This window comes from Sphaeramia orbicularis, chromosome 6, assembly GCF_902148855.1.
Source record: "Sphaeramia orbicularis chromosome 6, fSphaOr1.1, whole genome shotgun sequence".
NCBI lineage: Eukaryota > Metazoa > Chordata > Actinopteri > Kurtiformes > Apogonidae > Sphaeramia > Sphaeramia orbicularis.
This window is the reverse complement of record NC_043962.1, coordinates 30077257-30142992: the sequence shown is the minus strand read 5'-3', so window position 1 is coordinate 30142992 and position 65736 is coordinate 30077257. Positions and strand designations below refer to the sequence as shown.

Here is a 65736-nt window from a genome sequence, read left to right as displayed (position 1 = left end):
CTGATAGCTTCATCATCTTCTACCAATACATTCACTATACCTGCTCTACACATGGCACTGTTGCTCATAAAGTTGGAATCATTTTGTTTTCAGACATATTCCTTTTTTTTTTATTCCTATTTCTGCACATCAGTAATCACCTTTGACCAGGTGCAATTATTACAAACAGAGTATCAGTTACACTTTATTCATCAGGAATAAATAATGTTGTCACAATCACAGGGAAACAGAAAGGGGGAGAAAATTGATGAAGACTCTAAGGCAGGGGTCAGCAACCCTGGTCCTAGAGAGCCACTATCCTGCATGTTTTAGATGTTGCCCTCTTCCAGCACACCTGACGGTGGTTATCAGGCTTCTGCAGAGCTTGATGATAGGCTGATCATTTGAATCAGGTGTGTTGGAAGAGGGACACATCTAAAACATGCAGGATAGTGTCTCTCTAGGACCAGGGTTGCTGACCCCTGGTCTAAGGGCTCAGGACTGACAGGAGTCCTGGAAAATAATGGGTCATTACAAACAAAAATAATTAACCTATCATCATAAAATAATATGTGCTTCACACCGCACAAATAAACATATTTGTTCTTTGCATTTTTTTTTTTTTTTTGCAAAACACACTGAAATCTAGTCAACTTCTGACTAGAGATGTCCGATAATATTGGCCCACCAATATTATCGGCCCGATATTGGCATAAAAATGTAATATCGGTGAATATCGTTATCAGGTTTTTTGCCTATCATTAAAACCGATAAAATAATGCCTCGATTTCGCTGGCATTTACTGACACATAAATGAAGCATTGTTTGTAGCTGAGAGAAATGTGCAGTTATCAAAATTGTACAGTAGAGCTGCCACACTGTAATAGACTCATGGAGGGAAGGAGAGAAAATAAATAAAAATGGCATTTTTTCCACTACTTAAGTTGAAGTATGTATTCTTTGCACAGACAGTGTTTATATTTTGAAAGCCTTATTGCATTTGAGAATGCATCCAGTGGGGCATCACAATAAAATTAGGCATGATGTGTTAATTCCATGACAGGAGATATGTGATGTTACCTAAAATTAGTTTAATATCCCACATATATCGGCAGCGGTATCGGTAGATATCGGAATCAGAAATTATTATTATTTTTTTTTTTTTTTTTTTTTTTTTTTTTTTCATGGGCTCAGCTGGCTGACAGGCAGCTGCCTGTATCGATAAGGCAGCAGCCGACACCAACTGTACTCCCAGTCATCATTGCCCATTTTTCTGACACCTTTGCTTGTGTATCCTCTTTTATTTGGACATTTTACCAGGGAGTATTTCACACTACTTTTTTTTTTTTTTCTACTTGTCTTGTCCAGCGTCCTAACAGCAGAATGGTAGTCTGGTTCCTCCCAGTGCTGAACAAATTTGCTTTGCCAAGGGTAACTTCATAAAGTATATGAAGCGCCCTTTTCTGATTCCAGTAATGCGTGGAATCAGAAATTAAGCGTTGGACAATATCGGCATATCGGTTTTTGGCAAAAAAGCCAATATCAGACATCCCTACTTCTGACCCCTCCTCATTTCATGATACAGTTTGGTCCAGGTGTCTGTACTCCTAGTTGATGCTAATAAATATACTTTCATCCAAAATGTAAAACTATATATTTTTTGTTTTTGTATATCAAAAGAAAAAAATCTAATACTGTTATCTTATTTGTTATATAAATGTAAAAGACATGTTCACCTTTCTCATCAATCTTATACAAAAACATAAAGTCTATTGTAAGCAGAATATTGATCCATGCCTGCACAGTGTTATATTTTTAGGGTTTACAGCATTGAAGTGGTGGAGACCAAAGTGATATTTTTTCATGATGGAGTCCCAGATCCCTGGTGGGATTCCTGCACAATAATTTCAGAGGCAAAAATATTTTATTCCATGGAAAAACATGTTTTCGTTAATAAGGAGATTGTTTTTATGTTTGCCATCATTTAAACAGAGCTTAATTCTTTATTAAATACACAGTAGTCACACATGTGCAGGCAATAAGTAAGTCTGGAGTCTTAACCTTCAAGTCTCAACATTTTAGTGAGAAAAGCCTTTTACCCATCAGCTGAAGCTGTGGCTTAAAAACAGCCAATGATTTTAACAATTAATATAGCTATACCCGCTTCCAAATCCCATGAACCTGTTGCATTTATGTATGTATGTATGTATGTATGTATGTATGTATGTATGTATTTATTTATTTATTTATATACCCTAATAATATAATATAATTACTAATGTTTTCACTTGGGATATTTTCTAAGCATAAGTCTTGAGTCTTAACCTAAAAGTTTTTGTGGTGAAAATCGAGTCCCTGCTGAGAGCCAAGCAAGTCACAAGTAAAGTCACATAAACCCATTTACAGTTGTGTACACCAACAGCAGCTTTCTAATCCCCAAGGTAAACACACATTTTCTTAGATGTACAGTAATATATAGACAACAGAAAATGTAGAGTTCTTTACCACAATCTTTGATCAAATTAACAAAGAAACCAATTTTTAAGGTAGCTAATCACTAATACTATTACTCATGATATTTGCTTTCTTTTCCAGATTTTCTTTTTTTTGTTGTTCAAATTGGGCCAGTGGCAACAAATGACTATTATCCCTGCTGGCTAACACAGACTCTTTCACAGGTTCTTTTGAATCTCTTGGTGAATGAGCACTGTATGTGTAAATAAAACAATAATAAAGAAAGCAACAAGCTATGGACCTTCTTCATGGAGATGGGCAAATAAAGAGGATCTTTACCAAACCAACCAGTGTCCTTCACTGAAATAAATTATTTTACAAAAAAAACAAAACCATGACCATGACATGGGCTATGATTTGACAGCGCACAACAGCCTACATCTATCTATCTATCTATCTATCTATCTATCTATCTATCTATCTATCTATCTATCTATCTATCTATCTATCTATCTATCTATCTATCTATCTATCTATCTATCTATCTATCTATCTATCTATCTATCTATCTATCTATCAAAACCCTTACTATTCTGTCAGAAAATGCAACACTTCTCTCAAACAAAATTGTGCAAAATTGTTGCAATTACAAATGTTTTTGTATTTTATCAAGCTGAACTTTGCCTCACTGATTTTTTTTGTGTAGTATTAATGCAATGAGCTGATGAAGTTATTTTGAGTGGGGCGCAGTATGCAAGTCAGTTTTCAGATGCACTATAACCTCATATCACCACTAGGACAGGGGTCAGCAACCCTGGTCCTAGAGAGCCACTATCCTGCATGTTTTAGATGTAGCCCTCTTCCACCACACCTGATTCAAATGATCTGCCTATCCTCAAGCTCTGCAGAAGCCTGATAACCACCATCAGGTGTGCTGGAAGAGGGAAACATCTAAAACATGCAGGATAGTGGCTCTCTAGGACCAGGGTTGCTGACCCCTGCACTAGGATATGCCAAAGCACATGCACCACTATTTCAAAATAGTAGTTTAAATTAAAGTAGGAGTTTGCCTATCGGACAAATGACAATGTTGTTCCTGTCCCTACCAGGATTTGAAGCCCTGGTGTCCTGCATTTAAGTCAGTAATGTTACCTACCAAGCTATCTGCTGATGTATGTATAGTAGACATACATCATTTTGTGTTTGTCGTTTCATAGCTCACAAACGTGTGGGCACCCCTGGCTTAGACAATCTTGTGACATCAGATTTCTGTAAGGGGGTCTACTGCACATGTGCCATTTATAACCAGAGTCCATGGTAAAGGGAAAGACCTCAAGCACAGATAGGAAATACACCACTTGACTGCTCACTAAATGACTGAAAACATTTTTAACCCTTTCATGCATGAATTATGAGAATCTTAGTCAATATTTTTTCTTGAGTGTTTTTATTCCTCTTTAGGCATGAAAAAAACAATGCAATTGAACATTTTTTATGAATCTATTTTTTGTGGAGTTACAAAAATGTCCACTCAGCTGTATACCATGCGTTTAATTTTTGTAGCAGAGAAACATGTATTTAAAAGTCATCATCCGAAAGTGATATACTGTGTGAAAACTATGAAATAAAAACATTTTTAATCTCACTAATCTGACATTTTCACACATTTTATCATACTCTAATACTAGTTATCACTAATTTCATGAAGATAATATCCTCCTGAGACCCAGGAAATTGACAGTTTTAGCTTTTTTACATTAAAAATTGTCTTAATTGGAATCTGCATAATGCAAGTTTTTTCAGATACATTTTAAAAATTATTTTTATTTATTTATTGATTTTTTTAATGGAATGTCCTTTGCAATGGACAGCATTTAAGTTAAACTGTCAAACATTTGTCCCTTATAGAGGACAAAATGTATTGCTGGGTCTCAGGGGGATATGCAAAAAAACAAACAAACAAAAAAAACCTTTTTGTTTCAGAAAACTGTTAATTACAGTTTAATAACAATTAGCAATTGATTTACTCTAAAACATGTTACTGCAGATCAGATTTATCAAGAGGTGCAAAGTTACAGTAATTGTATGAATTGCAGTGTTTGGGATGATGCATAAGAGTCCACTATGTTGGCTGATATGGAACTAAAACAACGAAACCAATGAATATACAAGAGAAGAGCTGTAGAATAGCTGTCCACTGTTATGACCACTATGCATGAAAGGGTTAAACTACACTTGAGTGCAAATTATACACGGTACTCACAGGCTGTATCATGGATTATTTAAATATTCATGTTTTTGTAAAATTATTCAATGCAGTTCTTATTGTCTGAGACAGGTGGGGTGGCGTCCTAGCGCCCTCTATTGACGAACTGCTACTGCTCCAATGCAAAAACAAAACAAAAACAACAAAAAGAATTAGACCCATGAATATCTAAACATTTGCAGCTATTCTAATTTCTGGGAGATGTGTTGGATTTTCTGATCTACCTCCGTCACCATAAAATAAGTGCTTTTTTCCTGCCATTCCCCAGGGTACCAGCTGGCCGCAGTCCACACTCATTGTCCAGTGAACTGGTCTTGCAAGTTATCAGTGGGCTGGTGTCACCAGAGCCCCGCATCGATCTTGCAGCGCACCTGCTGCACAGACACTGCGTCTTCGGAGGCAGTCCTGCGTGCCTCTTCCCACTTCCACACAAAGTCCTCGGGCACAGCCATGAGGTTCTTCAACGCGTCTCTGATCTTTCTGTGCCTTGTCGGATGTGTTGGCAGTAAATCTTCGTCGTCTTGTCCGAGTGGACAGTTTATGCTGAAAAACCAGTGCGTCCTCTGCCATCCCACCTGCTATGAGTGCGGCGGACATGAGCTGTTTGAATGCACTACCTGTGGAGTTGGTGAGTAACATTTCCTCACACGCACCTCCACTAAAACACATAAACCCTAGAATCAGCTTCAAATATGATGTGGAACAGTGGGGGGATAAATGAATATTCACAAGCCAAATGACAGTAAAAAATGTGCGTTGTAATGTATAAATATCCACAGGTGTTTCCTCATAGTTTTATATGAGATGTGCAAATATCTAAATGTGGTCGATGCCATTCTGAAAATAGACGCAGGAGAAGGTGACAGATTAAACCTAAGGAATCATTTATCCAGTAGAAGAGTAGAGAGATGATTTTAAAGCAGAGCTATTTAATGGTTCCCTGACAAAGTTGTTTAAAGGTTCATGAATCACAGGAGGAGCATTCAGCTCAGGTTTACAGTTTATCCAAGTTTTAAAACTCAAAAATTGCCTTTGACTTGTTTTTTATTTTCTAGAAACACCCTTGAAATTAGTAAGAAGTGACTGTGTGATCATTTTTCTCCTGGGTTTTCACAGCGTAATCTGATCATCTCAGAATGGGGCCTTTGTTAATCAGAGGGAAAGGAGAAAATATCCCCTTAGGCTACAGGTATTACTGTTGCAGTTCACTGGGCTTAACCTGCAAAACCTGCAATAGTCCTTCTCTCAAACACACCCTTCTCAGACAATGTTCATTCTTCTTCCTGGTCCTAGGATGGTATTGCAACAGCCACTGACTGCATTTTAGTATACATGTCAGTAGATGTTTGTTTTGGAAATTGTGGTTTACAGTAGTCTGCATTTGATCCCAGTATGTGTTTGTGTGCGTCACACTGTGAAAAGAGTTCAGACAGTGAATGCTTGTGTTTTCATATAGGATCCACATCTCTGAGGCTGAGTCTCTAGGAGGTGGAAGGGTTAGAAAGGCAGCATCAGCCCATGGCCCCTCTCCTAACTGTCTAACACATCTTCGGTGCAGCACTGAGCAGATGAGACAATGCTGTAACTCAGCTGCTTCCAGAGATGCCTCAGGTGTCAGAGCTAGGCTAGTGGCAGGTGGTATAGTATTAATCATCAGGGCCAACAGAAGACTCTGTCTCTGCCCACCACTCTGATCTCTCATCTGCCTCTGATTGCCCTTGTTTACATTAGCCAGTGCATCATTAGTCAGGAAGTGATCTCACACTGTGATCTGTTATTTGCAGGCCTACACTGAATATGACTTGATGATGACTGTAGCCATCAGTTCACATTGTTGTCTATCTTTGGCATCTAATTTCTTTTGTGATTTTGTAAGTAACATAATGTGTGGAGCAGAAATATGGACAATCTGTGAAATGAAAGGTCGAATACAAGACTTTGAGATGTGGACATACAGAAAAATCTACGGTATGTTTTGTCTGTTTTTGAAGTTTTGTCTCATGGGAGGTAGTTTATTTTTATTTTTTCAGCAGTTCCAAGAAGAAAATGGTCATTTGTAGTTGATTTAATCCATTTTCTTAATAGAATTTACAGGACAGTTAATGTATTGCGATGTACAGGGTGGGGAAGCAAAATTTACAATGAGCATTTAGTTGTTTTTTCTCAGCAGGCACTACGTCAATTGTTTTGAAACCAAACATATATTGATGTCATAATCATACCTAACACTATTATCCATACCTTTTCAGAAACTTTTGCCCATATGAGTAATCAGGAAAGCAAACGTCAAAGAGTGTGTGATTTGCTGAATGCACTCGTCACACCAAAGGAGATTTCAAAAACAGTTGGAGTGTCCATAAAGACTGTTTATAATGTAAAGAAGAGAATGACTATGAGCAAAACTATTATGAGAAAGTCTGGAAGTGGAGGAAGCAACAAAAAACGTACCAAAGCTTTTATTAAAGCTCTCAAATCCAAAATCCTAAAGGATCCAACCAAATCCATGAGAAAAATGGCAATTGAACTTGAGGTAGACAACAAGACTGTTAGAAATGCAGTAAAATATGATTTGAAGTTAAAATCTTACACAAGAACACCAAAACACTTGTTGACAACAGCAACAAATCCAACTTCAGCAATTTTTGGGAATCATGTTTATGGCCCGCCTTCTAGCCAGATCTAAACCCTCTGGATTATGCTATTTGGGGCGTTTTAGAACATGCTACCATAGAACATCACACAGCAATGTCGACTTTCTTAAAGATACTATTAAAGAAGAATGGGAGAAGTTGTCACCCGAATATTGAGGAACACTTGCGCAAGTTTCAGGAAGCGTGTGAAGGCAGTTATTGAGAAAGAAGGAGGACACATAGAATAAAAACATTTTCTATTATGTAAATTTTCTTGTGGCAAATAAATTCTCATGACTTTCAATAAACTAAGTGGTCATACACTGTCTTTCAATCCCTGCCTCAAAATATTGTAATTTTGCTTCCCCACCCTGTACACTGTTACCATGATATAGAATTCTATACTATAATATAACATTTTGTTTATATCGCCCACCTCCTACCTCTGTTTATTATCAGAAGTTCACTGATTTACACTGTCAGAGGAGTTTTTTTTTTTTTTTTTTTTTTTTTTTTGCAGGAGTTCCATATGGCTAATGGCATCTCCATGAAAAAATGTAGTAAGCTTTGCATTAACAAGTCCTCTGTGCCCTCATCTTCCTCTTCCTCCTCCTCAGATGAAGATGGACAGGAACGCTTCCTCCATCAAGGTCGCTGTCGGACACACTGCCCCCGGGGACTCTATCCTGACAGGGGTCACTATGCCTGCCTGCCTTGCATAGCCAATTGTGAACTCTGCACAGATGGCAACATATGTGCCAAATGTCGGGAAAACTACAAACTCCATAATGGCGTCTGCCAAATTGCATCCTGTGACACAGGTACTGTAAATGCATGAAAAAGTAAATGTAAAGCAGAGTTTTCCACTTGCAGTCTTTAGGTATTTTTCATTGTTGCTCAGGAAAAGCTTGAAAAGACTAAAAATCAACAACATGAACAGTGCTGTAGCTGAAGCTATGATGCAACATAAAAGTATACACACTTTTGCATGGTCTAGACTCAGTGTTTTTTTTTTTTTTTTTTTTATAGATAACATAAGTCAAACAACAAATGAGACTCCCAAGTGCTGCAGATATAAAGAGCATGTCTTTAGTTTGCATTTGGATGGATTGCACATACATCCATTAGCACGCCAAATCTGCCGCTGAAAATAAACTCAGCTCAAAACTACAATCCTCAGCAGTTTTAGTAAAATTGCTTTGCCCCTTTAAAATGAATGTATATTTGTGACCTAGATATTCATGGCCTCAATAGGATCTGTGGGAATGGTGTTGGGAGTAATAGAAAAGCTCACCACAAATAATTAACTTATTATTGGTTTTGGTCTTTCTACAGAGTTTGTTCACAACAGTTTAGATAATGTGAAACTTTTCCAGCTGGATTATTTGAGAGACCCATTTAAAGTCGGATCTTTTTGTTCCAGGGGAGGTGCGGGACCCTGACACAGGAGAGTGCCTTGAATGTGCGATGGGTTGCAAAACATGTTCCGCAGGTAAGTCCCACATGCTTCCTTTACCAGGTAGACAACAGCATACTGTTCTCTCTACAATGCAGGGATGGTCACGTATATCAACACTGTGGGATAATAGCGCTAATAGCAGCATCATATAAATTTTGCCTTTTACTAATAATTCACCTTGTCTCATTTGCACACAGAAGACCCAGCGATCTGTAACAGCTGCGATAAAGGTTACTTTCTGTGAGTTTATTCCTGTTTTATTACTAATTTTTAACTCCTTTAGAATAATTTGTGTTCTCACAATACTTAGTTTAGATACTAAACATTTAATGTAACTTCATTGTCCATAAATGGGCTGATATTTTCATACATTTCTTTCAGTTGTTTTATCATCATCAGTCATACTGAGTAAGATTAACCTTGAATTGACTTTGCATTTGTGTTGTTTGCTAAATTTGGAATAAAGTAAATCGACTGTGTAGGTTACACTGACTTGCAGATTTTGCTGTATTCCACAAGAAGCCACATTTTTGTTTACACCAGCTTATCAGTTGGACCCAGTGTGTAATGCAGGTTACAGAGCTTGAACAGACCTCCAATTGTGTACTTCTTCCCCAAGTTTAGGCCTCTTGATATTGTGTGAGTCAGGTTACCTTCCATTCTGAGTCATACAGTGTTACTTGAGCCTTGATTGACCAAAGAAGAGTGGTTTGCTTCCAGAGTTACTTAGCAAGTAGTGTTTTTATGGTATGTGGAAGACGGAGAGGAGGATTGAGAAGGAGAACAAGCATAAATGGAGGTGTGATTATGTACTGTAAGGTGTACCATCTTGACTTCACTGACTGTACATGCAAATCACTGCACAGAGACATCCTCTGTGCAGTGATTTGAGGAAAAGCTGCTGCTTCATTGGACTCTCTTCCTTTTATTCCTGTAACATAGAATAAATGAATCTTTTCTTATGCGTCAGCTTTTGTTGCCTTTATGTTACCAGTAATAGCTGTATAGATTTTAACCATCAGTTCATCTCAACGATTTCTGTGGCTGCAGGAGTTATTGCATCTGTGAGACAAACACCAATAAAAGAAAACCTTTGGAGCATGGTGCCATTTTGATCTGCAGCATGAGCCTCACTGGGATTTAGCACTTTTTGAGCTTTTTGTTTTAGTGGTGTTAAAATGTTAAAGTCAGACAGCTTTGGCCTAGATGTGCAGCTCTAGCACCCAGGCTCACATAAAGTACTACATATTGAAATGAGTTATAGCATGATGGATGTGTGGTATTTGTTGACATTTGTCCTCCCCTCTAAGGAACTAAGTCCAGCTAAATCAAGAAAATACTGTGATTTGTTAACAGTATTGTAAAAATCATGCTTTCTTCAGCACATTTTTACAATTTACAATTTTGACTCAATAGAAAAAAACATTTTTTTGAAAGTCTCTTTGGAAATACTGATGTATTCTCCTGGCATGTGGCATGGATAGTCTAATATTTGCACATCCCACAGATTCTTAAGTAGTTGACTGTTTCCAGGCCAGAGACAGGCCCTGGTCAGTACCAGCTGCTATTGTGAACGAGTTGATGGATGCAGTGTGGCGCCTCCAGCTGTTCCTCCTCAAACAGCTATCACATCTTAGCACCAAATCCACGGCAACGCAGTATGAAGTGCTGTTCAGGTCATCCTCAGGTCGTAGCAAAAGAGGCAACCAAAGATGTTGGGGTGTAGAAGTTGTAGGCTCGGTTTTTTTGTTTGTTGCTTTAGTTGACTGGATTTGATGTGGTTTTATATCTATTTTTTTTGCCTTGACTCTACTTAGAGTGATTAGTCTGTAAAGTAAGATTGATTCTTACTTTAATGTTTTATGTGTGACTCTGCTACTCAATATCTCAGCTGCTTTAGGCTAGATTTATTTAGGACAGCCATTTCATGTTTAATAGCTCAGTCGAGCCCCGCAGGACTGACAGGACAGGTTAATGACAGAAATCTCCCCATGCCTCTAGGCTACAAATAAAACACCAATTAACTTTTTGCCATAAGAAGGAAATAGAAGCATGATAAGGTTGAAGAAAAGCAGCCTTTTTGTTACTGTTTGCCACCCTTCCTGATACTTGATTGAGTACATGTTTTCGTTCAGGAGAGAGTATTCAAGTCAACAATGCAGCTGCAGGTGTGCTGTGGACTGACAAAGTGCATGCTGGGATTGCTTCTTGCATGTGGTGTGTTTTGTCCTCTCTCTGGTTTCAGTTAATCTAACCATGTGGGCAGAGCTGCCTGCAGGAGCATCATTTTTCTTCTGCAGAAAAGCTTTGAAAGTGCCATTATATCGTACAATTCTTTCAGGTCTTTGAAATTGCACTAGCTTTGTTCTGCATGTTTGCTTTGCAAAGAAGAGCCGCTGCTCATTCAGTACCTGTGACAGCATGGTACAGTCAACCTTTTGTTGACTAATTTCACACACAAACTGAGATTTTTTTATTAATTTTTTTTAATCACTTCAGACAGAAAAAATATTTGCTGTAAGTAAGAAATGCAGCCTAAGAATCCACTTTTCATTTTATACAACTAGTTTATATTGTTAGAAAATATGTTTAAAGAAATTAGTCCAGGTGGAAATTATGTTCAGCTGCACAAAAAACACAACCTTTTTACATTTTGGAGCCATCACAAAGGTATTGTGGCATTTTTTTTTTTTTTTTTGTCATTATTTTCTGTGTTTTGTATTGGGTCTCATGAACCATACTAATGCAGAAATAAACATTTGCAATTGCAACAATTTTCTGGGAGAATAGTAAGGGTAATGATGTTTGTTGTCATGACTATAGATAGATAGATAGATAGATAGATAGATAGATAGATAGATAGATAGATAGATAGATAGATAGATAGATAGATAGATAGATAGATAGATAGATAGATAGATAGATAGATAGATAGATAGATAGTCATGGTTTTTATAAAATAATTTACTACAATTGGGACACTGGTTGGTTTGGTAAAGATCCTCTTTATTTGCCCATCTCCATGGCGATGCACTGTCTATTGCTTTCTTTTTTATTTATTTCTTTATTTTTGTTTTATTTATACATTCAGTGCTCATTAACCAATCCTAAGAACCTATAAAGGAGTCAGTGTTAGCCAGCAGGGATAATATTCATCTGCTGCCCTTGACCTGATGTTAAAAAACGATAAAGAAAATCTGGAAAAGAAAGTAAATATCATGAATTATAGTATCAGTAATGATCCGTTTGGTTTTTAGATAAATAGTATAGTATAAAAGGGGAATTGATGACATTGTGACCATCAAACATAAAGGTAGACATCACCTTCTCTGTGTTACTATGTTTGGTTCAGGAAAAATGATACAAAATACAGAATTTAGTTATGGCAGAAGGAATTGACTTCCATCATACATCAACAACTCCATTTCTGAAAATACTCAGTACCCAGAACTGTACAAGTGCACTACATTTCATGCTATGACAACATCTCACCTCAAATTTGGAACGTGTAACCTGGGCTATATCTTGAATCAGTCTTTCCTTTTACAGTTTCAGACACCAGTGTCGCAGTCACTGTCCCCAAGGCAACTATGAGGACCTGGGCAGGAGTGTGTGTCTGTCCTGTCCAACACCATGCACAGACTGCAGGAGTAGCACACGCTGCCTGGCCTGTCAGCCCGGATACTTCCTCTATGGTACCTGAAGCAAAAATATTGTTTTTTTTAACAGGATTCAAGGTACCCATACATTATGAACTGTTCTTGTTGAGTCTTATGGTCAGTGTACTCACTTAAATCACTGTATGTATACTCTGACGGTCATTTGGATTGCAAATCATGTCAGTGTCAGGAAATTGGAAACATATGCAAATGCATATGCAAACAAGGAATTAGGATTGTGTTGTATTCTCAGTGGGCAACAAAAAAACAGCTTTGAGATGTTAAATAAATATTATAGCTGTAAAAAATGAAAAGAAAGATAGATAGTACACTGCTGCTCTATCTAAACCATTTTCTAATGCACAGGATAATGTGATTATACAAAGAGCCAAACAGGAGCCATCACTGATTGATTGGTTTTCTTCTTGGAAGTTCCAGTTTAAGGATATTTAGTTTATTTTTTAACACTTGGATATTTGGGAGGAACAGAAAAGAAGAATTGGAATACATTTACACTAAACGAAAAGATGTGCAGCCCTTTTTTTTCCATGTTTCAGGGATGTTCTCTAGAGTTTATTTATGCTTTAGTAATAGATCAGATAATATCTACAGTACAGTTTTGGCTCAGTTTCTTGCTGATATAGATTTAAAACTGGCTTTGATAGATAATATAGTTTCCTCCTGTGCCGTTCTGCCCTTTCAGGAGGTGATTGTGTTAAACAGTGTCCCCAGCAAACCTACAGTGATACCAGTGGGTGGTGCTGTCAGCCCTGCCACAGCTCATGTCAAACCTGCCACGGACCTCGGGCAGCAGACTGTGACTTGTGTCTGGGTGGGAACACTCCTCTACATGGACAGTGCCCACTGGTGAACTGCCCACTGGGACAGTACTTTGATGGTGAGATGAGCAAACATGATAAAGCGTCAGACAGAAGTATTAACCAAAAGTAGCAGCTCTCACTCAAGTACAAGTAAATAGTAAAAGATAAAAGTTCTACATTTAACCCTGTAAAGCCAGATCCATTAAATCATTGACTGAAAATTCCAGTTCTTTAAAACTGGAGCCTTTATTGGTCCTTCTGAACAACCAAAAACATTTTTTTCACATGTCAATTTTCATGTATGAGTTTCAATTTTGTATCATATTTGATTCATCGGGTCTCAATGCTCAAGTATTATTATTTTTGAACAAACAAAAAATAATATAACACAAACATGTCTCACAAATTGATAATTCCTTTTCAAAATTGGCAAAGTTCTGCCTCCTTCCTCATTAATGACAATCATGTAGTGTCAAGAAAAAAAATATGACACTGATCATGTAGAGGACTTCAAAACTCATGTATAAAATATGATATGTTTGGTGTTATAGGGTTAAAACTGAATATAAATGAGTAGAAATATGTACTAACAACAAAAATCCACTCAAAGTATTAAAGCCAAAGTAGTGACTGTACAGTAAAATGATCCCTGTCAGTGTTTTACTATTATAGATAATGTTTTTGGATTCATATCAGTGCTTCATTAATGTGCATCTTATATTTTACTACTGTAGATGTTTAAGGTGGAGCTCATCTGACCAGCTTTATATACTGTTGGGTAGTTTTATCTACAGTGGTGCATCATATTCAACAATATCATCATATGTTTTGTTGCTTTTCTATGAGAACCACACTTAAAAGATAACTGTTTATGAGTTCAGAAAAACAGTCCCATTTTCAGCTTTGTGTCAATGCATTTTACAGCTAATTAGCACGTAATGTAGTTTAAGAAACAGTAGTATTTTCTAATCTCAGAATGGAACATTTAATCCATCAGTCTTTCACATCAGCACATTTGAACAGGGAGGGGAATATTGTTGTGTAAATTGTTGTTGTGGTGTAAAAATGACAACTTTATCCTCTTAGATGTAGTGGAATAGAAACTGAAAGATGCATAAAATAGAAATACTCAAGTGGAAGGATCTCAAAGTTGTATGTAACTGTGCAAATAAGTAACCAGATAAAAGTGTGTTTAGCAACTGTAGAGTTCTGTTATCTAATCAGCAGAGAGAATACAGATTAGTGATGAGTGTCAATTGCCGGTAAAGGCAGATGTTGCACTGATTCGTCTTTGCTGTCAGAAACTGTTTCCTTACATGCTATCCAGTAGGAGGTTAGAGCACAGGTCAGCCCAGGGTCCCAAGAGGCAAGAAAGATTCAGTGTCCTGCTCAAGGACATTTTAGTAAAGTGGGTGCTAACTGCTAAGAGAAGGACTTGAAGCCCACTGAAGTATCTCCAGGATGAAGGACAATCTTGTACTGATGTTGTCATACGATACCGTAAATGCACCGCTTCACCATTCACTCAAGAGCCATTTCAGTGAAGTCATTCAGAAGGTGTGTCCACCTCTGGCACAGGTGTTGTCAGTACCACCAACATTGTTCAGTGGAAAATGATAAGAGTAAAATACAACATTGTTATCACCCAGTTACTGTTGAGGCTGATCGTTTGTTTTATGGTACAAGGATTTTTACTATTTACATCCTACTGTGGATCAGTCACTATGACGTACTTTGTGTTGGCTTTTATTTGCAATGTGTTTCTTAACAGGCCTGATAATTTCATGAAAGATTTCTTTAGTCATTTGCCATTCTCTGTGTAAGAATGGTCTGTACTCAGTACTTAAGCTTTTCAGAATTCCTAAATGATTTTTTTGTATTTGATGTAAACTTAACATTTCACATGTTTTTGCATAAATTAATGTTAAAAAGTTTAAACCTTTCATACACAATGACTTCCATTTTTCTGTGTTCTAACACTGGTCTATGAGACATTAAACTCTCCATGAGAGTCTATATTTAGTCTAATATAAATTAAAGCAGAACAACTGTTTGCTGATAATGAAAAGGAAAAAAAAACCCATAATTTTCCCCCTCCTCATTTGGATCCCAGGAACTTTATAGTGTTATAGCTTATTGTACTTCCCTCTAGTGGCAAAGGTGTGTAATAAAAAAGCAGTAACTTAATACTAACAGGTCGTGACACTCTTCTCTGTGTGTTGTTTTGCAGTTAAAACATGAGATAATGTGCTATGCATTGTTTTATTTTTAGGGAAATATGGTCAATGTCATGTGTGTGATGCATCCTGTAAGACCTGCTTCGGCCCACAGTCACAGGACTGCTCTTCTTGTTTCAGAGGTACAAATATTTTCCCGAGTACTGTGTAATGAAAGTTAATTACAGTATAATTCCTTTACTGGCTACATGTATGTTTGTATTACACAGGATATTTCCTGGACCAGGACAGTTCTTGTGTATTGCAGTGTTCAGATGGCTCCTATGCCAACACTGCCACTCAGCTGTGTGAGAACTGCTCACCAGACTGTAAGACCTGTGAGGACACCAGCGATAACTGCATCAGCTGCTACAAAGGAAGCTATAAACTATTCCTCCACCAGGGCAAGTGCTGGTCAGAATGCCCAGAGTAAGCGCTTGGATTGGCTTTTATTAGAAGTATAAATGTGCCGGTGTTTATTTTTAATCTATCTATTGATTGATTGATCGATCTCTGATCCACTGTCCCCATCATTACGTTCAGGGGTTTCTTTGAGACGTCGGGAGGAACATGTGAACCCTGTGACAGCTCCTGTTTGACCTGTGACGGGATTAGTTCCCAGTGTCTGTCCTGCCCTGATGGGCATTACCTGGAGAGTGGAATGTGTCGACTCAACTGTTCGCTGCGGTTTTATCCAGCGGACGATGGCACCTGCAGACGATGCCCTCCCCACTGTGACATGTGCTCAGATGACAGAACCTGTCTCAGTGAGTCACTTCAAACTAGGGCTGGAATGATTTGGTCAAAACATGAAATCTCTTTTTTTTCAGTGTTATGGATAGTATTTAAGGTGAATCTGACGTTTTGTTTCTACAGCACATCAAGACATAACACGATTTAAAAATATTTTTCTATATTTATGCTGCACATGTGCATAATTAGCAAATAATAACAACAAAACAGCAGCATTTTTTAGAAAATAATTACCCTACATAAAATAAATCACTGCAGGTGGGCAATGACTGGTGAAACATATTCATCATTTATATATTACAGTAAACAATAACTGATTTGGAGTATCTGTTCAGCAAGAGGAAGTACTAATTTGGATTTTTCACATTATTCAAAAACATGATTAATCAAATGAATTCTGTATGTTGCCTGGCCCTATTTCAGACTGATGACATTTTAATAATCGACGATCCTGAAGATCTTGCTGTTTGCCATTTCAGAGTGCAGTTTCATCTACCTGATGCTGAATGGTACGTGTCGGGCGAGTTGTCCCATGGGCTACTATGAGGACATGGAGGAGGGCCGCTGTGGTCAGTGCCACTTCACATGTGGAAGCTGTTCAGGGCCTTTGGCAGATGACTGCGAGACCTGCTCCACGTTTAGCCCCAAGTTGTATAAAGGGCAGTGCTCTGAGGACTGTCCCACTGGAACTTACTATGAGACAACAGCTGCAGAATGTCAAGGTGAGATCCATGAAAAATATCAGACCATGTCAAATGATCAAACAACATTGTGTGTTTTTAATGGTCAGTATAGACACTTAAATCCCTATGCACACTTCACACTGTAACAGTTTATTTTGATGATCATGATGAAATTCTTTATTCAGTCATCACATAATACAACCACTGTCAACACTACAAACATTGCCAACAGGCTAGTAACTGGAAAGGCACAGGCAGAAGCATAATACTTATATTAATGCCTGTCCTACATAACAAATTAAGCTACCCAGCATTCAATGTAGGAAAAAGAAAAAAACAAAAATGCAAACAAACAAACAAGCAAAAACATAAAGAAGTGAAACTAAACCAAAAAAACAGAAAACATAACCACCAAAAAACGAACCATTAAAACAACCATTAAAAAAACAAACAGTGGCAGTGGTGTTGTGATGGCGAGGTGTGGCAGCGGGGGCAGCAACAATGGCATTAACATTTATGACATTATATTTAGATAAATTGCACTTTTAATCTCAATTTTGGTTATTATCATTTATTTATTTATTTATTTACTTATTTATTTTTATTACCCCCCATTTTCCTCCTTTTTTCTCTCTCTCTTTTCCTTTCTCTTCTTCTCTGTTATTTTCAGTTATTTAATGATTATTATCTTTTGTCATACCCCTGACTTTTTGAGAAGCCCACATTCACACCACATACACATCCCACACACTTCACCACACACAAAACATTTACACAACCAAGACAGGACATTGATTTATACTACCTGGTCAGTCATACATTTTGTTTCTTTTGTACATTACATGCCTAACCCCCTCCCTCCTCCCACATTATGATTATATTACATATTATTATACATACGTTTCCTTGTCACTTGGTGCTGCTTAAATAAAGGTTATAAAAAAAAGATTATGTAAAATTAATCTGTAGTTTTGTAACATTATGCAGAGTAATGTGATTAAAATGTTCTACATGTCACCGACATAGTCATAATAGTCAGACATAAGAAATAAACAGCAGAAACACAGTGCTTGGGATATAATGGAACCATAAAGCAGTGGTTCCCAATATTCTTCAGCTCAAGACACAAGAAATAAATGCAAAATTCCATCACAAATTATGACTTTTACGTTGTTTTTGTCTTTATGTCATTTTATGTTCACATCTTTTTATGTTTTGTTCTTATTATGCTTTTATGTTTTCATCATGTTGTACACTGTTTTTATCATATTACATATTTTACAACTGAGGTCTCTCCTCTACATTTCACATGGATTTTTATTTGTCTTATTTATTTATTTATTGGTATAATTTGCTGCTGCCTCTTGGCCTGGTTATTGTTAGAAATGTGAATTACTTCTAAACCAACTTACCTGAAACTTGATCATTAAATAAATACAGTTATTGTGGTCAACATTTATAACTTCTACTCCTATCTTAATCAGGAAAATAAGTTAAAACATCATATCGTCACCTTCCTAAAATAAGTGCCTTTTTTACGTAAGTCATCAAGTATTCAATTTCTAGTAAATTTTTTGTTTTTCCTGAAAAAAACTTGGAAAAAATTACGTAGGCAAGTATTTTAGGAAGGTGACAATATTATTATATTTTTCTATTCTGACAGACAGTGACTCATGAAAAACAGCAAACACCTAAAATAAATAAAAAGTCTTAGTTAGCAGGACCCTTGAAATGCAAATCCAATCATAGCATTTAGAAATAAATTGGTAATGGGTGGGTAATAGTCTCATAATAAGTAGTAGTAATGTAGTAATACCATGTAATTCACAATACTTCATTAATAGTTTGGTAATTTCCCCCTGGGATTAATAATGTAATAACCATGAGGTGAAAATGGTAATTACTATAGATTGATTAATTTTGGGGTGTTGTATAAATATCATGTTTTATTACATTTTATGGTCTTCATGAACTCTCAGATTTCTCTGCTGTTTTCTTCTTCATTCTCTTTGCTGCAGAACCTGATTGGTCCTCTTAAGTACATTCTACATCCTGATTGGCACTTGCCTCTATATGCGTGGTTTAGTCTAATCTTACTATAAAATTAGATAGAAATTATAGTTAGTTTTGCATTTTATAGTCCTGATATGTGGTTATTACACAGACGCTACCACATGTGTTTCCAACATCAAACATATCATTTCCACAGTATTACCTTCAAACAAAAGGGGGTGTTTGTAACATGAGGGAGGATGAAATTCAACACCATAATTACCATGTTTACTTTATCAAGAATTCACATTGGTTTGTACAGGAGTCAGAAAGTCAGGGGTCTCAAACATGCAGCCCAGGGGCCAGATGCGGCCCACCAAAGGTTCCAATGCGGGATGAATTTGCAAAGTGCAAAAATTCCACAGTCAAGGCTGTCGAACTCATTTTAGTTTAGGTTCCACATACAGACCAATATGATCTCAAGTAAAATAATAACATAATAATCTACAAAAAATAATGACTCCATATTTTCTTCTCGGTTTGATGTGAAAAAAATATTACACTATGCCTATAAATAATGGCAACTTCAAATTTTTGTCTTTGTTTTGATACAAAAAAATAACATTAGATTATGAAAATATTTACATTTACAAACTATCCTGTAACGATAAAATGTAAATAACCTGAACAAATATGAACAACCTGAAATGTCTAAAGAAAATTAAGCACAATTTTAACAATTTTCTGTCTGTTACTCTGTGTTTAGTGTCTTTGTGGTAGATACTTCAGGGCAAAAATAAGGCTGACAAGCCACTCCAGGACCCACAAAAACTGAAGTCAAGGTCATCATCGAGACTGATGGACGAACAACAGTGTCTTTGTAGATCCGATCCATAATGCACATGTGTAAATGATAAATTGAGGCAGAATATTGTTAAAATTGCACTTATTTTTCTTAAGAAATTTCAGTTTTTTCAGGTTATTCACATCATTTTTATTAGGATAGTTTCTAAAAGGAAGTATTTGTATAGTTTAATGGGGGTTTTTTTGCACTAAAACAAAGACAAAAATTTGGAGTTGTCGGTATTTATAGGTTATTATGTTATTATTTTACTGGTCCGGCCCACTGGAGATCAAATTGGGCTGAATGTGGCCCCTGAAAGAAAATGAGTTTGAGACCCCTGCAGTAGGTGCTTATTGCTTTGGTACTTACATGGTTTATCAACTTTATAACTTATGTATTACTAAACTATTACCACAGTAATGTCCAGTATAAGTAATGGGATATAGTCCCCCATTTAACCTTCAATTTGTACTGTCTGACGCACTGCATAATTTGACTTCTTATGTAAATATGTATATAGTTCGTAAAGTATTAGTAGTGTATTTGTATTGTTTTTTTGCAATTGTATCTTTCCTTATGTTACATGTACAATTTATTTCTCTTATCTTATCTTATCTTATCTTATCTTATCTTATCTTATCTTATCTTATCTTATCTTATCTTATCTTATCTTATCTTATCTTATCTTATCTTATCTCATCTTATCTTATCTTATCTTATCTTATCTTATCTTATCTTATCTTATAAAATACTAAAGGTAGTACTTAAACAATTCCTCTAAAGTAACTGTAAAATTAATTTAGGGTTAGTCTTCCATAAATGCAATAATTTGTTGTGATTATTCTGTTAGTACAGTGTGATATGTATATACTAGCATGTTGACCCATGGGGAACCAGGGGTCATATTAATACCATATTTTAACTTAATTTCCCATCATGCAGCTTGGTACTGAGCTTCTCTGTCAAACGAGCAACGTGATTATAAGGCTGTTGCATTCCAAAATGAGTCATATCTCCCAAAATATTGGTCCTATCAACTTGCTGAGATATTTAATGTGGAGATGGGACTGTTCCTCAACTGTAGGTACCAAATTGGTCAGTTAAAAATGTCTCTGTTTCTCAGAACTGTGCAGATACACACACACACCCACACAGATGCTCTGAGACCTTCCAGTATTATGATATAGATTTTTTTTTTTTTTGCAGAATGCCACCAGACATGTATGAGCTGCTCAGGCCCGAATGCAAACCAGTGTACACAGTGTGAGAAGGGGCTGGTGCTGGATCCAAACACCTTGCTGTGTGGTGTCACAGGTGACACAGACTGCCCAGAAAGGACCTACCTGCATGATGACCACTTCAGATGCATGGGTTGCCACCGGCACTGTTATTCCTGTGAGGGGCCGGGCAGCGATGAATGCCTGACCTGTGCCACCCCCAGATACCTTCACAGTAAGCACTTCCCAAATAACTCATACATCAGAGGAGAACACTCATGTTTTAAAATAGAACAAAAACATTTATCTCTTATAGTGTCTTACTTTTGACCTTCTTGTGCAAAGGGATTTTTCTTGGCATCTGAACCCTTTAATCTTATTTATCTTTTTTTCACACTTCTCGATACATGTCCACTTTTTTCACAACACTTCACACCTTCACCATTACATTAGACTATGTGAATTTAAATCATCTATGAGTCAGTTTTCCTTTACAGAATGTCAGAAGACCATGTATGGATAATGATCCTTATATAATTGGATACACAAACAGAATAAGTTGCAAAATCATGGTGGTCTGCTTGACATACTGTATACTTCAACTTCAACTTTCAACTTTATTTATCCTTAGAAAAAGAAATTCGGTGTGCAACAGGGATCATAAACACATGAACACATACACAAAAACATATACACAGAAACAGCACCACCAGATGCCACCACAATAAAATTACACAATACAGCACACCATGGAGCCACTCCCTTCCCAACACAAAATAACAAAGGTCCAATAGGGCAGTACACAAGTTAATTGCCTTAATGGCCTTGAGCATTAAAAGATATAAAGATAAACACATAATAAAAATTTGTATATATCAACAAATTCCAAATAGCCACAGGAATAAAGGAATCCCTAACATGTCCAGTATTCAATTGAGGAAGCCTAAAACGGTGACCAGAGAGGAGCAAATTAAACTCCCCAAAAAGTTAAAAATTTGTTTGGCCTTACTGCTGACCCGTATGTGTCCGCTGGGGCTGAATTTTTAGTTTTACATGGTCAGAGTTCCTCTCAGATTATGGTCCGTTTCATGTGGTGTGGAGTTGGTAATTTAGCTTCTAGCACTGTCACAGCCTGATAGTGGTTTTGGGGCTATTTCATGGGATTTGGTTGGCCCATGGCTGAGCAGTGGTTTTGGGAAACTTTAATGCAAGTGGTTCATCATTGCACATTTCATTTAGAGTTAGTGGATCATTACTGAGCCTGTTTACATACACACTAAAACTCTGATCATTATCTGATTTCTGGAGTTATCAGATTATTCAAGTGATCATGTAAACTGTATAATCTGATATGTTTTTATCAGATTTATCAGCAGTAATCTGATTATGAGAAGTCAGATTAACATACCTGATTTCTCCCCAATACTCTGATGTCTTCATGCATGTGTACCTATTAATCTGATTTATTTTACATCTGCACATGTGAAAAAATAAGAAAGTCTAGAAAATGGCAGTGACATAGTCTACCGTGAGTGGAAGACAAAAATAGGAAGTTTGATTCTACCATCACTACATATGTATGTACTCTGAAAGAAATCCAATAATAGACTGAAATGTCTGAACCAGAGTTTATCGATGATCGTATTTCTGTAGTGCATGTAAACACATCAGATCCAGTTATTACAATTATCTGATTACTCCCAGTTGTCATATTTTCATGGTCATGTAAATGGGCTCATTGTTGTGCAGTGAGAGTTCAGGTGGTGGAGTGTGTGTTGGTGTCTTCTGATTTAATTTCTTGCTGGATTTTCCTCTGCAACAGCTGACATCAGAACAACTCCTGGCTGGAGTTAATACTTTTGTTCTAGTGCTGATGTTGTGCCAGTTGGAAAAATTACAGAATCAATAACAAAGTTTGGTTTGGGAGTTTCCACAGCTAATCCAGTTAACTTGAGTGTCATCAGATGTGATCATGCGTTTAAAACATACGTCTGTCCATTAGCAAATACTCAGCAGCTTGTACCTACAGAAGAGTCATTGTATTGGTTGCTCTTTTGCAGAATGTAGTGCAGCATTCCAGTTTTCTTTTCAAGCTGTGGTATTCTAAGCTCACCATCGATAATGAAAAGACTGTTTGAAACATATTAACATATTTATGGGGCTCGAGGCAAAGGAGAATATTAGCATAAATGTGAAGTTTGGTTCCCTGGACAAGATGGAACACTATTAGACGTATGCTGTTAGTCTCATGTTGCTGTTCACTAACTGTACTGGAAATAAAAAGTCTTTGTACACTTTATTGTACAATTATATATCACAGAATATTTTGTAGAGGGTTGTCATAAAGCATGGAGTACAATTTGGCATTTACTGTGTCTGTTGGGCACCACAATATATAATATTGATTTTCTTTTACTATAAAATACAACAAGATGAAATATATTATACTATATTTTGCAGTGCTTCAAGAGGTTTAGTACATTTAGTTGAATGTAAATGCAGTAGAAGTCACTTTTGCTGAGGTGTTGCAGTGGTTGGATTGTATTTAGCACCAAAGGTTTAATGACATGTTTCAATGTGTGTTTGTAAAACACACAGTATGATAAGTTTTGAAAAAGTCGACATGTAATTGAATCCAGTATGAAACTAAAACCTGATTTAGATTAAAGTTCTACATGCAGTTAATCATCTGTTAACAGCTAGATACATGGATTATGGCAGTTTAGATCGACTAGAAAAGGCTATATAACAGTGTTTTTCTACCTTGGGGTTGCGACCCCATGTGGGGTCACCTTGAATTCAAATAGGATCACCTGAAACTTCTAGTAATTGATAAAGATAAAAATTACTAATAAGAAATATTTTCTTAGTGATTCACTATATGTTTCATTATAATTAAAACACCACACACTTTTCCTAATAAAAATCAAGTTCAAATAAAATGCAGGATATAATATCTGAGGGGGCATATCTTGATTGACCCGATCATGTGACCACATGCGTTACTACGCTTCAACCTGCCCAGACACAGTCATAGTCAGAAAACCGAACCGAACAGAGTGTATGTATGTATATTATACATTATGTAACCTAAATGTCATCTAAAATTAATGTTTATTTGCAACAAAATATAGCAAACTATTACATGTTCAAAACAAATTAATTTTAGCAAAAAAAAAAAAAAAAAAAAATCTGTTTGAATGTCAGGGGTGTTAAAATGGGGTCACGAGCCAAAAAAGGTTGGGAACCACTGCTATATAAAGACAAACCACTGATTATTTTAGTAGGAGTGAAAATTGTTTAAAGGGAAAGGAAGGAGCTGAAAGTAATTTACTGCAGTGTAAATTGTGGAAAAGAAGGATTAAAATTCAAACTAACTAAGGGACTGCGTGTCTCTGTGCTCTTTTCCAGACAGCACCTGTGTAAGTGAGTGTCCACCGGGTACATACAGCACCAGACAGGATGCTGATGGCACAGAGTTTGGATTTTGTTTGCCTTGTGACCACGTCTGCTCCACCTGTACCGGGGCATCGCCTAAAGATTGCCTCACATGTTCTCCAGGATATCTGCGACTCCTTCAGCTCTGCGTCAGCCATTGTCCTACAGGGTATTACACACATTTCGTATGAACATTTGTAATATTTACTTTGTTTTGATCCATAACTGTTTACAATTCTCTGTTGATTTTTGCTCCACCCTTAATGAACTTTATGTAATTGTAAGAAATGCAGAGTACGTGTATATTGGAAAGCAGCCAACGCCAAAGTGCTTCAGTATGTAGTACAGCTTTCTTTAATGTCAGAGTCTAAAGTCCTCGAGTGTATGATGCTGGCATGATATTGAATTTATCTTTAATGTTGTCAGGCATGAAATCTTGAGTCAAACATTGGAGGGATCAGATGGCTATGTTACACTGGTCTACAATTAAAAAAAATAAATAAATTCTACCTCAGATCTTAGATACTTTAATTAGTAAAGTATCTCAGATTTAGCATGTTTAATCTCTGAGGCAGAAATTTTCTAAAAAACTCTAAGTATTAAAGTTTAATAAGATGAATTGGAAAACAAATGACAAAGGTGCTGGTTAACTGATGATTTCAGTGCATACGATTAAATGTAATTACACATACAGCTCTGGAAAAAAATAAGAGACCAATGCAAAATGATCATTTTCTCTGATTTTACCATTTATATGTATGTGTTTGAGTAAAATGAACATTTTTGTTTTAGTCTCAAAACTACTGACAACATTTCTCCCAAATTTCAAATAAAAATATTGTAATTTAGAGCATGTATTTGCAGATCACGACAAACGATCAAAATAACAAACAGATGTAGGTGTTTTCAGACCTCAAATAATGTAAAGAAAACCAGTTCATATTCATTTCTAAGCACAATACTAATGTTGTAACTTGGGAAAAGTTCAGACGTCAATATTCGGTGGAATAACCCTGATTTTCAGTGACAGCTTTCATGTGTCTTCTCTCTCCACCATTGCTGTTGGATGACTTTATGCAGCTCCTGGCAAAGAAATTCAAGAAGCTTAGCAGTGTTCCATGGTTTGTCACCATCCACCTTCCTCCAGAAGTTTTCAAAGTGGGTTCAGGTTTGGAGATTGTTCTGGCCCTGACAGGGTCTTCATCTGGTGGTCCGTCATCCACACCTTTATGGACCTAGCTGAGGCCAGGAGCATTGTCCTGATAGAAAAACCAGTCCTCAGAGTTTGGGAACATTGTCAGAGCAGAAGTCCAGTAGTTTTCAATAGTTATTTTTTGATTCCAGTTACTTTTGAGGTAGTAATAACACTGTTTTTGCCTATTGTAAGAAGATAGTGATGGACACAGTAGTGTTTTTTTATACTTCTTCTTAAATAAGACATGGATCAGGTGTTTATTCAGTAGAATAAGGTGTGCTTGTGCTGGAATTCAACAGACACAGGAATGGAATGGCTGTCATGTGTGCAGACATGCTGATTTCAGAGGAAAATGTAGTGGTCTCTGAATTTCTTCCAGAGCTGTATATATGGTTTATTAATAGATTTATAAATCTGACATTGGAAAGAACCAGTAAAGTGGAAATATTGTATTGTTAAGAAAGTGTTTTAAGTAGCTCTGAGACAAACATTCCTTTTGAGTAAAACCCATTCTCTCATTAATTAGCAGAAATTAACATTTTATCCCAAGACCATATCTTGGAAATTATAGCCAACCAGTATTTTTGACTTAATTGTTATTTAATAGTGACTCAAACATGATAACGTTTGGGTACTTTCATTCTGGAGGCTTGTGCTTGTAGACCAACTATGATTCAGAGATTCAGTGCTTAAATATGAAAAGCAGTGATGATCGGGCTGCTTTATTAGGTATCCATATATCTTTATCATCTACTGATGAATATTTCAGTAGACTGTGTTATAAATATGAAGTACTATAGAAGCATGAACACTGGTCTGATGATGCAGAGCTCTGTGTATGTGCATCTCTGTTCATTAAACAGATACAATTTGCAGATATTTGTTGTTTTCATTGCAGATCAACCTGTAGCTGAAATGTGGAGAAAAACCTAGAATAATAGAAACTCTGATCCAAAACGAAGGAAAATTGCACTCGGGTGCAAAACTTTATGGGGATGAGCATATCATTAGCAGAGTAACCTGTTAATAGATGCAAAATGTTGAGAAAATTGCAGGTGCAAATGCTACACAATTCCTTGTTCAATTCCAGAGGGTCAAGTAATAAAGTACAAATACTTCATTACCTTACTTAAGTAGAAATTATGGATATGTACACTTTACTGGAGTAACTATTTTTCACTCAACTTTTTACTTCTATTCCTTACATTTTCACACAATTATCTGTATTTTCTACTCCTTACGATTTAAAAATAGCCTCGTTACTCCCATTTCATTTCGGCTTGTTTTCATTCCTGCTTGTCATCGTTCAAATCTTCCAGATAAATGGTGTCGTCTGGATAGAGTGAATTTGACTGTGGTTGGATGGGAAGTATAAACATATACCATTCCAACACACTATTGGTTTGGACGTGATCCATCGCACCTGACTTTTTACACCATTCCAATACTTATATTCAACTAGTTATCGTACCTTCTGCTTCATGAAACACATGTTAATGCCCAGTAGTGCACATATATGGTTCTTTAATACATTTGAATTGGACTCAAATGCATTCATTTTCAATGGGCATATATGTGGCGCAAAAAGGTAGACTAGTGCATCCCAAATGTTTCAACATTAACATTTTAATATAACATTATAGTTATTATGGTCTTCAGAAAATTGTTTTTGGGGAGGTGGGGTAGTGCACTATAGGCCCCTGTGGCACCGCCTAAACTTTTGTCCTAATGGCATTTTTTTCCCCTTACATTTACTTTCATACTTTAAGTAGTTTTGAAACCAGTACTTTTATACTTTTACTTGAGTAAAAAGCCTGAGTTGATACTTCAACTTCTACAAAAGTCTTTTTAAACCCTAGTATCTGTACTTCTACCTGAGGAATGAATGGGAATACTTTCGACGCCTCTGTTCAATTCACAAGTACAATCCATTCTTTGTGGATCTGGTCCTTTGTCTTTTTAGTCTTATGATCAGATTTTACAACTGATTACCATTTTAACTCGCCATTAAGTATTAAAAGCTCATCTTGCCCATAAATTGTATGTCTGACCTGCTGATATTTAAGTTTTTCTGTATTTTTGCAGGTTTTATAGACAGGGCTCCCGCTGTGAAAAATGCGATCAGTCCTGTAAACTCTGTACAGGACCAGGACCTGAGTCTTGTAGGGCCTGTCTACCTCCTCTTCTTGAGATACAAGGTACCAAGCTGTGTGTTGAGCGCTGTCCACGCCGCTTCTTTCAGTTCAGAGACATCTGCAAACAGTGCCACACCAGCTGTCAGTTCTGCACAGGTACTAAAAAGGAAACTACAATGAAAATTGCTTTTGTCAAGACAATCAGTATATCAGCAGATCTGTATCTATATATCTGTCAGATATCAGCATAATGTCCACAATTAACTTATTTATATTCCTTTGTCAATATTGGTTAACGGTGGTTCACATTTGTGTAATTTGTAAGGTTTATGAGTAAGTGTGTTTACAGATGCCTCACCTCAGGGCTGTGTGACGTGCGACTGGGGCAGCACTCTAAAGGACAAAGTCTGCTATCCACGCTGTGAGGAGGGGACGTACTTCTCAGAAAAGGTGTGTTCTGAGCTTAAAATACCAAACGTATGAACCATATATAAATGTATCTGATAGTTTATATCTTCTTACTTAAGGTGGTCGCTACATTGCAAGCACATACATCATGCTACATATTGTTATTTGGCTGCAGTTTAAAGCTATACCTACCGATGTGGCATTTCTCAGCATTTAGCAAAAGTTTGAACATGAGCCACCAGCTTCCCTCCAAAGCCCCGCCCACTTCCCCCTGCCTGAGCTCTGACACTCCCCTCCTCTCACCTGATGCGCGTGGTGGAACTAGAGGTGGAGGCGGAGGTCCGGTCCGCTTCGGCGTGTCCGCGGACCCCTCCCTCAGCAATCAGACACATCATCCACCTGTCGTGGTTCCTGTTTCATCAGTAGACCCTGTATGTAAGGATCTGGTCTGTGCAGCGCTGGGTCAGTGTCACTGGCGATGGCCGTGCGCACAGCCTCCGCGAATTTTCCGTGGGCATTTGAGGTTTCATAGTCCATGCATTTATTATTCTACATCATCCTACATTGTGTGACCCCAAGTACATGTACGTGTATGAGTCCCATGGTCATAAAAGCTGACCTTTGTGCAGACTTGTTTACTGATGTTTAGTCCAGTACACGTGACTTCCCAGATTTTTATCTCCATCTTCCTTTTTGTTCCCCTTAGTTCTTGTTTCTGTTAATAAATCTGTTTTTTCCCTTCCACATGTGCATTTGAGTTCTATCCATACACACCCTTTGGCAGTAGACTGTGGTTAGTGACAGGAGAAGCAGCGCGAGTGAAGCGTCAGATTCAGAGGTACACATATTTATATGCGTAGACGGCGATAATGGATCGGATGCTGGACGACCGTAATGGATGATTGACAGGAGGCTCAGCCAGGTTCGGCCAATTATTTCATTCGGACCGAATAAAATGATTGGTCAGAATTTTATCAGAAATATTAGCAATATATGAGAATTAAACATTTTTGAGTTTCAATACCTGGTGAATTTCTTTTACATTTTAGTTTCACACATGTTTATTAGGAGCATTTTGAGATGACAAAAAAAAAAAGTGTAAAAATGCCACATCATACGGTATAGCTTTAATGGTGATTGGGCTCATCATTAAAACATGTGGGTACCTGGTCAGGATGAGGAAGTATTCCTAAGTCACAGTTAGTCACAGTATTGTCATGTGCTAACAATGAATTTTATCACATTGCTTTACCAGGACGTGTGTTCAAAGTCCGAGTCTGAGAGAGCAAAATTGACATTTATGAGTCATAAAATACACTATAAAGTTTACATTTTTGTTGCTGAGTAACTTGCCTAGCATACTTATTTTATTTGAACAGGTTACTTGGAGAAGAAACTGTTTCTCATCTATAGAGAAAATGTGTGGATAGCTTATGTGTTATAAACATTAACAAATATAACCTTGTTGTCTCAAAGAATAACTGGAATTACTCCCTGTATTGATGTGTAATCTAAAGAAAAGACAAAAATCCCTATGTAGACAGTTTTTTGTTTTTTAATTTATATAAGAAATGTACTTGTTGATAAAATGCCCTCCATTTGTGTTGATTTTTTTTTTTTAGGGAGGCCTGGATGAATATGAAAGTGCACTTTTTGTTGCAGATTTCAAGCAAATATAGTGTTTAAGACTAAAATGGTAAAATAGCTTATAGCCTTCTAAGTTTGTTTTATACAAGTGTTTAACTATTGTGACTCTACTTTTAGTTCCTCTTGTCGTTCCCATGAGGGTTGGACACATAAATATGAAAGTAGAAGATGCAATCAGTGTTACTTGTACAATTCTACAACTGTAGGAAACCTGTGAGCCATGTGATGGCTCATGCAGGCATTGCACCGGGCCGAGACCTGACCAGTGTTTGACTTGCCATCCCAATTCCGCTCTTCACGCCGTGGAGGGTCGCTGTGCCCGTTGCTGTCAGGCCAGAGGGAACGACACTGACTGCTGCATTTGTGACAGCCGCACAAGTAGAACCCTTCACATAATAAATAACATGACATTGTTTGAATACAACCAAAAACTCATGATGTTTTTTTTTTTTTTCTTTTTCTTCTAGGTTTGTGTGTGGAAGCGCCACAGCCCAAGATGATTCCAGACCTGGATATGTCATCTAGGGCTCTGAAGCACACCTCAGCCGCCCTGCCTATTGCGCTGCTGCTGGCACTGGGGCTGGCGCTGGCTGTGTTTGCTTTGGTGAAAGCTCATTCCAGGAAGACGCTCTGTTGGCGCCAGAGCTATGAAAGACTGAGCGGCAGCGCCAGCATCAGCATGCCACATGGTGTACCTGAGCCCGACAGCGGTGACGAGGTGGATGTGGTGTACACTAGCAAAGGCGGATCGGTTTATCGACGTTACAGTTTCATTCATGAGCAGGACACAGATGCAGACCAGGATGTGGATGAGAGCACCTGCCTCAACCACTCTTAGATGGACATCAAGAGAATTCATTGTAGTTTAGAAGAGAAATTAGTTGTATTTTTCTTGTTTTGTTGTTTATTTTATTATACAAAGTGTACAATACAGTACTGCACATTCTTAGAAAGTAAACAGAAAAAAATATATGGTATGGTGTGTTAAAAATTCCGTATGTATGTGCTTTTTTTCTATCTCTATCATTTAGAAATATTGTGAAGGTGAACTGATCATGTATAAAGGCTGAATTCCACATGATTTATTGTAAATAGACAAATAAAAAAACTTTTCTACTTGATGTTCCCAACATCCTGTATTTTATAATAACAGATTTCATTCTCTGCTGGTGTAACAAACGGATGATGATATCAACATCAGATGCATGTAGTTTGTCCGTGATCAATGCATGCACCATGAGCCACTAATGAGAGAACATGATTCAACAAATTAACCCTCTAAACCCTAAGCCTAAAAGAGTCCACCTGGAGTTTTTTTTCTTATTTTGACTATTAAAAAGGTTAGAAAATATGCTGTGAGTGAGTCCATTTGCCCATTTTTCTGAGCACTTTTTTTTTTTTTCCAGATCTTTCAAAATGAATAAATGAATTTATTTTGGTTTGTACATCAATCATTGCACTTAGTACAATAATCGTAATAAACATAAAAACCAAAAAAGGAATAGGCCAGAAGCAAAAGCTTATTTTTACCTCCGCCAAGGAGGTTATGTTTTTGCCAGGGTTTGTTCGTCTGTTTGTCTGTCCGTTAGTGTGCAACATAACTCAAAAAGTTATGGACAGATTTGGATGAAATTTTCAGGGTTTGTTGGAAATGGGATAAGGAAGAAATGATTAAATTTTGGTGGTGATCGGGGTGGGGGGGCCCACGGGGGGGGCCACTGATCAGCCTTGGCGGAGGTCTGCGCTCTCCAAGTGCTTCTAGTTTTTGCCTATCCTTTCCACCTGATACACCACTTACGTCTGATTAAATGTGTACAGCACTGAGCATTCACGTCATTAAAAAAAATAAAAACATGTCAACCATCTCAATTCAATATTCCTAAATAATTTTAACTTAAGGCTTTTTTTAACTTTGCCAAAGGAGTGAACAACTTAAATGCATCATCAGGTCCATTCTATAATTTCACACCCACAACCCCAGTCCATCTAGACTTCACATTTGTCCTCACTTCAGTCCATTCACAATATGAAAATCTCTGAAATTCTGTCTAATCAAATCTAGCAAATCATTTACAATTTACTGCATGTTATAATTCTGCTGAAACAGCGTCTTCTCCAGCTTCTAGTACAGGCATGAGTGAAATGACTGTAATGGCCCAATAAAGCCTATAAAGCGCAATGTCTCAGGATTCAGAAACCTTTGGAATTTTTCCAATTGCACAAACAGTGAAAGAATTACAGCCATCCAAACTGCATATACGCATCAGGTTTTAAAGAATTAAAGGTATGGAAACTACCACGTAATCATTTGAATATGAAGTGCAATGCATCTCACACAAATACAGCAGAGAAAAACAATTAATGTCAAAATATTTCAGATTTGTGTAATATATATACTGTATATATACAGGGTGGGGAAGCAAAATTTACAATATTTTGAGGCAGGGATTGAAAGACAGTGTATGACCAATTAGTTTATTGAAAGCCATGAGAATTTATTCGCCACAAGAAAATTTACATAATAGAAAATGTTTTTATTCTATGTGTCCTCCTTCTTTCTCAATAACTGCCTTCACACGCTTCCTGAAACTTGTGCAAGTGTTCCTCAAATATTGGGGTGACAACTTCTCCCATTCTTCTTTAATAGTATCTTCCAGACTTTCTCGTAATAGTTTTGCTCATAGTCATTCTCTTCTTTACATTATAAACAGTCTTTATGGACACTCCAACTATTTTTGAAATCTCCTTTGGTGTGACGAGTGCATTCAGCAAATCACACACTCTTTGACGTTTGCTTTCCTGATTACTCATATGGGCAAAAGTTTCTGAAAAGGTATGGATAATAGTGTTAGGTATGATTATGACATCAATATATGTTTGGTTTCAAAACAATTGATGTAGTGCCTGCTGAGAAAAAACAACTAAATGTTCATTGCAAATTTTGCTTCCCCACCCTGTATATGTGTATGTGTGTGTATAATTTGTTAAAGCTTTAGAGCTCAGAAAGACTGAAGATTTCTGAAGGTGAAATAATCAAGTATAAAATCTGAATTTACATGATTTATTTATTCTTCTGTAATTAAGTACACTATGAAACCATAGTTTATTTTAAAACAGGGTTAGTCCTACATAAGTCTATGTTAGTTAGACTACCTAGAAATCTGCAAAACATGTTCAAAATGAGGGATGAAGGCTACAGTCTAAGGGGTGAATATAACTTTATTTACCCAGCGGTCCACACAACTCTGAAAAGTATGTGCATTTCTGTATGTGGCATCAAGTTATGGAATAAACTTGATGATACTTTAAAGTCATGTTAGAATACATTGCTATTTAAGAGAACACAAACAAATGTTAATCGACTCATACAAATACATTAAGTAATTAAACCACTTTCATATTATGGTATGTGTAATGGGAGATATTTTTGATGGGTTTATATGTAGTTTGGGATCTACATATACTTTGCATAGTTTAGTCTCTTTTTGTTCATTTCTTTATTTCTGGCAGAGTAGTTGCACAATGGTGATACAACTAATACAAAGGTGCTATGACTAGTTATTCATTGGTATCTATTTTGATGTGATACATAGCCGATGAAGGAAGTACATTTGGTTATGAATCTGACACTGAAAGTAAGGAAGGGGCAGGACTAGATAAGCCTTTGCTTCTTTCTGTTCCTTCTCAAACTGTATTTATGAGTTGATTCATGTGTACATTTATGTTAAATGTATTGTATTTTGTTACTTTTTCTGTGATTAATGACCATTGATGGGTGCATATATAATTGACCTCTTGCTTTTATTGTTTTTTTAGTTCTTTTTTTTTTACTTCAAAGTTTTTTTTTTTAGTTTTTGCATTTTGTTTTATTAAATCTGTTTTTTTTTTAATTTTTCAAGTAGTGTGAAATAACCTAAAATAATGGTAACGTGATGACCTGTAGCACCTTTAAATTCCTCCCACACCTTCCTGACACGCCCACTGTGGGGACTTTATCATGTGTGTTCCTTTATCAAATGAACTAAGCCAGTGGCCTCTCACACACAACTCTGTGCTGTAGGCTGAGGAGCTCAACCAAGAAAATGCATTTTGCCAAATTTTTCAAATGCCAGATGCTGTTGAGGACATTGTCTGTGATCCTTATTGGTATGTTGTTTTCTTTTATCTTTTGGAAAAATGAAATCAAGAGCCTGTCTTTATTTCATGTCAGAATACCAAAGCAGCACTCGGCTGACCTACCAGGCTGCTTGGCAATTATTAATGGAGACATAGGGGGAAAGAAACATGAACTGGAAGAACTTCTGGCATCAAGGAGAAGACGTAGTTTATTACCTGAGGAGTTCTACTTAAATTCAACACAGGACTGTCAAGCCTACATTGACCAGAGGGGTTTCTACACTGTTCCCCTCAGTAAGGAGGAAGAAGAGTTTCCCATCGCCTACTCCATGGTGATTCATGAAAAGATTGAAATGTTTGAGCGTCTTCTCCGAGCTGTTTATGCTCCTCAGAACATCTACTGCATTCATGTGGACCAGAAAACCAGTAAAGACTTTCAGGAGGCTGTAGAGGGGATTGTGTCCTGTTTTCCTAATGTGTTTGTGGCCAGTAAGTTAGAAAGTGTCGTATATGCCTCATGGTCTCGTGTTCAGGCAGATCTGAACTGCATGAAAGACTTGCTGAAGTCACATGTCCAGTGGAAGTACCTGCTCAACACATGTGGGACAGACTTTCCCATCAAAACCAATGGAGAGATGGTTACAGCCTTAAAGGCCCTAAAGGGGAAAAACAGCATGGAGACTGAGATCACCAATAACTACAAAAAAGGCCGCTGGCAGTATCGTCACAATATCACAGACACTGTCGTCCGGACAGAGGAGAAGAAACCCCCCCCTCCCATTAACACGCCAATGTTTATGGGAAATGCCTACTTTGTGGTTACAAGAGACTTTGTCAGACATGTGATAGAGGACACAGAGGTTCGGAAACTGCTGGAGTGGGAGGAGGACACATACAGCCCTGATGAGCACCTGTGGGCAACTTTACAGAGGATGCCCTCTGTTCCTGGATCTGTGCCCACAAACATCAAGTATGATACATCAGACATGAATGCCATTGCTCGTTTGGTGAAGTGGGCCTATTTAGCTGGAGACATGAAAAATGGAGCTCCATACTCCCCATGCACCGGAGCTTACAGAAGAGCAGTTTGTGTCTACGGGGCTGGTGACCTCCCTTGGGTTCTGAGACAACATCATCTGTTTGCAAATAAGTTTGATCCAGAGATTGATGATATTGCCATTAGATGTCTGGAGTCAGTCCTGCGTGTCAAAGCTTTAGGCTATGACCCACTGTCAGAAAAACAAGAATAATGAAGTGGATTGTTTGTAATCATAGGTTCCTACTCAAAGTATGTATAAAAAATATATATCAAAACATGGAAACAACTATTTAACCCCTTTAAACCTATTTATATTATTGTAAATATGTTTTGTATATGGAAATGTAAATAAATTTAGCAAAAGATATACAGAGACAGATATTTTATATATGAGATATAAAAATGTAATGGAGCTGTGAAATGGACAATGATAATGTACCTTTTTTATGATTTACACAAAGAAAATCTGGAAATAGTGCCACCTAGTGGAGTTAAAGGGATCAAACAGTGGTACTTCATTTCCAAACTCTTATTTCAGTAATATCAAACATGTTTTCCATTGTATACTTTGTCTTATTACCTCCGCCAAGGAGGTTATGTTTTTGCCAGCACTTGTTTGTTTGTCTGTCTGTCCGTGTGCAAGATAACTCAAAAGTTATGGACGGATTTGGGTGAAAATTTCAGGAAATGTTAATACTGGTACAAGGAACAAGGAACTGTTCTGCCTTGGCGGAGGTCTGCACTCTCAGTGTTTTTCTAGTTACTGTTTATATTTTGACTACATTTAATAAAAAAGTATCTAACAAAGATATGGAGCTGTGACTTTATGTAAACAAAAATATGGTAAGAGCTGCATATTTGTGTCTTTCAAATATTCAGGGTTTGTACACATTTTTCAAGGTTAAATTCAAGCACTTTTAAGAGTCATTTTCAAACTTTCCCAGCACAGCACCTTATCACTGGAGTAAAATACATGTCTATAGGAATACATACATGCTATTTTTTTCCACTTTTGAATCACAATGATGTCCACTGTATTCTGCTATAAACATCTTAAATTGTCTCATAATAGCAAAGGTGTTAGAAATTAAAGGAGAACAAAATTTCAGCCAAAAAAACAGGGAAGCGCTTGGTGTTCTTCAGACACACAGGTACCAAGCCAAAGATTAAGATAAAAATTTGACAAAGTTTTATTTTTCAAAATGTATCACTTCTAAGTAGCTTTGACTTGCTATCTAACCTGGCATTGTTAATATTAAAAATAAATAAATCACATCACAGAGTGATAATTGCAAGCACTTTCAAGCACTTAAACTAAAATTCAAGCACTTTCAGACCTTGAAAACACAACACTGAAATTCAAGCTTTTTCAAGGATTTCAAGCACCTGTACAAACCCATAATATTCTCTGCAGAAGTGAGAGGGCAAATTCAAGTGAGGGGAAAAAAATAAAACTTTATTTTTCCCAGGCAGGATTCTAACAGACAACTTCAGCAGTGACCAGTGAAAAAGGTGCAGTCAAAACCTGTACTATGAAATGCCACTCAGTGGGTCTGAGACCTTAATTGTAGTTTAAAATCAAAGCAGCCATAAAAATATATTAATTTTTCTCCTTTGTCACCTTTTGAATATAAATATATATTTAAATGTAATAAAGCAGAACATGCATCCACCATTTGTAACAGAGTGCCTCGAAGAAAAGTGTAGATATAACAGTAACTGGAAAACACCGATAAGATAAGTTTGACATGATATAGCGACGGTAAATAAAAAGGATTAAAAATCTTTCAGACAGCATGTGGAAACACAGTGAAGATCAAGCAGTTTGACACAGGTATACAAAACAGAATTCCACAATGTAACAGGCAGCATAGTCTCAAAAAGGCACTGTTCTGATGCAAAGAGCCAAGTCTCCAGTCATGTTGCCCAAAAACAAAACAGTCTCTGTCGTCGTCCAGATTTTGCAGTGCAAGGAGGGTCACTCTGGAACAGCAGGAGCTGCCATCTCCACTTTGCCATGCATGTCCTGGTCAATTCTGTACAAAAAAAACAACAAAAAAAAATGTTATACTTGTGTTTGTGTATCTGGGGCTACACTATGCTTCACAGAGCATGAGGACAGCTGATGACTAAACTAACAGTCACACACTTCACACTGTCACATCTTGAAATCAGGACTAACTGACCAGTTCTACTGCATTCACATGGTTTGATTCAATTTTGCTGGTTTAAATTCTACATTGTTATTTTGTCTGAGTAACTGAAAACAAGTCACAGATAGTGTTATTCATGTAGTAGCATTTTTTCCCTTTTAAAACCGTGTAAGATAAAAGTTTAGCATTAACTGCAGAAGACCAAAAGTGTGAGAGAACCAAATGTTTCACATCTGCACCACCAGTTCTCTTTTTTTTTTTAAACTGATAATCACTCATTTTTTAAAGGGCGGTCTATAAAAGAATTCTTACAAATGTTCAAATATTTAACATAACATATTCAATCTTTAAGTGCTATTAATTAACCTATGCCTATATAACAGATATTTAACGAACAGTTTTAGTTTCAATTTTTCAGAATACACTCATCTGCAAATTCTTAACCTCAGAAACTCAGTTGAAAGAAGCAAAGTGTTTGAGTGTGCACGGGCAAAGGTGAAAATTTGCAGCAGTCATCAAACATCAGCAGGGAGTGGCGGTAAGACATGCAACAAGGTGTGAGAGTGGACAAGCTGCATGTTCAGGGAGGGCAAGTTACTGAGGGGAACCATGACAGGACATGGCTACAGTGCAAGCACACACCACAGTGACTAAGCATGGCCACTTCCTGGTCGTTCAACTCCAATTGTTCATGTAAACATGAACAAACTTACCAGATATCAACTATACTTAATTCACAACACCAAGTGGAAGCGTAACCATATTCTCCAAAAAAATTAAGAAATAAATCACTTCAAGTCAAGAAAAAATAGCATGTAAACAAATACACTTAGTAAGTATATGGTGTATATAAAACCGCAACTTTTAGTAAGTATTTGTTTGATGGAATAAATAGAGCCAAACATTGGATTTAGTTCATTAAACAATCCCCAAACCAGGTTGTTTTAGACACCAACCACACAGCTACTCAGGCCAATCAGGAATGTCAAATATCACAAGGAAAACATGGGACACTGGAGAAGAAAGTTACTAGTTGTGGCAAAAAAGATTAAAAAAAGACAAAACATTCAAACACACAAAACAATTAACAGAAAAAAAGTGAATTGTGCATATTTTGTTAGTCTGGTGAAACAAACAAACAAAAAAAAAACAATGCAGAGACTGACCCTAGGGCAAAGTGTATATACCTTTTACGACTTTTCTTATTTTTTTCGTCGTCAAACCTTAGGAGGGGGCAGGGACATTGAGTTAAGGAAAGAAGAAATACACAGCCAACAGCAACCAAACATTCAAGAGTAAAAACAATTTAAGTTGCATCAAGAAAAACACAGCCCTTGCAAATTTCGTTGTTTCAATTTCCTCAATAACGTGATTAACAGCTACACATTTAGGTATGCACTTACTTTTCTTTAATAGTGGTTTTTAGGCCAACAGCCGTCTACCTGCTGATAGTTTCAGTACACTTTGAAAGCTACTGAAATGATCTGAAAGTATTATACGGCACATATTTATGGTACATGTCCTCATATGGTGTGAGGCAGTTTTTAGGGCAGACGGCATCCTTAATTTAGAAAATACCTAAACCCTAAGGGACAGCAGAACTCGTATAAAGATGAATTACCACTGACATCTTGTCTAAACTACTATACAAGAAAATCTGAATAACACTATGGGAAATCTGCACACATTTAACAGGTGACTAAAGTTTGGATTACATTGGTGACACTGTATAAAATCTGTGAGTAGAACATACTTACTGTTTGATGCAGTCTGGTATGGACACATACTCCATTGGAACCAGTTCGGCAAGGTCCGTCAAACTGTACACATACTTGATTTTCTGACTAAATTTGGAGCTGTGAGAAAACATAAAGAAAAACCCCAAAAACATGTCAGAATCTACAGGTTAACCAAGAGGGTCTTTATTTTTCATATAATATGAACTGTACCTTATGAAAGGTTTTGTGAGTGCCAGCAGGGTGCGAATAAACCACGAGGGATGGACGATTATCAAAGACTTCAAGTTCTTCCTTAACCTGAACACAAAGAGTGAGAGAAACTATCGATAGTTAATTGATGTGTTTGACACCATTTGGTCTGAAATTAAAAATAGATTTATCTATGGTTGAAGTCTAATGAATACTTGTATTCACTGGGTTCCTAGAGGTTAAATTTAAGACTTTTTAAGACTACTTAGAACAGAATTTAATGCTAATTTCACAGCCATATTGGCAAAAACTCATGACTCCTAGAATTTAAGAAAATATATTTATTTACATCAGCAGAGATTGAATATTACATACAGGTATTACATACAGAACTGAACATTCTGTGATCATTTCTCACCGGGGGCTGCAAAATTAGCGATAATTGGTTCCTAATTTCAGTATAAATTGTCGGGTTGGAACGGGTGGAACCAAGTAGACTAATGTTACTGTCCATGTAGTTTGGACATTTCCCAGACACATTTAAACACAACACAGCGAACAAGTTTATGGCAACATAACGTAAGACCTACCACATCAAATGTAATACCTTTTAAAGACTTTTTTAAGGTATTAAATGCAGATTTGCAAATTTAAGACTCTTTAAGAACCTTGATTCAGCTCCCAGTCTGAGCAGTGTACTGTCTCAGGTAAACTCACCTCCTATCGATCTGCTGATAACACTTTCTGAGCCAACCAACCGTCGGCATCTTTTTCCGAGACGTGGCCCCATTTAAATACACAATCATGTAGTTTTCAGCAACCAGAAGCTCCAGTGTGCCAATGACATACCTAAAACAAGATCATTTCATTAGCGCTGGTTCTAAAGTGATCGCTCACTAGGTTTAAGGAAAACAGAGAAACACTCACTTGAATAAATTGTCCATGATGTATCTGTAATTTGGTTGATTGCTCTCAGGCATAAAGCACACAGCAAACACAATTATAGCATTCAAACCGTCTCCATAATAACCTGGAAAAAGAACCCATAAATCCGATCAACACTTTTTTCCATCATTTTTACTGATCACCTTGAATACAATACCATCAAATAATATTTCCATGTACAACAAACATCAGGATGTAATGCTACTGACCTCCGTGGCTGATAACTCTCTTGTAAGGTTCAATAGCCTTCATATCCACTCTGTGCTCCTGGTCTCCGATACGAAAGACCCTCCAGCGCCTCCCCTCCTCCCTCTCCTCCAGGGCAGAGAATTCCTGGACAGACTCCACACCCTTCTGTAGTAGTTCTGTTGTTTTTGGTTTAGGTAGATCATCTAAAAGACAAGAGAAAGTCTAAATACATGCCCTGCTCTTGCACTCACTGGATATGAGGAGTGTTTCCATTAGAAATCACATGTATGTTCACCAAATAATTTGTTAAAGACAAAAAAAAAAAAACAAACCCACCAATCTGTCATTAAACTTTTCAATTACATGCATTTTAACCCTCAAAGACCCAAACAGTTGCCAGCAATCAAAAGCATCTACTGATCTAAAATGTTTAATAACATTTACACCAATAATTTTATCAATGTATTTTAATAATTCAGGTAAAATACAATTTCTCAGCTTTTCAGTGACATTAAATAAGACCTATTTGGATGTCCAGAGGCTCCATCTTCTGCAACAATGATTCATAATTAAAATCCATGTAGTTTGACAAACGACAGTGATTGTTTTGTTTGTACGTTCAGTTAATGTTATGTGTTGCTAAAAAAAAGTAACTTTTTCAGTTTTTTTTATGTGTTGATATTAATAGCTTTGACTTTATTCTGAGTTCTAATGAACATCTATGATCAGTACATTAAACATTGATAAATAACTTATTTTTGCTGAAAAATGCAAAATGCAGGAATAAATAACAAATGTCTTTGGAAAGGTTGAATGTACAGCAAATTAATCTGGACTTTGCAAACATCAACAGGTCTTTGAGGGTTAAACAAGGTTTCCAGGACATTTTTTCCCTTGCATCCTTTCACAACTAACGTTTTAGGCATTCTACTGAACTTGTTTCTTTGGTGCAAATACAAAGCAACCACAAAGAAATGTGCCGACTGCAGGGCTTCACATAGAGCTTTAGAGGCATCATCTCACCTGATATAAGGACTACATGTTCCTAATGTCACAAAATATGAATCTCATTGTATTAAATGAGACATTAACCTTCAAGGGAATTGAATGAACATAGGTAGCATTTCAGGCAGCAGATGATTACAACCGACTGTGGCTATTGTTTAGGCACATCAAGTAACTTAGTTACAAATAATCCAATTGTAATTCAGCATAAGAAGAGCTGCTTAAAATTCTATGCAGCAGGTAAATGAATTCTCTGCGGGAAACCCTGCCGTTGTGCTCGGCTGCACGAGCCAGCTGTGTCCTGGTAAAATGAATGCAAATAGATGTTTAACCAATATGATCACAGAGGCACACAACTGCAGAAATACCGTAAGGTCATTTCTTTTATAGGCTGTAGAGCTGCATGATGAGTGTCTATTTCACATACACATTTCATGCAAAAACAGTTCCAAAAAAAAAAATATATATATCATGGTTCTCAGGAAAATACTGAGCATGCAACAAGCAGGATTAAAACAATACAACATAATCATCACACACTTCTGTCTTTATATACAGGTGATCAGACACACCGTTTTGTCTGTTTCTCAAAAGTTTGTATAAAAATATTGAAATATTCAAAGCCAAAAAAATAAAAACAAAACACAAACTCATTGGTGCTGGAGGATACTAAATGCAATGCATCTCAATTGAATGGCTAAATGAAAAATAAAAATGATACCATATTTCCTCAAATAAAAGCAGTAGTCATTATAAAGCTGGGACTATAAAGGCTGTGAATGGCAAAAACAAATACAGGCCCGGCCACCAAAATACCTGCCAAGATTCACTCATTTTAATGTTAATCGTTTTATTGTTCTAATGCCTGGCAGCTACTGTGTGCAATGTACCAGTAAATATATTTATTCCACAATAAAAAACCTTGTTAGAGATAGTTGAGGGCTCATCTGAAACTATTACCTCAAGTGTTTATATTCAGAGTGAATGATTTGTTTGTAACAGGTTCCATATTAGATATGATCATACAGAAACAAAGAAAATTAGAAATAAAGCCCTGCATCTGATGCAAGTGTGTTTCGAGCAAAAGCCTGTTACCTTTTACAGTTCAGCCACGTTACAGTGCTGTAGCTATTTGAGGAAATACAGTATTACTCTTGAACAGATGAGTTCATTGTGCCATTTCTTCTGATCTTGACAAAATTAAACCACGTCTTCTGTGGCAATTTGCCACTGTTTAAAATTCATAGGACATTTTCAGGAAAAGGGAATGACATGCACAGTAAAAGATGAAGAGGTATAAAACACCCTGTGATTTGACTGAAGACAGAAAATAATCAGAACAATAGGGGTTGATTGACTCATGGTTGGCAGGAAAAAAAGGGGCTGTCCAACAGACCTTACCATAAGGAAGAGAGAAACCTGTTGCTGGCCTGCAGCCTGTTTCCAGGCCAAGAATGGAAACAATTCTTCCGAGTGAAAAAAAGGAAGGCAGCAGTGTCAACACAAAAACGACAAAGCATGTTGTAACTACATGTTGCATGGTCACCCACCTACCCAAACCAATGAAAATAAGCAAATGACCAAAATCCCAAAGTGTTGTTGTTTTCCAATGAATAAACTCAAGACTGTATAAAAAAAAAAAAAAAAAAAAAAATCACAGACTGGACCTAATGCACACAATGTACTGTATCTTTGAACCCTTCACCAAATGTCAGTCTTCTAACAAACTGGTCTAGCAGGAATAGAAGATGATGTCCATGTACTAAATCTGTTATGTACATGGACATCATATTACAGAGTTCTTACCTTCCCACTCAAATTCATTGCTGTTTTCTGAAGGTGTGTCTATGTCATCGAGGTCCAGCTCTGTACTTTCATCCAGCTCATCAGAAAGAAGAGAACCTTCGCTGCGATCGAGTGTAAGACTGATGTCTGGAGCCGCCAGCTTCTTTTTCGTCTTCTTGCCATGGTTCACTGCATAACCTAGGGTAGATGCCAAGCCCTCAGTTTTTTGTGAGAAAAAAAATTCTTTATCCTCAATAAATTGCTCAAATGCCTCAAAGATACCCCTCAGCTGAACCCAAAATGTACAATACTCCACTGGACAAAGTTATATTTTGTTTTTTCAAAGTGATTGTACAATTTATAACTAAATAATAGTGCTGAACAAACTTTACTACTTAGTTACAAATCATTCTAAATTGTGCACATATCAGTGAAATTATGGCATTTTACAAACAATAGTCACTTTTGCATTAGACATATGCACAAAACTTTACCGATATTTACTAAATGTCGAAAAAACAGAAGTGTGTCATGTCGGTTTTTCCATGAAATCACAAATGCGATGATTTGTTTATTTGTTATTGTGACATGACACAAGAAGTCATTCCTTAAGCAAGGCGAAGAACGTAAATATCATGTTGATTTACAGATATATTCATTATTATTATTATATATTACCCCTCTATCTCATACTAAATTAAAAAATGATTCGGTTTCCTGGTGTGTCCACACATACCGCGCCATGTTTCTTTTAAAACTCTTCTTCGCTTGTAACATCCGTCAACATCCTTTTTTTTTTTTTTAATTCATGTGAAAAAGGTCTTTCCATTGCAGTTTTGCATAATGTACTATTTGCGCTATGCCTGAAAAACCACCTCTTGCCAGCGCAAAAACTTTTAATCGAAAAATTAGAGTTTTGGCGAAATTGTTGTTTTTCCATTAAGAAAATTTTATGCACAAGTTAAATTTGCGCACTTTGGGGGTCAGTGGCAAAGTGACTAGTGTTGTACAATGAACTATTAACACCAACATTACGAAGCTAACATGTTTAAGTCCATGACAATAATTCTTTTGCATATTTCTTCACTGAAATGACCTAAAAAAAAGGTGTAAATCCAGGAGTCTCTGGTCCACCTTCTGAGCTGTGATGTGCAGTGAGCCTGATTACACATAGTGTGGACATGCTAAAATACTACATTATGATAGGACTGATGAATCTGCACTTGATGTTTTAGTTTGTACTGTATCATTTGTGCAAACACTATATACTAGTCTGTGTTCATTACCATGGTCCCCCTCTCCAGAGGTTCCAGCAAAAAGCTCATCTTCCAGCTCCTCTTCCTCTGGTAGAGGCCTAAAGAGAAAGACAAACAGGAGGTGGTCATGTACTCTACATGACTTCTTTAACTTTGACACAATACTGTGAATCATGCACTAGTTGCAATATTATGAGGGATTGACAGAATACCGTGGAAAGTCCTCATCCTGCCACTCCTCCTTAAGCTCAACTCCCTCCATCCTTAGACGGGCTTCTGTTGTGGCGACTGACTCTTGGCGCTCCAGGCTGGGAGGAAAAATGTGATGCTTGTGTTTCAATCATGTCTAAATGCTAAAAGGCTGTCTTGTGCTGCAAACATAGTAAGACCAACAGCAGGGTTTGCAGAGATTATCTTTGACAAACAAATTCCCAGCGCATAATTGCTCATCTGTCAGCAGTAGCTTGTGACTTGTGCAATCCTCAAAGGATTATGGGGGTAGTATTGTTCTATTGATCTATCAAGAGTCAAAGGCATTTTTGACAGGGTAATACTTCAGCAACTTAAGACTTTACGTTGATAGTGTACGTAAAATTGTGGTGAAACTTTAAACATATAATACACGAGTCAGATTTTTATCAGAAAGGCTGTAAGATTTCCAACAGTCTCCATCTGGTGGACCAATAGAAGCCTCTAGTGACAGTCTTACTGAGCCTCTCCATGTTTGTTTGTAGATCACAAACTAAAAATAAATATTTAGGGAATGTGTTACTGGAATCAAACAGATTAATCTGTATAAGTAAACCTTAACATTCAGTACATACTCTATAATATAGGTTAATAACATGTTTCCCTGCCTATTACTTAATAGCTTAGCGTAACACCAAGTCTAGGAAACCCTTGTTTATGTCTGCACATTTAATAGTATATAGCTTTTAACTCAGTGACGTGACCTCTTACTGTAACCTGTTTTCAACAAGTAAAATAATTGAATATGCCAAAAAGCATGCACTCCGAGACAAATGCTGTATGCTGTTGCATTAATTAAAACATATAGTCCTGCATGTAAATCAAGAATTTCCTCAAGAGTTTTTGCTTGCAAAGAGCTACATAATCAGATCACTGGTCTCTTGAAACGCTTACAGGCTTTTGTAAGGGCTCATGTTATGAAGCATAAGCTTCTTGCTAATGCTGATCATGGTATCTGTATCTTTGCGGTACAAAGCTGCCTTTGATGCATTAATCACAAACATGACTGTATTTATGGTCCCAGACACTAAAAAATTCTGGGCATTTAGTACTCAGCATTTCCTAAGACATCAGTTTAGCTCTTTGCTTTTGTATAAAGCTAATCCACACATTTCATCTGAAATCCAGCTGCAAGAAGCATAAGTGCCAGTGTAATTATGAGATTTCTTAAAAAGGAAATGTTAGACTGGATATGGCTTTCTAGCCACGATGTAAAAAGCAACCAATCACACTAAGAAGTCAAGTGGAAAAGATTAATGAATGTTTAAAAATGATAACACTAAACAGTGATTGATTTTTATAATCCTGACTAGACTAAGCAGTTCACTTAATGTACATATTTTAAGATAAACTGTGTGAAGATATGTAAAGATGCTGATTAGATGAGTTGATTTTAAAAGAGATAAGACTACTAATCTTTTTTGGAGGGTGCTTTTGTGTATCATAAGTGTTTTGCTGATGTTTTCTTCAATATTTACACGTTATTAGCCACATCTACCCTTCAAATCTTCTTGCACAGTGCAGCATCATTGCTGTAATATTATCTGTTAGCAAAAGCAAAGCAGTGAAAGTTGAAAGAAAAGTCTCATTCAGGTGCAGATTTGTCTGTGTCAGACAATTTTCAATTGCATTCAGGACACTTCTCTTAATTGAGAGTAGGGGGAATTCTCAGATTTGGTCTGCATGCTATAAAATTATGTCATTCAGAAATTTGTACATCATGTAATTGAATGTTGTACAAATATCCTTGCACCAACAGTGATGTGCACATTGGTAATACTTCAATCCACTATTGTCAGATCACATCAAATTGTTGTTCTTCAAGTTCATCTTAGAGATACGTCTGTGATTTTGCTTTGCGAGTAACTGCAACATTTCCACAATAAAACAGTACCACTAAGACCATGGGTGAACCTTATAGTTCACAAGTTTTAGCTATACCATATCACAAGGGTAACTCTAGTGTTTGTTGTTCCATTCTGTGCTTTTGTTTTCCTGGACTGTATTAGAATGTGATGTGCTCCTGTTGTGATTATATTGGGCACAACAAATAACACAAGGTTGCACAGGGTATTTCCATTATTATTTCCACCCACTTAGTAACAGTCAGGAAATATATTTTATACCAGCCAATGCATACCTTGCTTCTTTGCTTGTTCTGCAAGCCAGACCACAAATAGGAGGATACCAAAATGTTTGGAATTGTCATGCCCTATCAATCCATTGAATGCCTCATAAATCAAGAACTGAGTGCGCATATTTGTGAAAGACTGTTGTCATCATGCTTTTGACAGCATTTACTTCTCATATATTCAGAGTCATACTTCTGCTTTGATTCTAAAGAATCTATTCCTTTACAGATTACGTTAAGAAGATGACATCTAAATAGACATTGGAGAGTCACTGACCTGTCAACTAACAACTTTAAACCTAGAACACAGACAATTAGAGACAAATCACAGGAACTCCTTTGGTTCAAGTGTAGCGGAAGATCAGGACAAAGATATTCTTGCAATGAAATGTTAAACCACAGTCTGACTAGTATTTCAAAGTTTCTTTAGATGTAGGCCAAACATGAAAAGATGAGACCTCATACTCACCTTCCAACAGGCCCAGAGTTGGACTGTGGACGAGGAAGGCTAACCGGGGTAGAGCTTCTGCCCCCTGACGTTTTCTGCTCATTGTCTGGAGTTGTCCTTTCCTGTGGTGTTCCTCTTGTTTGGGTTAAACTCTCCTGAAGTGCCTCTTCGCCATTTTCAAAAGTGGAGACGGTGCTACTTTGTAATTCCTCTAATTCCTCCTCATCACCTTCTCCTGACACTCCAGAAGAAGAAGGACTTGAAGTTTGTCTGTTTACCAGATCCTCACCAGTCCTACTGGGTGTGACAAAATCTGGGCTGCTATTGTTCACACTCGTATCACTTTGCGTTACACCCTTCAGCACCGCTTCACTCTCAATTACATCCGATGCCATGAGTTTCTCCTTTCGCCCTGGTGCTAGAGCAAACCAGAGTGGCAGTCCTAAAAGAAAACTATTAAACCTCTGGTTCGCCGCTGAACCTAAATCAGTCAGATGGCTGCATCTGACTAACACAACTTCTTTAGAAGTTTGCGGCTAGGTTGCTAGCTCTAGTCTGATGTGATGCTAGCCAAAAGCACAGTTGTTGACAGCTAGCTATGCCAACTAACAGCATATCTCATTAACTAAATAGTGTAAAATGTCGCACAGGGTGTATAGATATAGTCACCTTTCCTAAGTGCGTCACAGTGTTGATTCAAGAGCCCTAAATGTGTACGAGCTTTACATAAGCAGCGGTGCGCAGTGATCCAACTTATCAATTTCCTTCCTTCCTTCCTCCAAGTTAGACGCTGTCCTGCGAATGTAACAGTCACGCTACCTTATGGGCTACGGTTAGCATTAGCTAACTTAGCAGCAACAACAAGCTAATGTTGTCCGGTAAATGCCGCACACAATGCATTTAATCAAGTTAGCTGTCAACAATGATACAACTTTCGGACAGCTGTTTTACGAATCACGGTAAAGTCCGCGGTTAAACGGGCAAGTCTTTCCAGTGTTAATATCAGCGATGTAGCGGCACAAAATAGTTGTTTTCTGAGACGGCGGTAGCGTCAACTACGTTAGCATAGCTGTCTGAGAGGCACTGTTGTTACTTTTCCAGCTAGTGGTAGAGTTCTGCAGGGTTGCCAGTTGTGTTTCTTCCAACTTTGTGTACTTGCATTCCTTATCCACAAAACAAGACGCAAACCTGAAAGCACACACTGACTACATGACATTAGTGTTATTTTTTTGTTTCATTTGCTCCATATGCATTTCAATGATGCGTCGTACTACGTCGCATGGATGTCAAAGCTCTGTTCTATAACAGTACTCCCCTTTAGTATTCCACAATCAATAAATATCAGTACACATTTAAGGGGCACGTTATCCCCGACTGCGCTTAAAATGTCATATACCAAGAGACAGATAAACAAATTTAGACAGAAACTATAACGATACCTATATGAAAGCTGACAGAATTTAATACTGCTAATACAACGTAAAATAATCCAATCTGGCAACCCTGGGAATCTTAATCCTTGCCTTGAAGTGTTGAGGTGTCACTGCTTCATGAAGTTTTCACTGCCCTCTGCTGGTAGTTGAAATTTTACAAAATCATACACATCATTTTTGCATTTGTGCTGCTGTTATTGGACTAATCTTTTTCACAGTGACTTTCTATAGAGCCACTTGATTTGCTTTGCATCAGACTTCTCTGGCCCTGTTTTTATGCAGTATATTTATATATATATATATATATATATATATATATATATATATATATATATATATATATAAAGGTATATAAATAGGATAATCTATTGCAGGCCTCATCATCAATTCTCCATAGGACTATTACCTAAATTCACATTTGCATCAGAAGGCATGTTAACACTGTTATGCTACATCTCAGTTTTTGTGGTTTCTGTCTTCTTGCAGTTTAATAAATCGCATTTACAACTGATGTCAGATGGGGACTTGAACACATACAATGACATGAATCTGTCATGAATCAGTATTTAGTTTCTTTTTAGGTGTTTCTTCACTTATTTATGGTCTTTTCCTTGTATAGTTGTCAGTCATCTATATTATCTCTAATAAAGTTCATACTGTTATATATTAAGTTACTGTGGTATATTAAGCTATATAGCTTTATTTATTTAGATCACATCTTTGCATTGGATTGATGGACATTTATCTTTTTTTAATTATTGTACAGTGTGAAATATAAACATTGTCTTATGTCAACATATCTAAGATTCTGGATTTCAATATTACACAGTTGTCGCTTGAATAGATCTTGTCTTTACCATCAGTGACTAATGTTTGCCACTGGGTGGAGGCAGATGTCTACTAAATGGTTGCAGTCTGGGCGATGCCTGCAATGATAAAAATCAGCCCTAACTCACATCTTTATGAAAAGAAAGGTGGATCAATGCCATGGGTGTAATAATTAAAGAGGCATTTGAATATAAATATTCTTTTTTTTTTTTTTTTTTTTTTTTATTTAGGGATTTTTTTTCATCATTATTTTTTTATTATTTGGTATTTCTCCTATTTATTGAAGTCAACATTCAAAGGGATTCTTGTCAATAGGTGTAAAAACATATACAGTAAAAAAAAAACACAACAAGTATCTATAGATATAACCATAGTTTACACTAATATCCATAATGAGAGGTAACAAAATCATAGTCACTATTTAGTACATGTCATTTTACTACTATAACCTGATGAAAAGAAAAAGAGCTATATATCTAATAATAATGACAAGCCTGGTTAATACCTCCTCAGTGTGCAGCGGATCATTCAGCATATTTCTAATTAACACGTTGGTATTTACTCTGTTGGATCATTAGGCCTCATCACAAAAGGATAATCCAGTAAAATTGAGAGTTTATGTTTCTGTTCCACCTTCTGCATGGAGCTGTTTGCTAATGAATTAAGTTGCAATTATCTGACAAATTAAAACAAATGTTAGCTATTTCAGTAAAGACAAATCTATTCAGGTTTATATGTATAGATACAAAAATTGTTATAAATATTTTATCATCATAAATATTTCCTGTAAATGAATTTAATTTACAACTTAAATTTAATCATAATCACTCAAATTTGATTTATATCAAATGTTCCCACCCAGAAAAAGGTATTATTAACACAGAATTTTTTTTTTTCTGTCACATTGCTCATTAAGCCAATAAAGTGCAACCAATCAGATCCATTGTAATTGGTTTAAACAATAAAAAGTGACATTATCTGATGCAAAATATCTACTATTCTTTCTTGTAAAAGTAAAACATGAACTCCAGATTTCAACACTGATGTTGAAGCAGACCCCTCCTTTCATGATGAAAGGGATGTACGGTATGATCAGAGATGGAATCGTACCCTATTTGTGAAGCAGAATCATTAGGAAGATTCTCTAACCAATTTCCATAAGTGGGGTAGCGGGAAGTATTTAGGCTACTCGAAGTATATCACTAATGAGAAAAGACAAAAAGGAAAGGAATCATGTGCATGTTTTATGCAATCTCTTTCTGGGTGTAGATGAATAATTATTTATGATTGCAAAGCCTAAAAGGGAGGCAAGAAGATAGCAACTGCAAAGAGACTGGTAAAAAATTTAAAGAGGAAGTTAAATGAATATTTAAGGGAAGATGAAATATTTAATGGAAACAAATGAGCAAAACATTTAAAACGGCATGATAAATAGTACTGAGTGTCATTAAAATGGCCCTCATAGTTTGTGCTATTTGCCGCAGTAGCCATAAGGTCTCATTCATACTCGTAATGGAGTGAACTGAGGACTCCAGCGATTGTTTTCAACACACCCGCCACTTCATGAGGACATTGTGTCTGTAACCCAGGACTGACCTCACAGACTGAGAAATATTAGCCTTTGATTCAGTTTAATGTTATATTGATGCTACAAGGCAGAAACAATTCATGTTTTATTGACCTTCTTCAAGTTAAGTTTAGGGTTCATAAAAAGCACATAATGGCGTAAAAGCTGAAAGTGGTTGCAGTTTATTTCTCAAGAGACAATTTGCATTAGGATTCATCTTTTATCTGTGTTTTAGTCTGATAATTTACATGCAAGGTGTCCCTGTATTTTATGAATTTCACCTACCACCATCAAAAGGAAAAAAGTCTGGAGTAAAGCTGCACACATTCATTTGTTTTCCAAATGTGAAAATAATTAAATCAGCAAACAAATAATTATTCAAGTCAATGAGAACAATTATCTCAAAGACGCCTCGGAGACTTGGATGAGCATACTGAATTGATTAATTATCCTGCTAAAGATAATTGAGTGGAGCCAGATCTTTGACTGCTTCCTCTCAAAACACCTTTGCCTCCTTTTTTGATCTGGAGAAGAATATATAATCTATCTGTTCATGGTCTTTTTTTAGCAACACAGAACATCTCTGTTGTATAATGACAAGTAAGTGCTGTATTTTACCTTTGGAAACATTCACACTTATTCTATTCTTAGGGATGGGGGACCTAAAAATGCTCACAAAACTGGTATTCATGTATATTTCATTTACTTATCATACTAATAATATTTATCTAGTACATATTGTACTCACGGCTTGTTCTAATAGTGTTTTAATTGTGATATTATGTTCTTAGATATATCTGTATGTGTATGCGTGTGTAAATGCTGCTGTTTTGTTGTATTATGCACCTTCTCACATCAAAACTGTTACTATATTGCACTACCGCTGTTATTGTAAATAGATTTCATATTTACATTTTATATTCTATGATAGCATGTACTTATTTATTCTTATTCTGCTTTTTTTTATTGCATGGCATTTAATAAACAATATCTCAATTTTCTGTATGTCCTATGTATCTAGTGAAGTGACTATTAAAAATCTTTGAATCTTTGAATATATATATTTGTAATATTGATCATTTCTTCCTTCCTACTTTTTTTTTTCTTTACACTTGTATAGAGCAATTGTAAATCTAACCATATAATTTTCAGCTGAATCTGAAATCTGAAGCTTTTTATCTTTTACTGAAACTTGATGTATTCTAATCTTTACAAAATTGCCTTTTAAATTGATTAAAAATGCAGCAACATATGTCTTGTGTCTCATCTTTCCAAGTTTAAGTTTGTTAGCAGCGCTGTGTCATGCCCTTACCAACCTGTGGGCAGACTATTACTTACTTCTGAGCCAGACAGAGATCATTACCCCTGTGAATGATGGGAAGGCAGCCCGAGCCCAACAGCTTTATTTCCCAGCTCAGCTCAGTGGACGCAGGCCATCACATTCTGTTAACAATTCCATGGCTCCACCATAAAGATAAGCTCTCTCAATCAGCTCCGTCTGTCTCAGTCGCCACTGGAGGGCCATCCGTCATCACTAGCCCAGACGGCAGCCCTCCATATCCACTTGTGATTGACACTGTTTAGATGATTCAGTCAGAATCACTGCTATTTATTACCTCTACGAACCGGCATTTTCTGATTAAGAGAGTCCACCTATTATTTATTTTTCATACCAGTTTCAGTTATCAGTCTTTCAGTCTGAGCAAATATTGGTCCGTTTCATGTGGAATCTTTAAAATGCCGAGGAGAATGAAGTCAGAGGTTTTGACATTTTAATCAGACCTAACATAAGAAGCCAATTGTCACTGTCAAACTACATGAAGGTCATTTCAATTGTGAGGGATCTGCCTGCCATAGTATTTAATAGTAACATCTTAATGATTCATTTACATGTGAGATCAGGTTGATATTTTATGTATAAGCACACATTTTGTTCAAAGCCCTTTATTCTATTAACCTGTCCTGTCTTTATTAGATCCTTTCTAAGACAATTCCCATATGGCTTACCCTTTGATAAATATGCTTTTAGGTCTACCTAATTAATGCATTCCGTTGTGATTTTCTTCACTTGTCACCCACTCTTTAACCTCATTGCGAATGAACAGACTTTTCCTACTCAAATTAAAGGTCCTCTGAGACATTGTACATGTGTGAGCTAATGATGTAGTGAGCTGCACAACCTGATATCTTATCTTGAGGGTCTTGTTGAAATGTTATGAGTAGAAATGAATTGTGTGACCTTACTATTATGGAGTGTGGATATATTCCGAGCAAACATGTTTTAATTTCTTTACATCTGTCTAACATGTTACTGCTGACTTGTGTTTTTCATTACAAGCAAGAATGTGTGTAAAAACTATAATATCAAGTGTTTGTTCCTTCGGTGTCACAGTTGAAAATGTGTGATGGTTTATAATGAGTGGCTATAAACAGTTCTATTTTATCCTCAAGACTCTGTTCACATTTCTTTAAATACCACTTGGAGAAAAAAAAAAAAAAAAAACACCATAAAACAAAGGTTCGTTTAGATTTATGTGGGCACAGACCAACAAAGAAATGGGCTAACTGTGGTGTTGAGACAGCATTTCTGGGAGGACACAAGAGGATGGGCATCCACTAGTTAAGTCTACTGTTTCCAGTAAAATCCCCCAATTAATTAAAGCAATTCAGCATTTTTAAATGTACCAATCAATTTTTCCTTTTACCAGACGCATAATTGCAGTTTCCTGCCATGTGATCAGGGGAACATTCGTAGTTATAATGAATAGGATAGTGTATGCTCAGCAAAGGTGCTTAGCCATTTTAGGAACTAACTGCAGGATAAGAGAAAAGGCAGCTGCTCTGGGGGTTATTCCAATATAATACATCACATTGTGCAGTGAATATTTATTATGTTTTTTGAAAATGCATTTATGATATTATGTGTATTAAAGCTGCGTAACCAGCAGCATTATTCAATTCAGCTTGATATAACATGTGATTGTCATACGCTAAAAAAAAAAAAAATGCAGAAATAGTGAATTTATTTGCTGCTTCAATAATATGTTCTTTACTCAGCGGCCTTTCAGATCAGCACGTGCAGTCAAAGTGTAATGCAACTGACAGAAATGAAATATTTGTCATATTGATCATGCTGTTCTTCTACACAACTTCCAGATAACTGTTGAAGAAAAAATGCTAAGTGCATTTCTCGAGGCCTTAAATTTACATTGAAACTATGTAAACATCAACAAAATTGCATAAGCCTTGTATGTGTTCAGTGTTGTATATTTGAAGCCTGGTGGTATTAATACTGTAACTTTATTTATCATAATACGTAGGTCACTGAGGACAACACACACACACACACAATACTTACATATAAAGTTTTATTTAGATAGAAAAAAGCTTTGTGAAAATATACTGAGCAATTGAAGACTTTTCTTCTTCTAGATCCATTGTCAGACTGCCAAGACTCCTTCTGAATCAAAGCCTGATCACGCCCTCAGCCAACACAAAACTCTTTGAAGCATGTTTTTAATTTAGTGTGTCAGAAAAGCCCACTGGTAACTGTCAGTGCATGGATCTTAGATCCAACATGATAAGAAATAGCAAAACTTATAATTACTCTCCCTGTCACTTTTTTTATGATAAATGTTTAAGTTACCACCACAAAACAATAAATATTGTGCGCAAAAGCTGTTATTTTCCCAGACTGACTTGAAGCCCTCTAAAGAATTTATTCACCATTACAGCCAAACAGTGTAACTACAAAAATACTTCTCCTTGTCTTTTAAAAAGATGAAATATTTTCTCTGCTATGTAATTCTCCTCTATGTATTTCGAGAGATACTGACCTAAAAAGGTTGATCAAAGACTGTTGGAACTCTACAGCCTGCAGCAACCAATAAATTGGTCCATTCGATGTTTTGCTCTGACAAATTATTCTCCAGAGTACTAACATTCTTGGTAGCAACTCAATTAGCAAGAGACAGATGTAGCAAGAATTCACATTTATGTTTCATAGACATTTCAATATTTTATTATTTCAGTGCATGTTGGCATGGACCCTTTTATGTCATAGGAATGATAACTATTTGCTAATTCTCACATAAAGTGATAGTTGTTTTGGTGCGGATCGCAGATTTATGGGAAACTACTGTATAAATCCCTTTAGGCTTTACACAATGTTGGAATGGCCTTAAGCATCCGTGTGCTTTAAAGTGACTGTTTAAAGCCAATATTTCTTATTATGGCTGTGGGGAGACTGGCAATGTAAGGAGAAATGTCGACAAAAAAAAAAGTAAAAAAATCACACCTAGGAGAAGAATCATTTATTAATGTAACCTTTGTGAAGTTTATATATTTAAAGCTTGGTTTAACTCAGTATAACATGTATAATATTTAATGTAATAGTTAACTGGTAAATCACTTATATGCTGCAAAGAAATAAAAAGCCAATTTGCAGACAAAGGCACAGATAAACGGCTTCTTCAGTCAGTTTGATTCTTCTTTGCACAAGGGAGTAGTGAGTATCATTAATATGCATGGGTCCCTCTTGTCTATGTTTGGGCGTCTGATATTAACCCTCAACAACATTCATGACCTTTTGCACAAAACCATATGGTTAACAGTGAGCGATGTCTCCGCTGTTCAAGCACCATTTACCTCAGAAATATATGAAAACAGAGCTTTACAGCGCAACTCATGAAAGATGGATACAAGGATTGAAGAATAGAAGACAGAAATTAAATAACTAATCGCATTTTTGCATCAATTATTATTTAATCACTGAACATAGACAACCCATAAAATATATTTGATGTTAAAATACAGAAATTTGGACATTTAATGTAACTGCAGTAATGGACTTAAAGTCTTCAGAGAATTGCGTACGTGTGGATTACTGAACATCAACAACATTAATATATGATTATACCCATGTTTTCAAAGTCAAACATTAGGGATTACCTTACTGAATCCATAGAGGTATGATGTACTGCTAATGCATCTCTACAGATACAAATAACACCCGCATTTTTCTAAACACGCTGAGCCTTTACATGTGGCAGCAGCAGCAACAAAACACATGGTGCTCTTTCTGTTATGCAAATATGAAATGGATCCAGAGCACAATAACAGCTTTATAGTCTCACTGTACGTTTGCTGAGAACATCGGAGAATACCAGACTGCATAATTAACTGCCAATGAAATGTTCCCTGGAGTCAGTCTTCTGCTTTATTAACAAAGTAATGCAGTTATTTTTAATTGGCCATTTCATTGTAAGCCAAATTAGGTAAAATGACAACACTGTGGAAAAGACAGTGTTTTTTCCTCATCAGACATAAAGAATGTGCATTAAAATATACTCTGGGGTAGATGCAATGCAGTGTGAGATAGTGCTGACAAATAATCATAATTCATTATTATAAGCAGTTCATTTACAAGGGTTTACATTCTGTCTGTGTATGTATGTATTTATGGCTTTGTGGCAAGTACTGTTATATATTACATGACACATACTACAAGGTTAAAGTCTATCATGTGTAACTGATGATTATGATGCATTGTATGTTGTGTAAAAATGAGGGTTTACAAGCAAAGTTCCTGTTTAGACATGTTCAGTATATTATGTAAATGTACTGATGTTAAAATGGAAGAAAACCTATAGGGATTTGAAGTGGACTTTGAATAACCCCACATTCTAAGTATTAAGTATACTAGTAAAGGCAATGAGTGGGATTTGATGCGTGGTGTAGGACGACAAAACACAGACAGATTTAGGTGGGATGCAATAGTTGCAGTCACAGTTTGAGATGGAGTTGTATCTGTTTAATGATTTAGATCAAAGTAAAAGTAAAAAACAAAAAAGTAAAAGACACTCTTTGTGGCACGATATGAAACTATCTTGCAGCATAGCTTAAAGAAGACAACCAGAGGGTTGTCGAGCAGATGTGAAGACATCAAACAACTCTGCCTTCCACTGAAGAAATCCTAGAGAATTTTTGGTAAAAGAGCCTGTTCTTCTGCTGGCAGAGGTTTGAGAGTTGGCGTTGCACTTCACAGCAGGGGAGCACCAGTGGAGAACTACCTGGATAGCTTTCCTACCCATAGATCTCTCCCAGAATGGATCATTAGCATTTTGCCAGAGATGGATGGCAACTTTCTGCACGACTTGCTGGCCGCCAGTGTAAGAGCAGGGCGAGGGCTTTCCGCCGGTCCCTTGGCCTGCCTGCTGACCTGCTCCTGGGTCTTAGTTAACATTCAGGGGGCCCTGACCTGAAAAGCCAGTTTGGCAGCAGAACCAAGGTCCCATCCTCCCTAAAGAAATTAGAGGTGGTAATCTTTCAGGAACAACTTGCTAACCTTCCCAGACCATGTAAATGTAATAGATGCAGCTGATTGCCCTGCTTCCTCTGTGTCTGGCTGTCACCGGCCGTGGCAGGTTTTGTCCAATTTATGTGTATTTGACATCTAAGATGTGACAAATGATGGCCAAGGCTAAAAGAAGGTTACATTTAAACACAGCACAGGTCAATGGGGTAGGAGGCTGAATGCTAAATCATTGTCAGGAAAACTAATGATGCAACATTATAAGACAACAGGACACAGATAAAGTGCAGGATGTCATACTGATATTGTAATCGCCCTGTGTCTGTTTCAACCACACATTTGTCTTGATTTTGCATAGACATTCACATATTCTAGTCCACCATGAAATGAAACACCGAGACATCCCGTATGAATACTTATTTATGTAGCTGTATCCTTAGGAATACCGTAACCTGGATGGATCCTGGCTACATCACCATAGGAAGGCTGGAAATATAATGACCATTTAAAGCCGCTTTCTCTGGGTAATACTATTGGGACTGTTCCAGTTTCTATGTTAATTAAAATAGAAAATACACTTTGTTAAAGATTAGAAACAAATATTTAATTCACTGTGGCTAAGATCTGTTACACCTGCTGTAGCAATTTCAAAAACACACAGGAAGTCTGAATAACAAACACAGAAAGAGCCTGGGAACCGAAACACGAGTTGTGGCATCTTGACAAGTCTTTAAGTAATTCTTACAAGAACAAACACCCCTAGGCTCACTTGCTTCATTGCTTAAGTCAAAACAGAGAGTACATACAATCACTAGGCTGCCACGACAAATCAGATAAGTAGTGCCCATTCTTTTAATTAGAAACCTGAAGTTTTTATATGACCCTAAAGACATAATATTATATTGATTGAAATGGTGCATACTCAGTAATGAATTAAATCACACTGGTATCAATGTGTGAAAAGCATTTCTTGAGTAATTATTTACATATTAATTATAAAGATTGCGTTGTTACCATTTATTTTATGGTTTTGTTTGCTTTACATGAACACACAAAGCAGACTTCATTTTCACAATATCTGCCTTTTCTTATTGAAATGAACAGGCAGTGTGGGAGCTAATAATAACCATTAGTACAACCTAACTCAGTGTAGCTGGAGGTTATGTGGACATGGAGTGTCCAAGAAGCTCAAGGACAGCTCACACTCCCAGATTAAACAACATTCACTCTCTGTCAAATGCCTAGCTCCCAAAACTGCCAAGCCAGAGGAAAATGAGCCCCCACACGACCCTCGCTGTGGATGACAGGATAAAACACAAGACAGTTGTGCCTGAAGGAGACCCAGGATAACGAAATAATCTTTAATCTCTGTCCCTTCGAGGCACTTTCAACACCTGTTATTCTTGATGGCATTGTGAGAGGGGGCAGCTCGCAGATTCATTTTAAGCCTGGTAATTATTACACTAATTATTCACTTCGGTGTGGGGTGATTACCAGTCCTCGTTCAGGTGAATACTCGTCCGCTTGCACACCAGCTGAGGCCAAAGCAGCTCGGTGGAACAGTTGTTCCACTCCTTTTTCCCTTGCAGATATTTGACCTCTTGTCATGTTTGCAATCTGTACTTTAGGGGGAAGGGAGAAAAACAGCCAGAAACTTTTAATTGCTCAACAGAAACAGTAGTGAAAGGCACAGGTTTGGCCATCTGTTCAGTATATCCCATCTCTTTAATAGAGAAAGTTGTTATTTAAACAGGTTGCATGTTTTCCTCAGTCCTGTATGATGTATCTATTGGGACTCTAGCATTTGACTACTTTTGCAATGCTACCCTGTGTAACAATGAAACATTACTTATCTTAAATTAATGAGCACCCATAGTATTTTTTGTTCCCCTTATCAATAATTAATGAATCAAGATATATTCTTTTCATTTAACAGGCTGCATTTTTAATTACAGCTTGGGGGTCTTGAAGCCTTTAAGACAAATATTTCTGCTCTTTGACTAGATTTAATTCAATTACAGAAATACAACATCAAATACTATGCCTCCATTAACTAATCTTTCATGTTCAAAATGAGTATCATGAATATTGCATATGTGGTCACATGAAAACAATTATTCTCTGATGTAGAAATACAGAAATGTATAAGTAATTTCCCTATTATATACGTACTGACTTTAAGATCAAAAAGATATACAATAAGCTAAATTCTGGACTGAAACTCTGAACTATAAAGACATCATTGGCAGATTTAATTTATTCTTTTTAATATGAAATGGCATCTTACAACAGAGATCATTTTGTGGACAAAACCATCCAATAGTGACATGTGTTGATGTCTGCATCACCCTCATGTTATCATTGTGGCATTTTGTGCTTAAGTACACAAGGATCTGGAGTTTAAGTAAAGATTTGACTTTAGATCAGTGAACTAGAGCATAAAACATCCAGACGTAACTGCAAACTTATTTTTAACATTAATAAGTGACTGCCATCATAGTAATTGACTGGAGTATTAAAAGAACTGTAGTAACAGAATAGAGTTATTAGTATTACTATAGAATAGGTAATAATCATAGAAATCTAAGATACTATAAGGCTGTTGGTGCTAAACACATTTCATATATATTCCCATTACACTCTCACATGTGATAGTTATTTTTCAGCAAAACTCACAAGCCCAACCTTGAGGAAAATCAAATCGCAAAACAATTTATTCGTGAAGTGAGAGAAACCCATCCCAGCCCTCCAAAAGGTCAGGTTTCACTGTCCCTGGAAACACCACTGAAATATAAATGCTCTTTAACACCATGTCGGCTGATTGCTTTACTCTCTAGGCAATGTCAATTTTGTGGAAGTACTTGCAGATTAAGTCGGCAGGACGTCAAGGGCCCTTGTAGAAGCTGCTATCTTGTCTTAGCGAAGGGTCCGAAAGCCCTTGTCTATTACTGAAGACACCCCAAGGACAGATGTTTTAGGCTTAGGGGGGTGATGGAGAATAATAGCACATTAGATTCCTAATGTCTCTGTGATACAGGACTCCGGGGAGACAGAACTCCTGGGTAATCCAAATTCATCCCTCTCTTTTTCCCTATCTCCCTCCCTCATTTCCTCCTTTCTTTCTTCTCTTTCTTCGCTCTAACCAGAGTTGGGTCCTCTCCGCCTCTTGAGGTGCTGAATCTTAGCCTCAAGCTACAAGCTACACAGTCCATTCATCAAAAGCATGACCCTCTCCAGTGAGGGACAGGATGCTATGGACTAATGAACTCAGTACATGGTATGAACATATGTGTGTCATATCTCTGTACACACAGGAGGGAGGGAATCTTTACTTATTACAACATGGAAAACATACCTGCCTCACTATTTAACATGAAGAAGAGTCAACCTCCAGTGTGTTTTAGTCATCATAAAATAACTGAACGTATAGCTCGATGGTGATTTAATGGCAGGTTTGCTACTCGCTGCCTACACTAAAAAAATGGGTGGTTTTTTTTCTGTCTATTTTTTTTTTTTTTGGTTTGCAATGACAAAACTTGCAGATATTAAAATGTTGTCACTGCATCTTTTGCTAACTTTGATCCTTCAAGGCTTTCTGCTCTGGTAAATATAATGCCATAAAGCTAATATGTGATGAACAGTACTGTGGAAGTGCTCCCCTCTGGACTTTTTTATTGTCATACATCATATGTAAATTGGGGATAAGGGGATGTTCATTTTTTTTTTATCTTAGCATCAATGCACTAAACACATGCTGGTATAAAATCCCTTCCCCCACACCACTCACTACTACTACGGCCCCCCTCCTCAACCCCCCCATCTCCAACCCCAGGCCAAGGGTACACCTTGATGAGTGAAGAGGGAGGCTAATTCAGTCCTCAGGCTTAATTAATCCTATGTCTTATTTGATGAATGACTTCCAAATTGTGCTGTAATAGTGGTATTTTTTTGTGGAGGGGGCCGTGGAGCAGTGTGTTGACACGAAGCTAGGAGAAAGTCAAAGTCGGGACTTCCGAGAGGCTGGACTTGGGGCTTTGTTTGCAAAGTTGTTGTCCTCTGTGGACAGTTTAAGCCCTGTCCTCTGACGTCAGGCTGGCAGGAGAGACAGATAGTACGCTGCAGGGAACATGTGTTTATGGATTTCTCCTAGCTAAGATCATGAGGACTCCACTGCCTTTGTCTCACGCTGGGTTTGTCAGTTTTGACAAACATGATTTGTTGTCTGTAAACACAGAGTGCCCTGTGACGTTCTTTCTGTTTTACATGAATATCTGCCTCAGGGGGGCAACACATTACAATGATAAATCCCATGTTTGACTTTCTAATGAGAGGTGCCTAAACTTTTTAAAACCAACATTTTTTCATCGTAATGAATTTAAATCTGACGCTGAATTGTTCAGTTATTTGACCAAGGTTAAAGCTGAATATATGAGGTGTTATACATCTAACTTGTAAATAAATATGGACTTTTATTGGACAATTTTACTTTTATAGGACAGCTCCCAGTACAAGTATAGTATAATTATTGTGATATGTTCACTAAGCTTTTTTCCAGTGTTGTAAATGTGCCTTCGGACCATATGATATCAATACCACCCACTCTTGCTTTTGCCCCACTTAATATGAATCCTTTTGTCACAAAGGGTTCAGCTTTAAGTATGCATTGTCCTAACAGAGGTAGCACTTAAAACTAACGATGTCATAAATTTTTCTGGCTAATGTGGCAGGCATAAAGGGAGCTTTGGCGGGTGGGGTGAGGGTCTGATGATTTGAGAGGAAGGATGATGAGATTCAGTGGCCTAGCCCAAGCAATGAACTTGATTAAACTAATCTCATCTCTATCAAAGCATCACTCTGATCCCCCTTCTCCCATTATTCATGGCAATGGGATAATTACACTGAGAAGCATGGGGCCAGACAGATAGAACTGTGACATGGGCCCTCAGACCCTGGGCTATGGCTGCGCTACCATGTGGCCTGTTCATTTTAAACACAGATTAATTATGGTCAATGGGATGGTTCACATCTGTCAGTCTTAGTGAGAAAAATGGAAATGAATCGCCCTTTAGATGATAAAGGATGTATATTAAGTCATACTTGGAGGTTCAATAAGGATGAATACTATCAGCATTTTAATGTTGATATTTTTGACACCAGCATTATCAACGTCACAATGATACACAAAAACACCAGTGTTAACTATGATATCATCACTGTTCATGGGATAACGCACGACTCTGGTCTACAAAATAGTCATGAAAAATTTTAATATACATTACATTAGGATAGACAATATGTCCATTGTTATGTCAATATGTTTCACATGATAATTCTGAATCCACTGCCCACATTGGTAGAATAAATATGGGTTTTAGTCCATGTAATATAGCCAATATAAATCTTGTTACAGTGAAATGATTTAGTGTTATTTCATATCCAAGTTTATTTTGAGGTTATTTTGTAACCCCCAGAATGCAGAATGATAATATCCTCTGTATGTTTATGCTGTTAAAGTATGCTTCAATATATTAAACTAAAGTCCTGTGTTTCAACTTACAAATATTTTCCTTTTCAAGTAAAGTGTTTTTTAATTAATAACACATAAATAATTGAGTAATGCAATATTTGTGTAATCAACTCAGAGGTGTTTGTGGTATCGTACTAACGCCTACGCACATCAGTGGTTTATACTGCATGCACTTACATTGCAGTGTTTTTTATTTATGGAGATTGCAATAAAAAAAACAAGTTAGCCCTTTTCCTTGACTTCAAAATAAATATAACCCTGAGCAGCTTAATTGTGCAGAGTGTGTTTTAACGGGTTTGTGTTTTTTATTTTATTTATGTTTGGATGGCTGCGTCAAACACATGGATGGTTAATTTTTTAGTAAAACAGTAAGAGGCGGCCTGTCAGGTCCCAGTGCACACACACACACACTCACATACACACCCCAAGGGACTCTTGAGGGACAACAGGGAGTGATGAACAGACACAAGCAATAGACACCCAGCCCATGTAATTATCTCCTGGAGTGTTGTATGTAGTCAGTGAGCTCTGCCCCGCAACATCGGAGCTGTGTGGCCCTCAGTCTCGTCTGCAGGTTGTTTTCCACCACAATCACTGGGTTTCTTCCTTCAAAAGCCCCAAGGATATTTTTCTCCAATTCAGCCTTTAAACTGTGTCCCAGAGGAGTAACATCTAGGCAGCGACAACTGACCACACCATTTCTAAGGCTGCGCTGTCTTTCCATTCTTCTTTTTCTGTTCCCCAAAAAGTCTATTATGTAAAAATGCATTGCCTTTGTCATTAGTTTGTTATTACTATACAGATAGAACCTGCTCAACAAGAACATGTGACTGTATTTCTTCCATGCCTAGATGTGTGTAGACATGTTTATTGTCTTCTTCAGGGGTTTATATATTGAATTAAAAGTGCATATTCATTAACACGCCTCGCTTTGTGCAGTACGTCTTCATATTTGGATTGTGTCCAGTGCTGTAAAGTTGCTCTCCGATGCAAATGTTTATTGCTGTGATGATTGTAATAGTCACCTTTCAATGAACCAGCATGCTCTGGCACAACAAATATGGATTATAAATTAGGAGCATTCTGACTTTAAATACAGAAGGTGGAATTTAACATAACATGCAGCTTTTAATATTTTTTTTTCTCTGACTAGAAACAACTCATAAAAAGGGTCATGGTATCAAAAAGAAATTTAATTTACCAAACTGTGTGTGCATTATTGCACTTTTTTTTAATCAGAAACAACTGTAACACTGGTCTACAATGTTTTGGAAATGATCTGCTTCAGAGATAAAATGTGCTAAACTTTAGATAATTTGAAAAGATGAATTAAAAAAAGCCCCAAAATGAATACATGCAGGCTGGATAATCTTTTCAAGAAATATGATAAAGTTGTTATGTTATGTCAAATACATTGGTTTATGTACATTTATGGATTTATAAAAGACAAACATTCCTTTTGACTAATTCCCATTGTCTTATTACATCATAGAATTTCATTTTTTGACCCAATACCGTGCCTTGAAAACCATAACAAGGAGCACGTCGGATTGAATTTTTCCTCATTACTGACACAAATATGGTAAAGTTTTCCTACTTTTACTCTGGAAGCCTATTGCTCCTACACCACTATTATGATGTGACTAAGAAATTACAATAATGCACTTGACATAAGATGTATTTGTAGGAAGTTTTCCAGTGAAAAAGTAACCGTGACAATGTGATCACAATTAATGCCATGGCTAATTTAATGTCATCTTATTCCTTTAGTTTTTTTTGAATTAGTTAATTCATTAATGAGGCCTGCACACTTCATAATAGTGTACACAAATACTTAAGAACATTTTTGAGTTCTCTCTGGGTTTGTTGGACAATCATACACAATATTAAGGCACAAATATGGCATACAAAACAAAATATATCTCACAGTCACAACAATTACTGGTGAATACAGGAATAATTATCACCACCAGAAAGCTTTTAAAAATAACCAGAATTCATCACAGTAACTGTTTTCTGGATGATTCTACTTCTTGAATCAGATGCTTTTGCACTTTAAATCCTCTTTAAGGACTCATAAAAGTAAAACTGAGTATATGAGATATGACCGTTCACTGTGTTCATGATTTTAGTGTGTGGACATGTGTGAAATAATAGGCGCTGACTTGATAAAGGATGTGATTTGACTCATACATAAAAGATTCATGAAAATGCATGTTTTAATTCTCACTAAACTACAGTTTTAATATTAAACAATAGGTTTCCCAAACTTTCTCAGCCCAAGACCCAGAAGAGAAATATGGTGTCTCCGCTGGGACACAAACTTACTCCAGCATGGAAAATGACATATTTATACATAACCAATGCAAACTTAACACATGGGAGGAGTAAAAAGTAGATTATTATGATTCCTGTAAATGCCCTGTTACTTTGACAGAATTGAGCATACACACTTGTATTCAAATAAGGTAATAAAAGCTGTTTTTTTTTCAGTTAAAATGTTGATTACCATCATTCATTAAACTCCATGAGGTCTGAGATCAAATAAACATACCATTAACTGAGGTAATGCCTCTGGTCTGTTTATGAAACATCTTTGGTTTAAGTAAGGAGAAATAGTCCAGGTAACATTAATAATTTAGTGCCACTTAAAAAGACAGTACATTTTAATGTGCAAAATTTTAAACATGTCAGACCTTTTTTAACCCTATGCTGTTAAAATGTTTTTACACTCTGTGATTTTCTCTCACATTGAATCCTGTATAACCTCCTGGTCACTTGCTGCTGGCACAACGCTCAAATCCATAGAATCACTTTTTTAAAAAAGCCATAAAATTGTTTTTTTTTTAGATAAATAGTTTCGATCATTTTAGATAGATATAAATTTCTCAATTGTAATAATTTTGTGAATTTCAAAAATGCTTGCCTGAAGTCTTGTATGGACTTGCTCCTCCTCCCTTGACAGATTTGATCAAATCCCAGTCTGTCAGTGGGATGTCCACCAGACCCACAGCTCTAGGAGACTGAG

At 36.8% G+C, this 65736-nt stretch overlaps 3 protein-coding genes across 8 annotated transcripts; 2 read left to right on the top strand and 1 right to left on the bottom strand.

Moving 5' to 3' along the window:
* The first annotated feature begins 5107 nt into the window (after positions 1-5107).
* LOC115420493 (proprotein convertase subtilisin/kexin type 5) lies at positions 5108-31058 on the top strand. Its single transcript, XM_030135747.1, has 16 exons — positions 5108-5327; positions 7947-8150; positions 8753-8821; positions 8986-9028; positions 12338-12483; positions 13151-13345; positions 15541-15627; positions 15715-15913; positions 16028-16251; positions 16717-16959; positions 20963-21208; positions 24385-24580; positions 27692-27897; positions 28091-28191; positions 30003-30174; positions 30264-31058. Exons 1-16 carry the CDS (start codon positions 5150-5152, stop codon positions 30632-30634), a joined length of 2880 nt encoding a protein of 959 aa, XP_029991607.1. The 5' UTR covers positions 5108-5149; the 3' UTR covers positions 30635-31058.
* Positions 31059-33836: 2778 nt separating this feature from the next.
* Positions 33837-35753, top strand: gcnt3 (glucosaminyl (N-acetyl) transferase 3, mucin type). Its single transcript, XM_030136843.1, has one exon. It carries the CDS (start codon positions 33879-33881, stop codon positions 35160-35162), a length of 1284 nt encoding a protein of 427 aa, XP_029992703.1. The 5' UTR covers positions 33837-33878; the 3' UTR covers positions 35163-35753.
* Positions 35754-36380: 627 nt separating this feature from the next.
* On the bottom strand, positions 36381-48150 carry bnip2 (BCL2 interacting protein 2). 6 transcript variants are annotated; one of them, XM_030136767.1, is made up of 11 exons: positions 47062-48150; positions 44425-44520; positions 44241-44310; positions 42978-43170; positions 40187-40369; positions 39960-40062; positions 39750-39881; positions 39054-39140; positions 38862-38960; positions 38271-38327; positions 36381-36987 (listed from the first exon to the last, which is right to left on the bottom strand). In XM_030136767.1, exons 1-11 carry the CDS (start codon positions 47433-47435, stop codon positions 36930-36932), a joined length of 1452 nt encoding a protein of 483 aa, XP_029992627.1. In that variant the 5' UTR covers positions 47436-48150; the 3' UTR covers positions 36381-36929. The 6 variants fall into 6 exon arrangements, with proteins under 6 accessions (XP_029992627.1, XP_029992629.1, XP_029992628.1 ...); XM_030136769.1 differs by having other exon boundaries at positions 38292-38327; positions 47062-48149; XM_030136768.1 differs by having other exon boundaries at positions 42978-43154; positions 44243-44310; positions 47062-48148.
* Positions 48151-65736: the final 17586 nt, after the last annotated feature.

Bases quoted from the DNA above. Each gene is read 5' to 3' on its own strand.
- LOC115420493 (XM_030135747.1), top strand. From the start codon at position 5,150: ATGAGGTTCTTCAACGCGTCTCTGATCTTTCTGTGCCTTGTCGGATGT. The intron at 15,914-16,027 runs GTAAGCGCTTGG...CATTACGTTCAG, and splicing joins TGCTGGTCAGAATGCCCAGA to GGGTTTCTTTGAGACGTCGG. The intron at 21,209-24,384 runs GTAAGCACTTCC...GCTCTTTTCCAG, and splicing joins CACCCCCAGATACCTTCACA to ACAGCACCTGTGTAAGTGAG.
- gcnt3 (XM_030136843.1), top strand. From the start codon at position 33,879: ATGCATTTTGCCAAATTTTTCAAATGCCAGATGCTGTTGAGGACATTG.
- bnip2 (XM_030136767.1), bottom strand. From the start codon at position 47,435: ATGGCATCGGATGTAATTGAGAGTGAAGCGGTGCTGAAGGGTGTAACG. The intron at 44,311-44,424 runs GTATTCTGTCAA...CTTTCTCTTTAG, and splicing joins CAGGATGAGGACTTTCCACG to GCCTCTACCAGAGGAAGAGG. The intron at 39,141-39,749 runs GTGAGTTTACCT...CTTTGTGTTCAG, and splicing joins TATCAGCAGATCGATAGGAG to GTTAAGGAAGAACTTGAAGT.